Raw genomic sequence first — 52,403 nt, 5'->3', positions numbered from 1 at the left:
AAAGGAGTCAGATTATACTTTTAAGTGTGCTTTTTATTTTTCATATAGTATAGTTTTTAGGTGAAGAAATGCCTGCATCGGTCAGGATTCCCTGGAGAAGCAGAACCAATAGAATATAAATAGATACAAATGTATGGATATGAGAAGATTTATTACCAGCAATTGGCTCACGTGATGTGGAGGCCAAGCAGTCCCACAATACGCCCTCCACAAGCTGGGGATTTCTGGATAGAAACTCATGAGCGCCAAACTCTGAATTTCCCTCCTTTTCTCACAACAGTCATGGTTTTGCCTCAACCAGTCCTTGCATGAAAGAAACTGGGGTAGGAGGTTTAAAACAGATCTATTATATCTCTTAAGTACTACGAAAAAATTAGTAATGCCACTCCTGGTTATTTTTTCGGCCGAATTCGGTTGCTCTCCTTTTGAGTCTCCCTCAAAGCATCCCTACCAACATCGCAGGCCGGCCACCCCTCAGGGTCACGGCCTTCCTTGTGCTCTCTCTGGACTGGGGCTGCACCGCCGTCTGTGTGCCAGGCGGGGGCAGGGCCAGGGACCAGGCCCCTCTCCTCCCTGTCCACTTCCTGCCGCTGCCTCAGGTGGTTGCAGTCTTCCTACCTTAGGCTTGTTGCTCATGTTCTTTTCCCTTTGTCTCCCCGCCATTTCCTGCCCCTTGTGCAGAGAAGTGTGACCCTGGACAGACTTCAGGCTGAAGCACTAGGAAGACACTTCGTGGTCTGTAATTACCTACTTAGCTCTTTTGACTTATCTGTATAACTTTGATAATGTTGCTGGGCAAAAGTCAAATCTCATGTAGAGTTTTGACTTAAAATAATAACTAAGTTAATAGGCCTAATTTAGGAAAGCAGCTCGATTTCCTAGGTGCTCTCTAATTATGTTTTTAAATTTACTGTCAACCCAACTACAACCATAAATTGAAGTGTCGTTGTGAGAGGGCACATTCCTGATCAAACCAACCACAAGTTCAAGTCATCCAGTCAAGCCATAACATACTCTTTTTAGTTTTTATAGTCATGGGAAGCAATAAATGACAAGGGCTAGCGTGCAATAAAGCTGTTATCACACTGTGAGAAAAGTCCCATATATTAGTAGTTACAATGCAACTACACCCACCTAATAAATTCAGATGCCTTTTGTAGGTTAGAATATTTTCCCTCCTCAGCTGGCTGGTGTGGCTCCGCTGGTCCAGCATCATCCTGCAAAGTGAAAGGTCACCAGTTTCACTACTGGTCAGGCCACATGCCTGGCTCTCAGGCCAGTCCCCAGTCAGGACACATGCAAGAGGCAACTGATCGATGTTCCTCTCCCTCTCTTCGTCCCTCCCTGTCCCTCTAAGAATAAATAAATAAAATATTTAAAAAATATTTTCCTGTCACAAATGAAGTACCAAGAGATGTTTATCTCCAAAGATTTGTCACAGTTGGTTTCTACCATCCTTGCATGAATCACACTGGTTCATCTGTTACAACTTAGAAGGTTCTGGCCAGTGGTCAACATAAATGGAAGTGATAAATGTTCAGGTGGCTCATGTGAGAGCCCATGTAGACTCATTTCTGGAATAATGAGGAAGATTTACGCTGGTAAGGCAGTGGTGCATGTGGGAATTTCAGTAGTGGTGGAGTTGAGACATGGGCGAATTGGAATGAGAGGTTAGACCCACCTATGGAGCTAAGAGAAGGAACATACAGAACCCCTGAACCAAGGTCATAGCTGAACAGGGGGAACTTGAGTCAGTGAAGGTTTCAAGTGACTACTAGTTTTGATGCCCCAGGTTTGTCCAGTGGAGGGCTTTCCACACTGGGCAGCTTCTGCCGTGAAGTCAATAATAACTCTCTCTTCCTTATGGGACTCTTATAAGCCCGCGAGGTAACAGGTAACAAAAAGAGCTTACAGAAACCTTGGTGAAGTACTAAACAGCAAGAAAAAAATTTTTATGTTTTTTAAAAAGATAATTCCTACTGTTGCTCTGTTGAGGTGTCATATAATTGAGGAAAACTCATGTTAGCAGTGGAACTAAAAATAAGAACCTAACAATCAGTTGCCCCTGGGTTGTGCTTCTCTGTACCCAGTGCCTCCCACCTTCAGTTTCACCACCAACACAGAGAAAACGGGTGCAAATGCCGGTCATCTCAGGAGCGAGAGTGGCCCCGGAAACGGAGAAGAGGCACCAGCAAAGGATACCCCATTAGGGTGGGTTTCATTTTTCCTTAGTGGGCCCTTTGCATAGGTTCAGGACTGCACCTGGGATGGAAGAAGCTCAGTACATTTCCCTCTTATGGTAACTAGGCAACCGCACCACATATTTTACAAATTATGTTTTATTTGGATGAAACTGCATTTTGGAATTAATCATGAGAAAAATCTTGGAAAAGTTACAGAAAGTAAATCTAGTTTCTTGCTTGTCGTTATGAAGCATGGTGTTTACTTTGTAAGAATTTGATAAGGTTTGATGTGGAGGGTGTCTTCAGATGATGCCCAAGAGGGTAGTGGATAGAGTCCAGAGTAACTTCCTTGCTTTTTCCCACCTCCACACACAGAAAAGATGACATTCTCAGAGCTTTCCCACCAGGAAAGGATGTAAGGAAGTGAGGATCCTGTTACCAAATGAAAAGAGCCTTGAATTTATTTTCAAAGGTGAAAAGCTGAAAAACTTTGATGCTGTAATCGTTGTTAATGCCTAATCTCTGTGACACTCCTCAAAATAGATGGTAACACACCAGGTAGGCTAATAATATAGTCTGAGACTCTCTTGTCTAGAAACCTTTCAAGGGCTCAAAATCCAGCGGGGGCCCCTCTTCCCACTCCACAGCTCCAAGGGTGCTGTAGAACTATTCCACTCCAAACAGGATTTCTGAATAAAATGCAATATTTTTCTTTCTGAAAAAAAAAAATATCTAGGAGCTGAAACCAGAAAATGGACCTCAAAAGCAGAGCAATACATGTACGAGATGATGTCAAAGCCGCCCTGGGACACAACACCTGAGGTAGGTCCGAATGACCATGGCTGGCATTTAATGCCATACAAGGATGAAGACCGTGACTGACGGCTCACACCAGTGAAGCAGCTGGAACCAAGACCTGTGCCGAGAACAGAATCCTGGAAATGCTGTCCCCTTTGTAACAAGAGCATCAGACAGACTACATCCATGGCCTAAGGAAGTCTGTGCCTTGGACACTTTGCATGAGAAGTAATTTCCTTTGAGAAATTAAAGCCTCATAAGGGTGGGGGGTGGGAAACCCATGCAAAGGTGTAAGATCTGTATTCGTACTGTCCATGTGGGATGAGAATGCCAAGCCCAGATATTAATATAAAAATGGATCGTGAATGGGATAGAATTCCTGAGAGCGTCTTCAATAAATGGTGCTGGGAACATTGAAAAGCCACATGTGAAAGAATGGAAGTAGATCACAGGCTGTCCATAAGTGCAAAAATTAATTCAAAATGGATCAGCAACCTAGATATAAGATCTGATACAATAAATTACATAGAAGAAAACATAGGTACTAAATTTATGAATCTTTGTCATAGAGAACATTCTATGAATATGACCCCAAAGGTAGGGTAAGTAAAGGCAAAAATGAATGAGACTATATTGAACTAAAAAGCTTCTGCACAACAACAGAAAAAAAAAGAACAATAAAAAAGGCAAACAAATGGGAGATAATAGTTGCAAACAATAGGTCCGACAAAGGATTAATATGCTAAATATATAAAGAGCTCGTACAACTCAACACCAAACAAACAATACAATTGAAAAATGAGCAGAGCATCCCAAGAAGACATATGAGTGGCCAACAGATATATGAAAAGATGCTTAACTTCACTAGTTATTAGGGAAATGCAAATCAAAACTACAGTGAGATACCATCTCACATCTGTTAGAATGGCCATTATCAACAAGGCAGGTAATGAGTGTTGGTGGGATTGTGGAGAAAAAGGAACCCTCATTCACTTCTGGTGGGAAGGCAGACTCATACAGCCACTATGGAAAATAGTATGGCAGTTCCTCAAAAATAATAGAGTTACTGTATGACCCAGCAATTGATGCGGGCACTGGCCAGCAGTGTCTGCAGCACTGGATGTGAGGAGACAAATTCACATGGACCACGGAAGTCCTGTGGAGGAGAAGGGATGGCATGGCTACTCTCTCAAGAGGAGAGTGCCCCGACCCCTTGCCTCAACAGGCTTTTATTGGCTTTTTGTTGGCTTTCTAACAGCACACATTGAAGAAGGTTTTCATTCATTATGCTTAGGTTTGCTTTAGGTAATTATTTTTTTACGGATAGCAGTGGAAAGGATGTTACTGATTACTTTCTATAGATTAACAAGGAAAAAAAAATTGCAAATGTAAGGGACCGATAAGAGTCATTGGTCTGGTTACACTTCAATGCTTGGGAGAATCAGCACAGACTTCAGGAAGTTACTTTAAAGATATGCAGTAAGGATTTGCTATCTCAACTCAGGGTGAGGTAGTTTTAGCAAGAGCACATCACAAAGCAGCCTATATACAGTTCAGGCCTGATCTCCCACAAGAGAACCATCCATGGGCTTGGCACCCTGCGTGGCACCACACACCTGTGGGTTTTCCCACGGGGCCAGGTTACATTTGCCATCCCACGCGTGCAGGTTCCTTATAAGCAATCCCTCTTCTGGTTATCTACCTGAACAAGTTGAAAACACTTATTTGCAAAAATACGCATATCTCTGCCCCTATGTTCATTGCAGTGTTATTCACAGTGACCAAGACATGGACACGACCAAAGTACCCTTTGATAGGGAATTGGATAAAGAAGATGTGGTACATATATATACAGTGGAATACCACTCAGCCATAAGAGAAGATGAAATATTGTCATTTGTGACAGCATGGATGGACTTCGAGAGTATTACGCTGAGCTAAGTAAGTCAGTCACAAAAGGCGGAGGTCCATATGATTGCACTCATATGTTGTGGTTACCAGAAAGAAGGGCGGTGGGCAGGTAGTAAAGGGTCAGGGGGCTATATATGTGCTGACAGAAGATGATTCGACTTCGGGTGGTGGGTGCACAATGCAGTATACAGACATGTATCATAGAAATGTGAACTTGAAACCTATGTGAGCTCATTAACCAATGTCCAGTAAATGTAATAAAAAATAAAAATAAAAGTTACCATGTTAAAATCTGGGAATAAGGTAAAAGGGTTGTAGATAAATCTTGGGGGAGGGATCAAAGAACAGTCGATTCCTGATATCAGACTCTCAGCTGCAGTACTTGGCTCTGACACAGAGTTCTGAGCACGGCGCCCTGCGTGGGTACGTGCATTTGCACACTCAGCTTCCTGGGGGACGATGTCGGAGCAGCCCTGGTTGAGGACTCATGCACTGTAAGTCAATCTGTGTTATAGATACATAAATAACAACAGACTGAGATGACCTCAGAAAGAAGAGATGACAATAGTTGATTGTAGAAAGGGGCTCCATTTCTGAAGAAACAAAGAAAAGTGACAATTGTGTACACAGTTCAAGAAAATAAAACACCTTTTTACAGGGGAAATATCTTTGGCACCAGGCTGGGCTGGCTCTATTGCCAAATTCTGTCAAAAGCTGAGGCTATGAATGCATGTCAAAAAATGATGTAAAGAAATAGGAATTGAGGGCATGTAAATATCTAATCATGATGCTGTGTGCCTGAAGCTAATTGTAATATTGTAAGTCAACTATAATTGTAAAATAAATAAGAATACCCACAAGGAAAAAAAAAGAACATAGAAATTACTGTAATTTAGTACTTAAATAATGTTCTTTAAACAATGTCCAGTGGTGAGAAAGAGGAAACTCAAAATGAATAACAGGAAAACAACAAGCTGATTTTTCACTTTGCAAGAATAGTTTCTCTCATGTTTCCACTGCAGGCCTGTGGCTTGAGCCTTTTAAAACCACTGACCTAATCAGAGGACTCAAAAATGTAAGAAATGGCTGGGATCGGGACCCATGAGGATATAAAAAGTCAAGCTCACCACAAGACTGATGGATGCCTTCTAGGCTGACTTCTCAAGATGGCAGCTTCTTCACTCCATTTCAGGGGCCAGCACCCTGGAAGGCCCAGGGAGACGAATAGGGAGTGTGCCATGGCATTCTTAACTCCTCTGTGTCTTATGTGTTTATGGGATGTTTCTCCTATTTCAGAACCTGATTGATTGGGCTCTCACAGTGCGTATCCTCTTTCCTTGGAGTCTCCATGCACCTTCGGAACCCATAGCTGCTTGTCCTGTGCAATGAAATGAAAGCATGTGAGGTTGGGAGGCAGGTGAGACCAGGTCTTAGGTCCTGAGCAAGTGGCCTGGGCCCTGCTTCCCTCATCTGAAAAATGGGAAAACAATGAGCTCCTCAAGGAGGGATCATTAACACATGAAGATCACTTCACACAGTGCCTGACACACAAAAATTGAGTGGCTTCCTAGGAAGAGACTAAGCTTGGAGCCAGACGGCCAGAGGTTGAGTGTTGGCTGCATCACAGTGACGTGGCCATGGGCAGTTCACGGCAGATTTCCTCCATGGTTTGCCATTTGAATGAGGTGAAGATATATTTGTTTCCTCCATAGCGACTTGAGTCAGTGCCCTGGTATTCAGCTAACTTGAACTCCAGCGTTTTGAAACAGTGTCTGTTGACAGAAATATATTTGGCATCTCACCGGGGAATTTAAAACTGCATACAGGCAGTGCCATGATCCCTCCAACTCAAGATGACAGTGTTATTACAGAGAACGAGCGTTGTTGAAAAGTTTTATGCTGTCACTGCTGTACTGCACGCAGGGTCGCGTCAGTGCCTGGTTAGCGATGGCAGTTGCAAAGGTGAAACTGTAGTCATGCAAACAGGTGAAATCAGTTCCCTTTCTCCCTTCCCCCAAGAGGTGTATCCGATTCCTCCTGGTTCTGGGAGATGTGGATTCACGCGAGATTTTCTTTTGGTCTCACCCAGATATTTCCAGTGTAGAAAATTCCCTAATGCTGAAATTAAACTCAAAATGCAAGAATTCAGAAACAGATGAGCCTGGGAAGAAGCTTTGTGGCTGTTGGTCTTCTACAACAACACTTAGTTTTCTGAGTACAGGAGTAACGTGAGGAGGCCCCAGTGCTGCAATGACCGGACTTTGTCACCTCACTCGGTTTCAGGTTTTCAGAGGGCCTCGCAGAGGTCAAGAGAAGCACAGGCCGTGTCTATAATAAACCAAACTGAACCCCAAAGAAGGAAAGATAAAAGAAAGAAATTCCAAGATGGGGTTACAAAATTTGTGGTATTTAAAATGAAGTTTTTATGAGTTTGAGTCAAATCGACGACCTGTGTGAGATCCCAAATGCTCCTCTGTGGTGCACTTTAAATGTCAGTATCTAGTCAGTAAACAGTTCAGCCCACACGTGCACACACACATTCAGTGTGATGGAGTTACATCATTCTCAAGATGATTAAAGGAGTCATTGGGATATTCACTAAAAACATTGGTCTGTAGTTCATGACAGAGATGATCCAGTAGTTGAGATAGTGAGTTAAGCTGGGCGGTGATTCCGTCTTTCTTCACACTTGACAGCACTTTGCTGTAACTGTAGGTGTAATATGGTGGCATTGAGGCCTTTTGTGGCAGAGAGGACCCAGGCTAGTGGCCCGTGTGTTGCTCCCCTTCTGACCATGCCCTGTGTATTTGCACTAGGGAGTATCCAGTCTGTAGAAGTACCACTGCCTGGCTTCATGTCAACGCTCCTCTGTGGTCCAGTGAGAGTCTGTGCAGAACTGGCACACTCACTTATGGCATTCACCTTTTGTTTGTTTTTTACAAGTTTTATGGGTCTGTTCTTTAAGAAAGAGAACCTGTTCAATCTCTTGTTTTCAATGAATAATAAAATGCAGACTAGAGAAGAATGACAAGTAAATGTTAATAGAGTCAGTAGGCCTTGGGTAGGGAGCTGTGGGGAACATGGAAAGACTAAATGGAAGGCAAAAATAAGTACATGCACTCTTTTTTATGGATTGTGCTATTACAGTTGTCCCAATTTTTCCCCCTGTGCCCTCTTCCACCCAACACTCCCCACTCCTTCCCGTGATCCCCCATCCTTTGTTCATGTCCATGGGTCATGCATGTAAGTTCTTTGGCAACTCCATTTCTTGTACTTGCTCTTAACATCCCCCTGTCTATTCTGCAACTACCAATTTGTACTTTTTAATTCCTTCACCTTTCTCCCCATTTCCCCAGACCTCCCTCCTCATTGGCCACTGTACCAATGTCCTCTATATCTGTCATTCTGTTTCTGTCATGCTTGTTTGATTAGTTAGGTTCAGTTGATAGTTATGTATTTATTGCCATTTTAATATTCATAGTTTTGATCTTTTTCTTACATAAGTTTATTTAAGGGACTTAAATAATAATGGTTTATTATAATGGTTTGGTGATGATGAACTCCTTTAGCTTTGCCTTGTCTGGGAAGCACTTTATCTGCCCTTCCATTCTAACTGATAGCTTTGCTGGATAGAGTGATCTATGTTGTAGGACTTTGCTTTTCATGACTTTGAATATTTCTTGCCAGTCCCTTCTAGCCCGCATAGTTTCTTTTGAGAAATCAGCTAAGACTTTTATGGGAACTCCTTTGTAGGTAATATCTGTTTTTCTTTTGCTGTCTTTTAAGATTCTCTCCTTATCTTTGGCATTTTAATTATGATGTTTCTTTGTGTGGTCCTTTTTGGATCCAACTTGTTTGGGTTTCTCTGTGCTTTCTAGACTTCTATGTCTATTTCTTTCACTGAGTTAGGGAAGTTTTCTTTTATTGTTTTTTCAAATAAATTGCCAATTTCTTGCTCTTTTTCTCTTCTCCCTCTGGCACCCTTATTATGCAAATGTTGGAATGCTTGAGGCTCCTTATACCATCTTTAATTTTTTGGATTCATTTTTCTTCTTGTTGTACTGAGTGGATATCTTTTTCTTCCTTATGTTCCAAGTCATTGATTTGATTTTCAGCTTCATCCACTGTGCTGTTGATTTCCTGTAAATTGTTCTTTATTTCAATTAGTGTCTCCTTCCTTTCTGATTGGATCATTTCCGTGCTGTTGAAGAACTCACTGAGTTCCTTGATCATCCTTAAAACCAGTCTTTTGAACTCTGCATCTGCTGGATTGCTTATCTCTATTTTGTTTAAGACTTTTTCTGGGGTTTTGTTCTATTCTTTTATTTGGGCTATAGTACTTTGTCCCTTTATTTTGGCAGCCTCCCTGTGTTTGTTTCTATGTATTAGGCAGAGCTGCTTTGATTCCATGTCTTTGTAGTGTTGCCTAATGTAGTAGGTGTCCTGTAGGGTCTAGTGGCACAGCCTCCACTATCCCCTAAGCTGGGTACTTGAGGTGCACCTTCCATGTAGACTGAATACTCCCTCCTCTTGTAGTTGAATCTTGATTGCTGTCAGCAGGTCAATGGGAGGAATTTGCCCGGGCCAGACAGCCGGTAGGATGGGCTGTGACCCCTGGCCAGCAACCACCTCCGTCGGAGGCTTGCGGAGGTGATTGGGCGGTACTCCGGTGTGTTCTGTGATTGTCTGCTGGGTGCACAGGCTGTGGGGTTTCCCAGGTGGTGCAGGCCAGAGTCAGCCACCACCTGTGTTCTGTCTGGGGCCCTGCGGCATAAGCTATAAAGAGATCTGCAGATGGCTGCTGCTAGTGCCAGGCCTGGGGTCACTCGGTGAGAGGTACAGGGACTGGGCTCAGCTATTGTTTGTCGAGTGGATTTAGGAAGGTCTGAAGCCTGTGCCTAACCCAGCCATTCAGATGGAAAAGCCACTGTTACCAGCTTGGGTGGGTCCCTAAGTTGAATGGGTGGAGCTTTAGATAATCAGGGCAGGGCTAACCTTTTGTGTCTCGATGATGGAAACTCAAGTGTGGTAATGCTGTACCGTGGCTGTGTGGGCAGAGAGCTCAGAAAAAGAATAATGGCCACACTCTCTGCAGTGTGGTCAGGGAGGAAAATGTCCCCTAGCTCTTGCCCTGATGCCAGAAACTTCAGTTCTTCTCTATACGCCACTGGTGCCCTTCAAGGTTGCCCTGGTGCTGGAGCTCAGATGGAGTGACTCTGAGTAAGTCTGTGTGTGGGCCCCTCCAACAGGTGATGCCTGAGAATCCCGCAGTCTCTCCCGCTGACCCAACCCTCACTGGTTTTCACAGAAGTTACGGGAACCTTATCTTCCTGGCCCTGGAACCCCGGGCTGGGGGTTAGGGTCCATCACTCCTGAGATGTCCCTCCACTTTCCATCCGCCACAGGTGGGTTTGGGACCAGCCCATTCTGCGTCTGCCTCTCCACCCCTCCTACCCATCTCCCATCCGGATGAATGTGGTTACTTTAATCCCTTAGTTGGATCTTCATACAGCTCAAGTTTCTGGTGGTTTTGTAGTAATTTTGCTGTGGTTGTGTGAGGAGGTGAGCCAAGTTTACCTCCACCTCCGTCTTGACCAGAAATCAGTACGTACATTCTTAAAGAAAGGTCCTGATGGGGGCCCTTTCCACAGAGAAGACGCCTCCGTGACATAACAGGGTCTGACAACTAAGAAAAGCCTCCTGAGAGAAGCATGCTGGTCAGAGTTTGGTCCGGCACTGGGCTGTGTTATTGCTTATGCGGCATTATCTCCGACTTGATAGGAAGTCATATTGGTGGGGTAGCCATTAACTTTGTCTCCATATTTGACTAATGGAGATCGTCTGCTTCCCTGAAATTTTATTCGCAGATATCAGAGGAGGCTTTCACTTTTCCATCCTCAGGGAAATTCAGGAATGAGGAAATGAGAGAGGGGTAGAGGGAGAAAGAGAGAGGGAAGGGAAAGGGAGGGGAGAGGAGGCAGGAGGGGCGGGAAGGGGAGGAAGAGGAGGGGAGAGAAGAGGGGAGGTGGGAGGGAAGAGAGGGCAAAGAGCTAGAAAGGCGAGCAAGGCGGCACCTTGGCAGTGGGAGCCAGTGAGTCAGGAAGGCTTGAGTTGGGGTGGAGGGAGCCTGATTGGGACTTGGGTCTGAGACATGTAGGGAGAGGGAACAGACAAAGGGAGGGGAAGAGGTAGCAACCAGCGGGCCTTAAAATGGGGGCAGAGAGGTCCTGCTGGATGACCCTGTGGGGAAGGATTCAGTGGAAAAGTCTGAGGCTTGTTGAAAATGACAGTTTGTCAGTTTGTCCGATTGGGCAGTAGGATGGCCCAGTGGCACGGCAGGGGAACCAAGAGGGCTTAGGACTTGGGCCCAGTGTCCCCGATGCCTCTCCCCCTGCTTCTCACTCCAAACTTTTAAGAGTTAATTAAATTATTAACACTGCTTTAAATTATTTGCACTGCTAAATAACTTAGTTGACCAATAACAGGGTTACAAATATTTTGATACATCTAGTCTAGGCTTCACACAGCACACAAGGACCCCTGTTACAATCTCAGGCTTGATGGTTCTCCAGTGGTTTCCTATTTCCCCCAGCATATAATCGAGTCCTTTCTAAGGCCTGCAGGGTGCTTTTAGGACCCAGTGTTACCCTGCTTCCTCTTCTGACTTCTTCTCTTCCCATTCTTTCCTCAGACATGCTTCCAGAAATCTGGGTCTTTACTTTTCTCTGTTGTAAAGAACCGTTTCACAGCCCTGGCACTGGCTGTTCTTCAGATACTGCAGGGCTTGCACTCTCTCACTTTGTTCGGTCTCTTTCTCTGCCCCTGTATTAGTGTGTAGGGCCACTATGCAAGATACCTCAGACTGGATGGCTTAAACAACAGAAACTGATTTTCTTACAGTTCTGGAAGCTGGAAATCCAAGATTAAGGTGCCAACAGGGTCAATTGCTCCTGAGGGCCATGAGGGAAGGATCAGTTCCTGGTCGAGAGCTCTCCTTGGCTTATAGGTGGTTGTCTTATCCCTGTGTCTTCCCTCTATGTGTCCAGGTCTAAACTTCCCCCAGTCAAAAGGACACCAGCAATAATGGATTGGGGATCACCCTAGTCATCTCATTTTAGCTCATTACTGCTGTAAACTCCCTACGTCCAAATATAGTCATGTTTCGAGATACTGGTGGTTTGGACTTCAGCATATGAATTTGGAAGGTCGGGGGGGGGGGGGGGGTGGCTCACTTCAGCCCGGAACAGCCTTTTATCAGATTCCCTGATGCATTCAAAATAGGGTCCCTATTAATTGACACACATTTATTCGTTTATCTTTGAAGGCCTCCCTTTATTTAAATGTCAATTCCAGAGGGTCTGGAGAATACAGGTCCTCAATAAATATTCATGAACAAATGAATACATATTATGAAGCCATTACAAATTACTCTGCAAAAAAGCAATGACAGAGAAAGATGGTCAAGGTATATTGTTTTAAAAAAGGCATAGTTTACAAACTGCGTGTGTAGCATAACTCATTTTGAAATCAGATACATATAATTTATCTTTCTTAAAAGCTTGAAGAGAGATGCAACAACCTGGCAACAATGGCCCTGCGGGTGAGATTTTGACTCTTTGGATATCTATGCATCGTGTGTATTTTCTAATTTCTCTTCAGTGAATACATGTTACTTCCATAAGAGGAAAAAGACAACACAACATATTAAAAATGATTAGAAGATATTTTGTGATAACGTTTAGTTAGCTGTGAAATGAGAAAAATACACAATTTGTCTTTTTCGGTGGAAAACACAGCAATTTCTCACAGCCCAGTGGCTGAGAGTACAACCTATGGAACCTACCCAGGCTGGATTCAAGTTCTCGATTGCCGCTTCCTAGATTTTTCATCCTGGATGTGGGCGCCGCGTACTGAGTCTCAATTTCTCATACGCAGACTAGGGTGATAATGGTGCAAGACTTGAGACGGTCTGTCACCTCTGGAGCAGACGATACTTTATTCGTTTGATCTCAATGCCTTGGACGTTTCAGGACGTGAAGAGTGAACGACCGGCCCAAAGATGTGGCTCTCCCTTTATTTCTTTTAAAGGGCAAGAACAGTTATGAAGGACACATGGACAATAACGGGGGCGGGGTGGAAACGGGAGAGAGGTGCGGAGGGCTGGGCTGGGGGGAAAAGGCATAAAACTGTGCTTGAACAGCCAGTCAAAAAATTAAATAAATGTAAAAAATTAAAAAAAAATACAGGACAAGACAAGCACTATCCAAACACTGCCCACGGTGCCCTGGGCACGAGGCCTGGGTGGGGGGAGGTCAGTGAGGCGGACTTGCCAAGGGAGCCAAATTTAGGGGAGCACCCAGAAACTCAGTAATCAATGTCAATACTATTTTAATGGGATATTTTTTAAAATAAAAGTTATATAAAAATTTATGATGAACAAAATATCAACCACTTTAGTAAAGACAGGCTAAGTATTACTGATTTTTCCTGTGCCCCAGGCTCCATTACGGCTCTGCAGGGCACCGGATCCAGCCCACAGCCCGAAGGTAGGAAACTTTCCATCATTCAAGTCATTATTCATTACTACTTAATAAGAATTAATTATCCCAATTATCCTGAGCCTCAGAACTGGCATGGCTCACCCTGTGACTGCTTGGCCTTCAGTCAGGCCCTGGAAGGATGTCAGGAGGGCATGTGTATTTTTCTGACCCTGCTTCCTCCGGCTCCTCTGTAGGCACACCTAATCACAGCTGCTACCTATCACAGCCTTCTTACGTCATGGAGGACTCTGAGGAGCAAGTTTTTTCCTATTCTTTTATAGAAACATGAAATGCTAGCAAAGCGTGATTTCTACCCCAGAGAGCGCTGAGCAGACTTTGCAGGTGTTACAGACTACTCCATTGGTACTTCTGGGGAAGGGCACACTGCCTTTGGCATCCCTTGCTTCAAAAACAGGCATTAGTGAACAGCATGTTCATTCCATCTTCGTCCCAGAAGAAGGGAAAATCCTTCTGTGATGAGATCAGCTGGGTTTTATGTGGAGTGTTTCCTTCAGTGCCTTTCATATTATTACATCATGGGATTTTTGTGGGAATTAGTTTATGCATGTAAAGAACTTCACAGGGCATTCATATGGAAATTGCTAGTCAAAAGCAGCAAAGACAACATTTAAAGCATGAATTTTCATGCAGTGGTTTTATTTTTACATGGGACAACTCTCATGCTGATACCATAGATTCCAAGTTGCTCTATTAATAAAGTAATCACTAGGAAAATGTAATGTCCTTAGTATGTTTTAGAAAATTTTTGCTCTTAGTTTGATGGAATGTAGATGTTATTTTCAAACATATAAGTTGAAACATCATGAAATAAACTTAACCTATGGCAAATTTGGTTCAGAGAGCACTTGCAGAAATCTGTGTTCTTTCTAGCTCTTAAAAAACTCAAGAGACCAAAGGGGAAAGGGGGTAATTCGGATGGGTAGCGTATACGACTTAGATTTGGTTACAGTAAGTTTAGCATAATCCGTTGTAAGGTGACATTCTGGATGAACTTTATAACAGTGAAGAAACTAGCTCAGAGAGTTTTTTCTTTAATTGAAGGAGTGTTGCTCACCGCATTTTTCCTTTTTTAGATTCACGTGTTTACCAGAGAAATGAAACACACTTAGATTATATATCTGTGTTCAGTAAGCAATCTGACTCCTCTGAGACCACCAGGCTGTGAGGGAAGTCCAGCCAGTCTCACATGTTCCAGCCTTCGCAGGCCAGGCACCTGACATGCGAGTAAAGGAGCCATCATGGGCTTGGGAGACATGACGTGGAGAATAAGTTTCAGGAGAACAGGCAACTTGCATATCTTGGTCAGAGCAACATCCCCAGCACCTTAAAATTCTGTGGTATGTGGTAAGGGCCCAGGGATTGAATGGATATTGAATGAATAAACTGAATGAATAATGAGTTTACTGCAGACCATGTAAACACTGATCATAAAGTTCTCCCAGGGGATATTCAACCATCAGTAGGTAAATGCAAATTATTAGTTTTTATCACAAAGTAAAACTCTTGCTTAATTCAAATCACGTTACTCCTATTAGTTTGCCTTTGTTCCCCTAGACTTGCCACTGTTACAGTAGGAGAGGGTTTTTTCTTACTGGTCTCCAATGTTCTCTTCAAATAAAATATTTTCAAAACTATTTTCCTAATAATTCTTCCCAGGTTTTTTTTTTTTTTTTTTTTTGCTTAGCGAGTTTAAAATTCTTTAATCTTCAGTGTTGTATATATCTATTTGTGTGTGTTTCTGTTGTTAAATGCAGGCACTTAATCTAAGGCATTGTCTCAAGTCTATAAGAATCACCCAAAATACATTCCTAAGAGTTCAGACAATATTTATTATTATTATTATTATTATTATTATTATTATTGAATGTAGTCAGTAGGTCCTAAGGATTTAACTAGACTCTTTACTGTAACTGAACTTCATCTAATCTTTTTCCATTGTACATTCTACAGTGGTTTTCCACATTTCAGTATATCGCCTATTCTTATCATCAGTTCTTATTTCTTTTAAACTATTAAATTAAATATTAACCTCCCTGCTTCCCTCATTTTTTTTAATTTATTGATTTATTTTTTATTTGGAACATCTATCGTTTGCCTCTCACATGCCCCTAATTGGGGACCTGACCCGCAACCCAGGCATGTGCTCTGACTGGGAATGGAACTGGAGACCTTTTGGTTTGCAGGTGGTTGCCCAATCCACTGAGACACATGAGCTGGAGCATGCTTCCCTCATTTTTAAGGTGACCTTTCCCTCCTGCCATCTTTTAAGTGAAGGAGAACACTCGCTCTGGTCCTTTTTTTTTTTGGGGGGGGTGCACCTTGTGTGCTTAAAGGGTTTGTAAGTGTCACACTTTTTGCAATTACATGTCACTTTTAAAATTTTATTCTTCAATTAGTTTACATTCAGTATAATTTTGTATAAGCTTCAGGTATACTGCCTAGCATGAGCTCAAACAACTGAACTCTCTAAGCCTTTGTTTTCTCTTCCGCCTGAGCACACTGAGGGCAGGAGTGTTTTTCACATACAGTGCCTGGCACCCCAGAGAGACTTAGTGTTGGATGAAAGGGAAATAATAAAATACACATCATAAAAGTGCTTTTCCTTTTAAAAAAATCCTGATACAATATCACTTCCTTCCACATTTTAGTTCTACCTTTCTTTTTTAAATTTATTTATTTTTTAAGGAGAGGAGAAGGGAGGAAGGGAGAGCCCACAACCCAGGCATGTGCCCTGACCAGGAATCAAACCAGTGACCCTGGCTCACAGGCCAGTCCTGAATCCACTGAGCCCACCAGCCAGGGTTTACTTCTACCTTTATTTTCTGGTAATCACACTATGGTGCCTTGGGGGATACACTCTATCCTGGCCTTGCCCCTGAACAACTATGTGACCTTGGGGGCCTTGCTTTACTCCTATGTCTCAATTTCTTGTCTAAAATGAGGATTGTTTTGGATGGTGAAATGAATAACTCTCTTGGAATTGGGTTAGGCTCCTAGTGTTTGCCAAATGTTAACATCCTCATCATCTTTATCAAACAGGATTGTGGTACTCCCCTTTGAGGTTCTGAATTTTTTGTGAGATCATGCTCTAAGTATTGTTGGCAAAAACAAACAAAATCAGGAAACTCCTGCCGTGGAAGGGAGAAATAGGCGAGGAAAGTGAATTCGTGACTCCGTGCGTTTCTGAGCTGGGAAGGATTGGTTGGGTCCGAATGGCAGAAGAGGAAGTGGAAGGGTAACGTGTCCTGGAGTCTCATTCAAGACACACTGCATAGCTGTTTCCAGAGTTGGACCACGACCCTAGGGATTGCTATAACAAGTTGCAGGAGAGGACTAACACTTTTAGAAGGCAGAGAGGAGCATTTTGTTACAAAAACGGTCAACAAATTAGGGTGTAACTAAGTTCACCCCCTGAGTAAATACATCAAATTAGCTGTCAGAGCCGGTGAAACCGAATAGGTAACCAATTGGCTTAGCCTTGTTTACCAACAGGGCCTTTCTACGGAGCCCACTGACAGAGGGCTTCTTATTAATAAAGGTCCCGGGCGCTTCCCTCGGACCGGAAAGCTCCGGGAAGCACGCGGACGCCGCTATGAATGGAAACCGGAGTCTGCGGCTCAGGGCGTTGTGGGGCGGAGCCGCCGAGGGGCGGGGGACGGGGCGGGGCATTGTGATCACATCCCTTCCCTGTGAGGCTGACCGCGTGGAGCGAGCTCTGGGCCTGATTGGTTGCTCCTAACCAGGTGACCTGAGCACTCGTTCCGGTTGGCTGCTGGCATACAGGACAACGGCTTTCAGTTAAGAGGCGGTTGCGAGAGGAGGTGGGGCTTCGGCTGCGCTCTCTTCCCGCAGTGGTTGTAGCTTTCAGCGCTAGTCTGGTCCCCACCCCTTTTAAATAAGTCGGGCTGGGCGCAGCCCTCGCAGACTGGGCAACTCGAGGGAGGCGGTAGCAGTGCTACGGCAAGGGGTGCGGCCGGGCCCGGAGCCCTGCCCGGGGCCCGGCAGCCCTGCGGGCGTGCGAACAGCGGCGGAGGCCAAGCCTGTTTGTGCGGCGCAGCCCCGGGGGCTGCTCGTGCCGGCCGCGCCATTGTTGGGGGAGGGGGCATTACCCAGCGCAGCGGAGTCGGAGGTGGGGGCAGGAGTCCGGGGTGAGCAAACGCAGCGACATAGGCGAAGAGTGTAGGCACCTCATGGGGAACACGCTGACCTGTTGCGTGAAGCCCAGTGCCAGCCCCAAGCTGAGCCGGCGCTCGGAGCCGGCAGAGCCGGACTACGAGTCTGAGATCTATGAGGCGGCGGCTGGGGACGCGGTGGCGGTAGCACCTTCGCCCGCTGCCGTGGACCCCGCAGAGTTGGATTTTGGAACCGGCGAGGGCCACCACCTGCAGCACATAAGTGACCGGGAGATGCCGGACGGTAAGGAGGCGGCAGCAGGCGGGAGATCTTGGGAATACCTCTGGCCTCCGCCATCCCCTGGGTCCCCCGGGAGAGAGCCACCGCCTCGGGCTCCTTCCTGCCCGGAGCTGGCCTTCCCGGGGCTGGGCACCGGGGAGGAAGGCTGGTTCTGCCGAGCGTCCCCACCCCTTATTCTTTCCTCATCCCGTCCGGCCAGTTTCTTTCCCTCTTCACTACCAAACGCTCAGTTCTTTCCCCTATCCCCATTTCTCAACCCAGGCTGAGACCCTGCGCCCTACCTGTTTCAGCCTCTATTTAGCGTCTTATGGGACGTTATAAAGACTTTTGGTATATTGTGTCATTGAGAACTTTAATACCCCAGCCTTGGAGTATTCATCGACCTCCTTATCTTGAATTATCCAGATGGTGCCTGAAGGAGTCAGGTAAGGGCCTGTGATACCCTTGCCTCCCACCCATTCAGGTAGTTGCTACTGGGGGTAACTCAGACGCAAACATTTTAGAATTTGTTATTTGAGTTCAAAATAGAGACTGGCATATAAGAGTCTACATGGTGTTTTTAAGTAGGTAGTTTTCAGTTGGATAGAAGCTGCTTTATTCCTTCCTACTATAATTTGAACAAGAAGGAAAGAAAATGTGGGAAAGAGAACTTAAAATAGCTGAACGACGTGAAAGGTTACTGCCAGCGCTGTGGAGTATAGGTCCTGCCCCGCCCCCCGCAAAGGAGAATTCACAGAGTTCTGATTACTTTAAAATTCCCGCTTGGACACAAGTATGTCTTGTCTTGCTTCAGTATCCTAACAGACTTTGACTTTGCCTGTTCCAAAGGAGAGGTGGGGTGGTTCATGGGACTTGGTCAAAAGTTTCAAAAGAGAACACGGACATAAACTTAGACTTTAATTTGTAATATAAAGGTTTGGGATCAAGATATCAGATCCTGCACAAGAATGTTTGTCTCCACGGCTCCCTCTGCTTCCTCTCCCCTCCTGCCCTTAGAATCCTGTTCAGCTTTAAGAATGTTGAGTGCAAGTTCTGAAGACCAAAAGGCTGGGACGGGGGTGGGGCGGGGGAGGGGGGAGGGGCCGTGATGGGCGGGATTGGGGAGGAAGGGTAGAAGAGATGAAATGTTTGATTTAAAATAATTCTGGGTAGCAACTTGGCCAATGAAGACTGTTCTCTGAGTAGAAAATGTTTCATAAAGATGTTATAGGCCCATTGGCCCATTCGTTTCATTAAAATGCCAGACATTTTTTCACCAAGAAAATAGTAGTTCTTGTTCTATTTAAACTTCCATTGAGCTCTTAATTTCTTTAAAAGTTAAAATAATTAAGCCTGTGGATTCACCCAGATGGTGGACATGACTTTTTAACTGCAAAGTGCTTCCTTTTCAGAATATTCTAATATCGTGAACCAAAGGAATAAATTAGGTGAATTAGTTGTACCATTAAACACAAAGCAAGTAAATACTTGTGAAAACTTCTGCTCTGCTTAGTGCTATATGGTCAACCTCCGAGTGATTTTACAAACCAGTTAGTTGGTGGGTCCTGGTGGATGAGAGACCAAAATAGGTCCTTTATATTTTCTTTTAAGATTTACAGCACATTTCCAGGTATATCTCAATTGGCCCTTGTAACTACACAAAGGTCCATGTACATTCTCCCTATATTGCCAATGAAGAAACAGTGACTTAGATCGCCAAAATGACTGTGACACAGCTGTTGAACAGAACAGACTGCCGTGGAGGTGATAGGTGTTCCAAATCGAGTTCTCGTGGTGCTTATACTCTTCAGCATGCAGTTCGTATTTTATAATTTCTCCATAAAGTGAGCCTCTTACTCCAGTGTTGATGATTTCCATTCAAAAAGAAGCAGCACTTACCTCTCCATCCTGTATTCTAAATTCCTTATGAAGAATAAGAAAGTAGAGGTCATGATATAGCATGAATCTACCTCGTAAACGAGTTGAAATATTTTAAAGCATTTATTCTGATGACTTCAAAGTGAAGCCAAGAATGCCCCGGACAGAGGGACTTTCAGAGAAGCTGGTGAGAGGGCAGGTAAGGTACTGAGGATAAGCATAGGACTGTGATGCGGAGTGTTAAATCAGAAGACCTGGCAGAAAGTGTGTGTGTGAGCAAAGAATTTACCTTTTTATGTTTAACATGATAGTTAAAATTCCATTTCAAGGAACTTTTTAATTTTGGGGGGATTCAATAAAGTGATACAAGAAACTCAGTTTCAATATTTGCTGTAAGTTTCCATAGAAACAGGTCAGAAGCCCAAATATAAAGTACCCCATGGAAAGTTTGCTTTCATTGTCTTTATTTCAGTCAATTTTTATATCAGTTTCCCGAGAAACTAAGAAATACCCACTTAGATGTAAAACATTCTGGCCTTTCTACAATGGAGAATTGAATTATTTGGATACTTACACAAAATTATAAATGAATGATGCTCTGAAACAGAAGAATATGATTTTTTCAAGTCATTTCAAAGATATTCCTAAGAACCTAGTATGGATTTCAGGTAGACTTAAATTTTTTCTACTACCTTGCCTTTATGTAGCAGTATATCTAATAAAACCAATGGTAGTATCAGTAACAAAAAAAAGACACTAAGGTTCTGTTATCCAATTTTATTATTACTCATCAACTTTTCATACAGCCTTTTACGTTCTTACCTTATGAGCTTTGCTAATGTGTTGGCTAACGGTGCCCTCTCCAGTGGCCCCTTCCTCCCCCTTCCCCATGATAAGTGAATGGAGAAGGAATTGGCAATATTAGGTGGAGAAGCCTCTGAGCAACAGACCTTTCCTCTTTCCAGTAGCTATTTTAATCCCTCCTTTCTTCTGTTGTTTTTTTTTTTTGGGGGGGGGGTGGGTACGGTAGTGACAGTATAAATAAGCATTTGAAGTCATTCACTTACACTCAGAATATCCAGAACTCTTATTAATATTTTGGTGTTGATTTTTCCTGAACCTTCTTTATGCATATAAACATAGTATTTTGTTATTCTACAAAGATGGTCACTCTTCATGTGCTGCTTTGTAACTTTTTGTTATAAAGAGAAGTAGCGACATGAAACTCCTGGAACTATGCTTGTCAGCTAGAGAACTTTCCAGGATGTATTTTCATGCAACTGCCAGGGCTTTACTACACACCTTTTAATAACTGTCCAGCATATCATCAGATGGTTGGAGCATGATTCATTCACCCACCCTGTATGATTGGTCACCTTTTAAAAGTGAAACTACACAATCCCATTATAATGCTTTATCCTGGGGTCATAGATAAAACTGGATGCATTATACCTCCTTGTAGAATTCAGATGGTATACTTTCTTATAACTTAATTAGGATGTCATTTTGTAGTTAAGGTATTTTAACATTAAATGTTCTTAATCCCAAATTAAAGTCACCATTCGTTTCTCACTGGATTCTTAGGTGTTCGTAGTTCTTGTGTCTTTAGTTCTGATAACTACTGTGCTAAGATCTGAAAGTAATGCTGATCTTAGATGATAAAAGAAAAGATAGCATTAGATGAAACCTTAGAAGGTATAGAACAATTGGGAGAAACTTAACTGGCTTTGGTGCACTGAAATTGTTAGATGTCTGTCGGTCACCATTACAAATGCTGGACAAACTGACGTACAAGACAAAGCCTCTGCCCTAATTCGGGGCAGTTAGGGCAGAGGAGCCTTAGGGGAGACAACCCAAGAACAAGAAAGTCTGAATGGTGTGAGACAGCTGCTCTTCTTAAGTGACTGCCATTGAGAGGGAGCCATGTGAGGATGTGGGAGTGGAGACTTCCTTGCAGAGTTCTTCAGATGGGAGCGTGCTGAGCGCAGGCAAAGGACAGAAGGGCATGGGGACGGCTTCAGCAGTGGGAAAGGGGTGCCAGGAGGAACGTGGTGGATGAAGACCTTGTATGCCTAGTGCACCTTGAAAAAAATATGAATTTTAATGTAGTTGTAATGGGAAGCCCCTGGAGGATTATATGCAGGGAAATGATGTCAATTTTAGAAAAGGAGGGCGGGGCAGAGAAAGGAAGAGCTACTGTGTGATAATAGGGTGGAAGCAGGGAGACCAGGTAAGAGCCAACAGTGGCTTGAACAACAACAACGAAAAACATGAAGGGCCTAAGTAGGCTGACCTAAAGAAATGAAGTGAATCTAACAGTAGTAACAAAGATATGAATGGACACGTCACAGAAAAAGAATTGCAAATTACATTTTACAATGTAATTCACACACAAGAAATGCAAGTAAAACTATACCTAGTTTCTGTCCTATTGAAAGAATATCCATAAACTTGGCACTGCGTTCTTTGATAAGGCTGTGAAAAGACAGTTACCTTCACACATTGCTGACGGACTTGCAGAATGGTTCGACTGCAAGAAGGGAACGTGGGCATAATCTCACAACAATGCAGATGCATAAGTCAAAGTCCTACTTTGAGGAATTTATCCTGAAGACATGTTCCACCAGTATGAAACCACATAGTCGCAGAGTTTTTGTTGCATTATTTTCAAAAGAAAAATATTGGGGAAAACCCATGTCCAGTCAAGGTCTGGTGTAATAAAATAAACTAGTATGTCCACCCAGTAGAGAACTAGGGAGCTATAAAAAAGAATAAGATCTCTTTTTACTGCTCTGTGGTAATTTCTAGGTTAAGTTACATGGGAAATGGAAGGAGAAGACATATAGTAACTATATGACAGAAGCAGGGAAAATATGTGTTTGCTTATTTAAAAAAAAACCACTGGGAGAGATTGTTGCTAATTGTGTGACTGTTATTCCTCCCCTTTAGTGGGTAGCCAGAGCACATACTTACTTAAGATAATGTTTGGGTGTGGGCGACACGGGAACCTGCCTTACACTTTCCAGTTCGATGCTAAACGCTCATTTTGCCTTCGAGTTAATTCGTGAAGACTTTGTTTTGTCGTTTACTGTGCTCTATATATATGTTATATAGATTGCTGTTGCATTTCATTCGATTCTAACAACATGTTGGGGTAGGTGGTATAGGCAGTATATGTGTTTTACATGTGAGAAGACAGGCTGTCAGTGGTATAAATTGGAGTTACCCAGGGTTTGGAAAATGCGGCTGATAGAGCGGGAATGTGAATTCCAGGAACCTGATACACGGGGATTGAATTTGTAGAATGACACATCATGTGAGCATGTCAGTAACAACACTACTTTTTTTCTCACCCCCCCTTTTTTAGTGTATTAAAGGAGTTTAAGCTTCAGGGTTAAAACAGTAACATTGCATTATTCAAAATGAAATTGAGGTAAATTGCAACTCAAAAATGTTCTTAAAATCTGAGACACTAAGCAAAGTACTTTTTAGAAATGCATAAAGAAAGGTGTGCTTCTTTCTATGAAGTGTCACATAGTAGTCACAGTCACTAAAACACGGATTGATGACTAAAACAAGGCAAGACTGAGAACCAAGGTCGAGGCAGCCGCAGAGGTAGTTTGGAGGCCAGAGTTAGATTGTCAGAGGCCAGGAAAACAGAAGCAAGGCTCAAGGAGCAGTAGACTGTGGGACTGAGGGTGTGCAATGTGCCCTCTGGGGACGCAGGCCAGGCCGGCTCAAGGTCGACGGGTGGAGCTACCTGACTGCGGTGAAAAGTGGACTCAGAGATAAAATCATCAGTGTACAGTTAGACCCTAAACTTTGTGTTAGGGCACATGAAACTAATTCAATATATAATAAATGCAGTGTATTGTGTAGGGATGATAGAGCAGTTCAGAAAATGAGGGAGCCTTAAGTATAAAAGGAGCCCAGTAGTTGGCCCACAAACTGCTGACATTTCTATTTAGTTGGAATATACCAGTGTCTTTCTGCAATATTCTGCTTCCAAATCTTGGCTATTGTAAGTAATGCTGCAGTGAACATAGGGGTGCATGTATTCTTTTGCATTAGTGTTTTGGGTTCCTTGAGATATATTCCTAGAATCGAGACCACTGGGTCTTAAGTTTCATTTTTAATTTTCTGAGGAACATCCACACTGTTTTCATAGCGGCTGCACCCGTCTGCGTTCCCACCAACAGTGCATGAGGGTTCCCCCTTCTCCACGTTCTCACCGGCACTCGTTTGTTTATTGATGAGAGCCTTTCTGACAGGTGTGAAGTTATATGGAGACTTTAAACAAAACATTATTTTGGCTCTTACAAATTTCTGTTTATGATATTTGCTAAGGGATGAGCAAATGGCTTTTACCTGTTCCCACCTGTAGTGTGATCGTCAATACTGTTGATTAACTAGGTCTAGGTTTCTTTTAGTTGCAAGGTAAAGAAAATCTATCTTGAAATAGCGTAACTTTTTTTTAGAAAAGTGTTGACTTGTAAAACCAGAGTTCACAAAATAAAAATCGGGGTACTCCTTGATCCAGAAATGAAATGATCTTCTTGGAACTTGTCTCAGTTCTGTACTCCTGTTGATCTCTCCTGAAAAGGTCCCAGGTGGCTGTGATTGATTGGCCAGCCCTGGGGCATGCGCCCACCCCAGAACCCTAGGTGTAGGGTAGGGTGGTTCCCACTTTTTCCCTTGTCACTTGGGCTGTTTTTGCTCTTTTGTATTTAGATCCATAGCAGTACATTTTGGTTTGGGGTGTGCACACACTTGTGTGCTTGTGTGTGTGCTTGTGTGTGTGTTCAAGCCTGCTGCTTCTCTGATTCCGGTACTTCTGGTACTTCTGGTAATATGGCTACTTCTGTAAACATTTTTGCTTATTTTTTAAGTTCAAATGCAGAATATTTGCTTTATTATTGGTAGGAAGTAGTCTTGAACCCTTTCAGAAGCCTAGGGTTAGAGGCAGCTGGGAAAATCTCTGTCACTTTGTGCACAGAGTGCAACTGAATTGATTTATTTTTCCAAATAGCTAATAGTGTCTCATTTTTAAATATGTGGAAAAACCTTTAGTCATTTTTATGGACCTTTTATATAAAAATATTGAATAGAATAGTTGCTCCAAAAGCAGTTTAATAAACTTGAAATTCAGTGAAGGAATTTCTTTAGAAAATACAGCAGTTAGTTGAGCTATATAAATTTCTAGTGCTGGCCGTGCCATTAAAGTGCATGATTCGGATTCCCGTTAAACCAGGAAGTCCCCAATTATGTTTTTGCAAGATTCTAACTGTATATGTGGAGGGGAAAAAGGACTCTAGGTAGATACCTTTTTGAAATCTGAGTTAGACATTACTCATCAGTAGACTGATTAGTTTTTAACACAGTCATGTGCATTTTGATTCTCTAAGAACCAGTGACATAGTGTATTTAGATTTCATCACCAAATGCCCTTTTAAAAAGTAGAACGGTTAATATGTGGTGTGGGAAATATTATCTTAACCATTCCTCTATTAGGATATTGGTCCACTTTTTTTACAAGATTGGTTAAGTGGTTTGAGATAGACAGTACTGAGGCATATCATAGGGTTCTTTTGTTTGTTTGTTTGTTTGTTTGTTTGTTTGTTTGTTTGTTTGTTTTGAAGACAACTTTATTATTTGTATGGTGGCAAACTTTGTTTTCAAATACCTGTTTTGTATTCTTGCTGAAATAGTTTATCCCACCTTAGTGCAAGGTGGACTGCAGGCAGACCTACTTTTACGCAGGTGTAGCAAAAATATTTTTCAAGTAGCCCTATGATCATCTCCAGAAAGTATTCTTATTGAAGCCTCAAAATAATCATGTGGCATAGAAGGAAGAAGTGAGACTAGCTTTGGAAATTGGGGGCAAAAGTTAAAAATTATTTCTATGAAAGACTTAAAGATCACTATCATTAATGTTCCTATAGACTAGGACATTGAGCTTTTATGCTATCCTGTGAAATCTGCCTCAGTGAGTAGCCCCCAAGTAAACCACAGCTAACTACGTGAGTTCATCTGTTGAACAGAGTTAGAGTTAGCCTAAAGGTCTAAAGACTATTTGCCAAAACCAACCCACTTGGTTTTGGCATATTTAATACATCAGTTGGTATCTGACAGTAATACTGGCTACTGCATAACTTGCGTCTTGAGACTGTTGCTGGGATGTGCTAGTAAATCAGCAGAAAGGAGGGTGACTGTGTAGTTTTAACTGATAAATAGAAGTGGGAAAACACATATATAATTCACCTAAAAGTTGACTAGATTATTTAGGTGCAAGTTAAAAAAAGAAGTCTAAGACATAGCCTGCTTTTATTCCATGTATACAGAGAGATTCTACAGTTTTGCATTTTTCCAGTAGAATTTTTATATTGTTGCCTTTACCAAAATTGGCTTGGTATCATTGCTTAAAACTCTTCCCAATACTGTTAAAATTTATTAAAATTGATGTGTGTGTAGCTGTTTTAAAAATCTTACGTTTTTTCTACTCAACTAAGTTATTACATACCCTCTTTCTCTTCTTATCCAGAGTTAGCTGTGGAATCAAACCCTTCTGACCATCCGAGGGCGAGCACAATTTTCCTGAACAAATCTCAAACGGATGGTAAGACAGTATTTTATTTCCTCTGAGAAGATTTAAAACCATTTTGTTTCCTATATTATAGGAAGTATTTAGAAGAACTCATACATTGGTTTAAATGTTTCACTTTTTCGTGCATCTACTTGTTTAATTTTAGTGTGTGATGACAGGTACACTTGCCTTTAGTTGTCACTGTGTCGGTGAGAACAGGTAGACTGTGTGTTCACACACGTCGCACCTCCTTACCGTACCGTCAGTCGGCCACGTGATTTAGGTGTGCTCTCTTTCTCCAAACTGTGTCCTTTCCCCTCGCTCCCAAGAGCACACGTTTTAAGGATGAATGATAGGATTTAGTCACAGTTAGGATTTCATTTGAACAAATAAAAAAAATCAGTTTATATATGATGGTTGAATTTATGATTTTGGCCCCATTTAACATAGCGCTCAACCAAATGATTCTGTCTCACATCCAGATTTGTACTCAGAACTTTCAAACTATTCAAAACTTTCTCACTCCGATGTGATGCTCTTCACACCGGAGTGAACACGTCCCCAGTAGAGTTTCCCAGAAGGTTAGCCTCAGCATGTGTCCTGTTGGCCTCAGGGTAGGAGTCAGAACTGCAAGATTTTAACACTTCTGCTTGCTTAGTTATTTTCGTTAGTTATGTTGAATCTAGTTTACTTGCTTAAAAAGCCACACATGATCAAGTTTTTCAGTTGATTATGGCAGCAGAACCACAAGAAGTGAGGATGCCATAATGTTTGAAGTGGTGCAGCACAATAAAAAATGGGGCTTCTCATCTGCCTTTTCACAGTGTGTGTATTTTGCCTGTCTTGAGCTGTCCATTTTTGGTTAGAATCGCTCTGCTTCTCAGTTTTCCCCAGAGCCATGGGCTGCTCACATGCAGAGAGAGTGGAGACAGAGCAGGGGAAACTTGCCCGTGCCCCTCTGTCTGGTCCTAAGGCACACGCGCCTCTGATCCTGTCCTCCGTGGAGGAGGCGGTGTGGGAAACAGGGCCAAGGCCTCCTCACAGTTTTTATTCTTCTTCCCGCCTTCGTGAGGGCGAGTCGATTTTTGTGTGTTGTAGAGATGTTCAGTTAGGTTAGGACATTCATTTTACAATTAAATAGGTTACTTTCCAAATGAATGAAGACCCATTTATTTCTTCAGCAAGGTGTTTTCATTGATTACTAATAAGTAGTTCAGGATATTTCCAGGGGTGGTGGTGCGTGGAGGGGTTAGTGCCCGGCCAGAAACTGGCTCTGAGAGCTGTCAGCTCTCAGATCCCCGTGATTCAAGGAAGGTGGGTATAAATGCAGAATGAGAAATGAGCACTGGGTACTCAGGATGCAACAGGTACAGTGTGTTGGCTCAGGTTCTCACCTGGCCTCATTCCTTTGCCCTTATCTTCTGTACCTGGAGAGTTTCATTTGTACCTGATACAGAGTATCTGTTAGGTCAAAAGTAGAACTGTGTGTTTAGCTCTGCTTGATGGGACTAATCTTGCCAGGTGATTTAAATTATAAATTTTGTTGGAACTTATTTTTAAAATGGAATGGAATTTTGTCTCATTTTGTATGTTGGTAATCTGTCAGATAATCAGCAACTTTTATTTTTCTATGGCATTTGTATCAGAATTGATGAGTTAATTTTTTTTATTCTCAGTGCGAGAAAAGAGGAAGAACAACTATGTAAACCATGTAAGTAAACAGTTGAAAAGTTAAGTAAGAAATTAATAGTTTGAATTAAAAGTTGTCTGCCATGATTCCTGAAAAATATAACGGGCTCAGTACTGTTAGCATAGACATCTTTTTGTAGATTTTCTGAATCTCCTTTGTTTTTCTAATTGTCAGACAAACTCATGAATTCAGGAAAGTCTTTGGCTTAGTAATGCTTTTTGTTAAAGGGTTCTGATATTTAAGTTAAGTAACATGATTGTGGTGTAAAGATCTGCCTCAATTTTAAAACCTTACTATTTTCTTAAAAATAACAGAAGTGTAGTGGCTAAGTTAATTTTCAGCACTATTTATTGACTTCCTGTCATAGCAGGTGAAAGTTTAGCTTTCTTATTCTGTCGTGTGGTCTTATTTCCCTCCCGCTGCTCTCTCAACACATGACACAGTTTTCAGAAAATCAGAGTCACTGTTTACACTGTTATGACCATGCAAATATTTTTCACTGCCAAGCCATTGAGTTCTCTGGCTGTGCTGTTTCTTTGTGCAACCCTCATTCTTTTTCTCAAATGTAACTGAAATCTGAGCACTTCTACACTTTTCCAGGATAATACAGTCCCCCTCTTGCCATGATCTCACATAGCCAAGTGCAATAAGCAGCCTGGTCTTCCTGATTTAAAATAATAATAATAATAATTTGTACCTATCAATCTAGTAATTTGACAGTAGAAAGATGATTACCAAATACTATATTTATACCACAGTAACTTAGTAATTCTTCATTTCTGTGTATGTGCAGTTAATTCCCTGGTTATATTCTTTTGCCTGTTTCCTAACAGCTATTTTCCCCCAAATGTTGTAACATTTGTCACATGCCTATCAAAAATATTTTCTGTCTACTAAACACATTTGTTCCATTTTTTCTTGGAAACAACCTTGCTCAGTTTTTTCTCGTCCTACTCTAGTGTGTAGACTGGTTTTCCCGGGGCCTGCTCTGTGCCTGTCTTCCTGGCGTATTCCCTCTCTGAAGTCATCTAGGAGCTCACGTAACTGCTTTCTCGCGTTGGATCCCCTGTGTTCTAGATTCTGCTTCCCCGTCTTGTTATACTCCCTTGTTTTACTGGAGCGCGTTTCCCCAGGAAAGGGTTCCTGTGTGGAAGTTTTTAGAGACCTAGCCTCGGAAGTGCCTCCTGTTTGATAAAGTGTAGAATTCTCAGATGAAACGAATTTTTACAGTTCAGAAGACATTTTTACTGTTTTCTCATTTACAACATTGCTCTTAAATCTGTTGACATTGTGTGATACATCGTACGTTACCAATTTTAGTCATTCTTCCCCATCCCTTCCTCTCTGGAAGCCTCTCTTTTAGTACCTTCTCTATCCCTGGGATTCTGAAATTCATGGTATGGTTTGGTCTGTACCTTCTTACTTTTTGCGGCCATTAAGTCTGTGGATCTTCTGTCATTTCGGTGAATTTTTAAAAAATACTTTCTCTATTCCTTTTTTCTAGTATTTGTATTACTCAGAATACTGGAACTAGTATTTTTTCACCATTTGCTAATGTTTTTGCCTCTTCCATTTCATCTAAAAGGAAATCTGTATTTCTTAAGAGATTTGCTTGAGTTTGTGTTCCAGTCTTCCTATTGAATTCTTTGTTTTGTCTATCTTGTTTTTAATTTTTGTCTATCTTGTTTTTAATTTGTAGCGTTCTTTTTTATTCTGCTATTCCTTTAAAATAGCATTCAGTTTTTTCACCAATGCACATTATTGCCTTTTTTGAGGTTAAGGATTATTTTTTTAAAGTTCCCATGTGCTCCTCCTGAATTTTATCACTCCCATTAATTTCCTCCTTCCCATTTTAATCTCTTTTACTTGTTGGCTTTCCTCAGATGTGTGATGCTCCCTGGCTCTATCTTAAGATCTGATTGGACGCACCAGGAATGAGCAGGACTTGTGTTAACTGATAGGCCTCATTGGAGGATTTGGGGGTCAAGCCTCTGAATGCTGAACCTGCCTTTGATTCTGTTGGATAACTGGCTTTCCTGTTCTTGTCCCAGCCACGCCTGTAGGCTCCAAGTTTGTGCTTCCTCTGTTCTGCTGTGTCACCTGCCAGTTCTTTATCTAGTCTTCAGCTTTCAGACATTAAAAATTACCTGCTGTTTGTCCTATATTGTGTCTCACCTTTTCTTCTTTTTGCCTTTAATTCTAATAAGGTATCTCTGAAAGAAAAGGGAGAAGAAAATGGATTTGTAGTCAGTCCCACCATGTTTCATTTAAATTTAGAACCTGTATTTAAAGTGGAAATCTAAGTTTAAAGTTTTAACTCAATGTAATTAATGCCATTAATTCAGAGAATATTTTTGGCTATACCTATAATTAGCACAGTACACTTTTCTGCCAGAGCCTTAATTAAGAATTCTATTCAAACTGCTCATCCTGCCGTATTTGTCCCATTAATGTGCAACATAGGTGCATTGGTTTTCATTAATGCATAAAGTGTTAGAAAATTTTAGGTTAATTAAGTCATTAATTCTCAATATTCAAAACTTGTGGAAAAGTAGAGAGATAAAAAGTAAACTTCAGCTTTTTTAATGGGTTAAAATGAGGCAGTAGGCACCATGTGTGGGGGCAGAATTTCAACAGGTACTTGACCTTTGATAGGAGTAAGGTTTGGGTTGTGACTTGTTAGACTTTTAGGTATGATTATTGTTCTGGTCTTGAACCTTAAGTCTGCTAGGCAACTCCTTCCCTTGTGAAGATTGGAAAAGTCCATCTAGTATGTCATTAGTGCTGAATGAATGGAGATAAAGTATGATTCTTTGTCCCTGTGAATTCTGTGACCAACTTTAATAATACCTAAGAACACTAAGTGTCAATAGTATTTTGGTGGTTTAATTTTTTTGTATTTGTGTTTCACATCTTTATGTTTTCCAGTGTAGCCAGCAATAGTAAGTAAGACATTCACCATAAGGAACTTTTGTCTTCAATTTTCAAGCAAGGCAAGGGGTAATTAACCTGATGGTGGCCAATATATATCTGGGCTTTGCAGAAGCTTAATTCTGCCTCTAGTGATTACCAGATACTCGAACTGAGAATTTGACCAGTAGGGAGTAGGCCTGGACTGCTGAGGAAGTTTTCAGTGTTTCTGATTTACTAAATGAGCCCCCATTGGGTTGTAAGTCCATGTCTCATTACACATTCAAAAAGTTTTAGCACTAATATTCAAAGATAAACCAATATATACTTAAAATAGAAAAAAATTAGGTAGAGGATAATGGGAGCAGATATCACCCAAAGCTTTATCAACTGTATTTTAGTGTATTTTTCCCTATTCTTTATACTCCCCCAATATATAGGTTTTTGATCATAATTGACTTTATTATGGTATATTATATACCATATTACACCTTAATAGTAGTGATCTTACAATATAATCTTCCATTTGAGTGAATTTTCATTTTTTATGCCTTATGTTGTTGTTGAGTTTTTTGTTTTTTCATTTTGAGATCCAAAAAATAAATTACATGTTAACTCCATAGCTTAAGGAACATAAGAGAGTCTTAGCTATAGCTAAAACATTTCTTACTTAAAGGACAACTTTCCCCCAAATTGTGGTACTTTTTAAGAATACGCTGTCTGGAACTTTTCGTTTGTAAGGAATAAATACCTTTGCAGTAAAACACCTGAAACAGGTGAAATGGTGTTTTGTAGATATTTCTCAATACTGTTTACTGGCAGTTTTTAAAATGCTCTGTATTTTAAGATGCATCCACTAGATTTTCTTTCTGCCTCATTTTTTGTATGATTGTGGGGATACTAATGGGAAAGTATGACAGTGTGAAGACAATTATTTTACGTTAATATGAGAAAGGAAGGAAGGAAGGAAGGAAGGAAGGAAGGAAGGAAGGAAGGAAGGAAGGAAGGAAGGCAGGCTCATCTGAATTCGTTTTGAAAAGTACAACAAAACCAAGCATATTAAAATTTTTGTACTCTCTAATATTAAAAATGCTGCTGTTACTTTCAACTACTTACAGTGACTGGGATTAGGCATTGGCCTTACTTTAAGGAAGAAAATTGACCTAACAGGCTAGGCTATTTCAGTATTTGATTATTGTTTTATTGTTGGGCTTTTTACAAATCAGTGGATACTTCTAAAGTGTTTTAAAGATAGTTTATTTTTTAGAGGGTCTCAAAAAGTTCATTGTCACCTCTCCACTGCAGATATACATTCTAATTAGTATCTGTAGTAAGATTTACCTTCCAGTTGTAGTTAATTTTAAATAATTTGTCAACCACTAGGTGCACTCCTAATTTGTCCCAGATTCTGTGCTCAGCAGCTGGATGGAGGTAGGGAAAAAGTCCTCCTTTCCCTAGAGAAGCTCTAGGTTTTTTGATTTTTTTTCATCCTCATCTGAGGATGTGTTTATTGATTTTGAGAGAGTGGAAGCAGAAGAGGGGAGGGGGAGAAACAGAGAGAGGAAGGAAGCAAGCAAGCAAAGGTGGGAGGGAGGGAGACAGGTAAGTAGATAGATACATCGATGTGAGAACCATCCATTGGTTGCCTCCAATGTGCTCTGACCAGGAATCAAACCCACAGTCTTTTGGTGTATGGGACAATACTCCAACCAACTGAACCACCCAGCCAGGCCAAGAAACTTACTTTTTTATGAGGGGGGCTTCCCCCGTAAGCAATTGATGCCATGTAATAAGTGGTAACCTAGATGCCTGAGTATACACAAAGAGGGACGTTTTGTAGTGTGGTTACTGGCAGAGGCACCCTGGAGGTGGATGAGGAGTGGGGTGGGAGGTAAGTTTGTTGGGACAGGAGGAAGAAAAGGCACTGTCGGCCCAGGAGCAGCATGAGTGAGGCAGGGATGTGGTAAGTGTCAAATAACTTAAGAGAATTGAGTTAATGACATTTAGAAGTGAATGGACACTATCCTTTGAGGTTCTCACTTGAGTAATGTAATGAAAGTCTTACTTAAACATGCAATGAGAATTAAATTCTCAAAGTTGTTTTATTTGTTTTCTTTGGATGTGAGAGAATCTTAAAACAATACTCTTTTATCCTCCAGATAAGGAGCCTGAGACCCAGAGAGACCCTGACTCCCTAGCTTGGTGTAGCAAATGGGCAGCGTTGGTGCACACTCACCTTTGACTGACGTGTGCTTTGTCACACTGTCTCCTGAACTAATAATTAGTATCGGCTTTCATTTACTGCGATAAAATGTTCTTGCTTCAATATTCTGTAGGGTGTTATGTTTTGTTGTAGTAAATGAATAGTAGAAATAGAAAATTTTAGCTGCTTTTCATTGCTTGAGACAAAATCACTGAAATCTTACTCTAAACATTTTACAGCATTATAAAGGGAATGTCTAAGTATCTGCCAGGTTATAGGTACTATGTCAAGGGAAGAATTTTATAATCCATTCCTCCAATCTCGTCTGTGGAAGTTATGAGTCTCCACCTAATGGTTATCCCATAGAGCTGCACGTGATATCACACTCAGGCAGTTCATGAAGTATAAGAAAAATCTTAATGCTTAATTGTTTGACATTTTAACCAAGGAAAAAGCACACTTTTACAGGTTTAACTTACTGTGACATTTTCTTCTATTTCCCTTCCCCTTTAGGTATCTCCAGGGCACCTTACTAAAAAATATAGCTCATGCTCAACAATATTTCTAGATGACAGCACAGTCAGCCAGCCTAATCTTAGAACCACAATACAATGGTGAGTACAACTAGGTTGCCAAGGGCTGAGTGACAGACCCCTTATGCTGAAGGCATCCTAGCCATATATAATTTCAGTCATTTGATTGTCCTTTTCAGTGATCAGGTTAAGAAAGCAATGCCAATTACATGTTGTTTTCAAGAACCTAAATAACGATTTCTATTTTTTGGTAGAGTTTTTGATTTCTATTTTAATATTAGAGTGGATGGAAGAGGGGAAAGCCAGTTAGCAAATAAGAAATCCCAGAAAAAGTACTTCTCTTTATTTGATGCATTTCTGTTGGTAAGATATTGTTGAATAATAATAAAAAGGAGAGGTGCTTTCTATTGGATGTTTTTAGAAAAAAAGTATTTATGAGATAAAGGCCTAAAACAATGTATATGTACTATTTTGGAAGCTACTCTTGGAAGAAGCAGCAGCTTGTCCCCTACTGCCACCAGAATGTATGTGCCTTTACATTTGATTAGATTTTGTCAGGTTGTTTCCATCATACATTTTTCCCCACACTATTTCTGTGTAAAAATTCACTTCTTCCTATCACCCAAAGAGGGAGAAAATACATCAAACCAGTCTTAAGGAATAACTTTTTAAACTAATTTCTATGTGGATATAATTTGTTGAACTATTTTCATAGATATATGAAATTTAATTTTACATGTGTATAAATATATAAATATCCAAAAATACTATCTAAATCCATATATAAGAAAATCACAGCAGAAAAAAATGAGAAAGATGAAGTTTTGGAATTACAGCCATGGTCAATTTTATTCTTAAGCAGACACGAACAGTGTGTTATGATGATGGAAACTCGTCATTAATTTCTGGAAGCACCACCTAGTCCACAATTGGAGATGCACTTTAAAAATACCCTAATATGAACTTTTCAAGCATACTTAAAAGAGAAAAAAACAGAACAGGATATAGAGATTTCATGCTCCCACTGGGGTTGTCCAAGGAACATTATCAGTGTCTCTTTCGAATATGTGTGGTAATTTTCCAGAACACAATTTGGGAGATGCTGTCTGAAAATATTAATAGCCTCATCCTTGATTTTATTTTTCAGTCTTAAAAACACTATAAGCTTATAAACTTAATTTTGTTCTAATATACCAGATTTTTTTGCTAATTAAAGTATCAGTAACTTTTATTTCAATTAAAAATAGCATGTTCACAATCATAATCATGTGTCTTTCTTCTCTTATGACAATAGTTAAGATCAAATTGTGTTTCAGCAAAAACTGAGCCTTGTCTCTTTCTAAAGTTCCAAGCTGTGAAAAAATCACTGAGCATTTTTATTCAGCCAAGACATTAAATCTATGAGTAAAAAAACCCACTCGACTTTGGCTACATTCTGTAGCTTTTTTTGAATTCAAAAGATTCTGATGTTACAGTGTATAATTCAAAAGTAGTTTTAAAGATTAACCTTTCTCAGACAAGTAAGTTTCATGCTTATTTCTCCAAATTAGTCTAATTCTTGGAAGTTTGGTTTTAATTTGTTCTCATTAAGTTTTGAAGATGGTCATTCAGTACATTAACTGTTGGTGAAATAAAAGCTTACTGAGAAAATTAATAGAGCTAATTGGCTTTTAGGGATGATTTTGAAAAATGTTGATAATGGGGCAGTAGTACATTGTTTTCAGTGGGGTGGGTGAGCCTTATTAGAATCACTTACGCAACTCTTTTCAAGATCTTCCCAGTGCCATTTAAATCAGAACATCTAGAGGGAGAAGCCAGGCAGTTTTTAAGGCTCCTGGCGATTCCAGTGTACAGCTAAGCTTGGGAACCACTGTCTGATCAGAGCGTAGGAGAAAGAACTGCCGCTTACTACGGGTGGGACCTTGAGCAAGTCCATTTGAAGCCCTGGTTCCCTTATCTGTAAAATGGGTTGTTGAATTAAACCTTATCGAAGGTTCAGTGGTCATTTTCATCCTTGAGGTTTTATGCTTTGAAGTCTGTGATTTGAAAATCAATTTGAAGATGAAACTATTTGAAGCACTATAGAAGTATCCATCTTTGATGCTAACAATGGTATAAGCCTTTTTACAAGTGCTAATATTCTAGGGGCTTAGTTATAAAATTCAGATTTGCCTTTCCTCAACTATTTGGAGCTTCATTTTAGACACTGGGGCAAAAGGAGAAGAATATGTACAATTTAACCAAGAGAACCCGTTTGTTGCCTAATGCACAACAACTTTGAGTAACTTAGGAATATAGTATTTTTCATGGTTTCTGAGGACTTAACATATCTGCTCATTAATATTTCACTTAGACTAATTTTGAAGTAATTTATTACATATTACACTATTATGCTACATCGTTAGCACTGCTTATTTCAGGATAGCTAGACCCGTTGATTTTGTGGGTTCTTATTGCTTTTAAATTTTCTGATAATTGTGTAGAAGTGATTTTAAATGATTTTATTTGGTATAGAGCACTTTCTTTACCTTTAGGAAAATGACAGGAAATGGGTGGGTAGGTGGATACTGAAATAGATCAACTGAAATAGATCAACCCTCACAACTTAAAAAAAAAAGCATAAAAACTATTCTATGGCTTAAATTTAAGCATGTGTACAAATAAAGATAACTTGTACAGGATAAAAGTTCTGTGAGTGGAAGGGTGAATGACAGAGGAAATATGTGATAACATATGTTATAATAATCAAGCAAACATGGCTTCTAACAGCATGTTGCTTAGCATTTTGGTTCCCCTATTTTTGCTAAAAGCCAAAGAACTAAGACAGGGGTGCAAGTATCCATATAATGCTGTTCTGAAAGAGGATGTCAAGGCCACTGGGCAGCTGGGAAGGTCTTCCCCCACTGTAAACCACTTTTAAAATATGTTTTCAGACATAACATATTAAAATCAATGTTACAATTTTTCTTTCCTCCACAGTGTGACCTTAGCGATATATTACCACATAAAGAACAGGTGAGTTTTAAAACCTGCCTTATTATTCTAGCTATTAAATTTATAAGATATGACGTTTAGTGTTAGGTAGTAACTGTAGACATTGAAGTAAGCCGTAGAGTGCTTTTATTACATTATTGAAGCCAGTCATTTGTTTCTGCCTTAGGACTCTTGTTACAGTGGATCCCAGTGAGTATTTGTTTGTATTAGAAATTAAAATTGAGAATTTAAAAAATAAGTCCCTTGTATGTTAAAACAGTTTTTATAGCACTCTTACAGTTTTGAATTAGATAATTCTCTGTGGCGGTGGATTGTGTTGTGCATCATAAGATATTTAGCAGCATCCCTGGCCTCTGCCCTGTGTTCACAAGGGCTGAGAGCACCCTCTCCTCACTGCATGTTGTGACGACAAACTTCTCTCCAGCCGTGGCGAGATGTCCCCTGGGGGACAAAAATCACCCATGACTGAGAACCATAGTATTAACATAATTTTTTATGAAAAATATTATTTTTCACAATAAAAAATTTGAGTGGAAAGTGTGTTTATTTACTTTTTTGCAAATCTCTGTAATATCATCCCTAATAGAAGACAGCTGATTCATTTCAGTCATTTGTTTTGAAGAAACAATATGAAATCCCAGTCTCCTGTAGCTATATATGACTGGAAAAAAGGTGTTTTCTAAAGCCTTTAGATAATTGTGGATATTCTTTGATACTATACCAAAAAGTGCACAACCGCTGGCTTCTTAAATGAGTTACAGTGGAATTTAAAATCATATCCATGAACTTACAGTAGGTACTCTGTTAAATTAATACCCATTGATCTATCTTGTATGCTTAATAGATCTTGTACATAATTTTGCAGGGATATTATACATCGGTCATTTGGGAAGTATTGGTTTACATTTCTTTATGAAGTGTTGGAAACTTGTTAGGATCACCACCAGTCTTATCAAAAAAGTGTTTTAAGTATTGAAAAGCTGTCAAGTTCACAAAAAGAAGTACAAGTTTTCCCAGATACCGATGTTTAGCTTGATAGCTTGAATTGTGTCATGGCAACAAATATACAAGTTTTTTTTAAAGTGACAGGCTTGCTTTTTGTTTTTGAGAGCATGACGTTATACTATCAGATAAAGATGTTATTCTATGGAAAAAAGTGCCTTCTTCAGCTCACAGTTAAGTCGAAGTGCTTTTCTGTAACACGGCTGCATCTCAGTGTGCAACAGCAATCTGCGTGCTTCCCACTTATTCTGAGTGTGAAAGGCAGGGGCAAGGTTTAACGACACTCAATTTTTACTGCTTTATCAAGGCTGTTATTAAGTAAACCAGACTTTTTTTTCAACTGCAAGAGGCCACGAAGAAGAGAATGACTCCTACAACAGTGTGGTACCACAGCCGTGATTCATGCTCAGAATTTACTCTTGCTTTTACACAGCCGTCATTGCTGTGTCAGTATAAAAGCAGGCGATGCTTTAAGATTCCTGTAAAAGCAGTTTGGCCTCATGGGCCTCCTGAAAAGGGTCTAGGCCCATAGTGATGTCCAACCTTTTGGCGTCTCTGAGCCACACTGGAAGAAGAAGAGTTGTCTTGGGCCATGCATTAAATACACAAACACTAACAAAAACTGATGAGCAGAAAAAAGGTTTTAAGTAAATTTACGATTTTGTGTTGGGCCACATTCATAGCTGTCCTGGGCTGCGGGTTGGACACCCCTGGGGAACCAGGAGGCCGCCAGAACATACTTGGAGAACTGTTTAAATGAGCAGAGTGTATTAGGTGGTGAACTTTTAAACCAAAAGGCTGGTCACTTGTAAAATAAAAAGGCAAGTTTTGAACTCAAACTATTTGAAAGACACGAAGAGATATGTAATAGGAATATATCGTAGGAAACTAAATTAAGGGAAAAAAACAAAGAAAAACACGAATCTCATATTCCACATGAATTAAAATTCTGAAGACATTCTTGCCTCCTACTAATGCTTTATAAAACATTCTGGTGTGTTCCAATGTGAGGTTAGAACAGTTCCTCAGCATTAAGAATTAAAAGAGTAGTGGTTCAAATGCAGTGGTTAGAGAAGTGGAGATATACTTTGTTAGGGAGAGTCAATGCTTATAAAGGCACCTCTGGCTGGTCTTTGGAGAAAAGATTTCGCAGAATTTGATGTGCTGAGTAAAGAGCCTAGGAAGCTGTCTTACGGACGCAAGAGCAGAACTTGTAAAATGCTTTGTTGAAGGTTAAGCTTCTCCCGCCACCTCATCTCTACTCTCAGCAGATGTGTTCCTAAGGTGTTAACAATTTTCTGAATTAGTCTTTTTTAAAAACACGTTTTTATTTTTTAGAGATGCAAATAGATCCTTGGATATTTTTGATGAGAGATCACATCCACTCACAGTAAGTGTCAGTTTTATTGAGGTTATATTTTTTCTCTCATACAGCTGTGTTTATTTCATGCTGATTTGTTTGAAATCAATTACTACAAGAAAATTACTTCCTCTAAATTGGAGTCCAAATCATCTTTCTTTAACTATCCTTCCCCACCCCTTGTTGTATCTAATTATTTTACAAAAGGAATGTTGTAAAAGGGCTATGTCAGTACTGAGTTGCAGCTTGTATAATTAGTAAGCTAAGCTAAATAAACATACCCCCAAAACAGAAAATGTACCTTTGTAAGATGGTTTTCAGGAGCATCAAATGATATAAATACTTGTAAAGAAAGTCGATAGATACATTACCATCTCTATGAAGAAAATTAATATGACGCAAACTTGCGAATTCACTTCGGATACTGTGTAGCAATATGTGGCTGGGGGCGCCTGTGTAACACAGCACCACCTTGGAGTCTTAAACAGTTACAGGGAACTGAACATGGATTTCAGAATTGGTTGCAGAGAAGTGTGTCATGGAGATCAAGACTTCGGAGCCTAACAATAGCTTATGCGTAGATAGAATTCTATAGCGGGAAGGTAGAAAGGAACACGCGTAAATTTTTTGAGGCTATGCCTCTATTTGCCATAATGAATGGTGGTGAGTATTGAACCACTATTGTTTTTGAAGATCCCATTGTTTATAAATTTCAAAGACTGGTAGACATGACACCCAGTAAAGCCTGTTTTAAGGGGCATGTGAGCACAACTAGGAGACTGCTATCACAATAATCCTTTACTTTTCTTCAGTGGATACTTACAGTGCATTTTTTCTCCTTTCAGCGAGAAACAATTCCAGAGGAATACTTTAAGCATGACCCGGAGCACAAGTTTATTTACAGATTTGTTCGTACGCTTTTCAGTGCCGCCCAGCTGACAGCTGAGTGTGCCATAGTAACTTTGGTAAGGTCGCTCTTCCTTCACAAAGCATTTCCCTCTGCCTTGTACACAGGGTGTGGTCCTGTTGTTCACGTCAAAGAACTTTATTAAGAGAAACCTATCAAAGGAAGTAAAATACACACATCTGAGCTTAAGAATTGTTGTGATTTGAAACGTTGCCATCGCTGTTCTCATCACAAATGGTTGCTTTTAAAGGCAGCAGGTGTGCTGGTCGGGTAGGGTGGGGGCAGTAGCCGAGCCATCTGGGCCATAGGCTGAGTGTAGTTCTGAGTCCCAGGCTGAATTCCTCAGGCAGTTCTAATGTGTGTCTTGAGTGAAAACCATAGCTTAAATTTTCTGTTCCTCGGATGATGGGTGGTAATCCAAGCCGTCTGTTTTCTTGTGCCGGTGAGGTTGCCCAGGATTATAGCCAGTAGTACCCAAAAGACTTTGCTAGTCGCCTGCTGAGCTATAGCTGGGTCAGGACTTTTGTGTCACCCATACAGATTTCCTATGGTAAGATCTCATCATTTAGAATAATAAGTCCTATTCTAGTGAGAATTGGTTAAAATTGTATTACTCCTCCCTGCAGCAAATCTAAAGGGAAGAGTCGATGGCATGGTCTGGAGGAAAAGAATACTTAGGTCAGTGCCTCCTCCTTTAGCATCCAGCTAACATTTTGGAGAGGAAGCTCATGCCCCTGCAGTGGGCACTGGATCAGACACAGGCTTTTTCATGGAGCTGACCAGCTGTTCGGAGTGCTCAGCGCTTGCTGGAGAAAGGCAGGAGTGCCACTTCCAGACGGAGCACTGGCTAGTACAGGAGGGCGAGCAAGCATCTGGGTGGGAAGAGGGGGAGTTCTTTGTAGACACGTTAAGCTTGGTGCACCTGCAGCAGCAGTGTGGCAGTGTCCGGTAATCACTGCAGTGGGTGGAATTAGAGCATTAAGAATTAAAAGAGTAGTGGTTCAAATGCAGAGAAAACACATGATTCAAAAGTGGACAGAAGATAGAACCGTGACAAAGAGTAGGTATTCAGTGGATATTTATGGAATGAGTAACTTCTTGGCAGCATTTAGCATTTTGACCACTCTCTCTTGAAGCTCACTTACCTTGGCTTTTCTTTGCTCATCCTCTCCTGGTTTTCCCACCATTCTAGCCACTCCTGGGGACTTGTCTCCTAATTGCTGGTAGTGCTTACAGATTTAAGTGCTGAGGGGGGAGGAGAGAACAGGTTCAACAAAGTTCTTGCTTGATGGAGTTTATATTCTATGAGGAAGACCTGTGTTTTCCAGTTAGTGTTTTTTACAAGAAGATAAAGCAGGGTGGAGTGGTAAAGTGATTACAGGGGCTTACTGCTTTACATAGAGTGATCAGGAACAGCCTCTTTAAAGAGGTAGCATTTGAACCATGTCCTGACTACACTGAGGAAGACAGGGAGCTCTGGTGTTACAGGCAGAGGGGACAAGTGCAGGATTCTGAGATGAGTGCACAATGTGCCTTGTGTTTTCAAGCAACAGTGAGGGTGGCCAGTGTAGTCAGAGTAGTGGGAAATGAAGAGAGGGGTGTGGGACGTGGTGGCACAGAAGGGTAGTGTCCTGTCTTACAGGGCCCTGTAGCTTGCAGGCCGTGGGAATAAGTTAAATTTTTGTGTGATGGGGAACCTTTGGTGGACATCAAGCAGGGCAGTGAAGTGCTCCTATTAAAGAGGCTATCCTGGCTGCTTTGGGGGAATGGACTGGAGTTGGGAGGCTGGGCAGTCAGGAGGCCATAACAGTGATGCAGGTGAGAAGGGACAGATAGAATAGAAAGTGTGGTCAGGTTACCAGTGACAGGTAGAAATAAGAACTGCTAGCAGATTCCAGCAGGCTAACTCAAATGGGGGGTTTTGCCCCAGCAACTCAGTAAGTGGCAGTGCCCTTTATGTTTGTCAGGAAAGCCTGAGTAGTAGAGAGTTGGGATGAAGAGCTCTGGTATGAACGATGAAGGCACCTTAGCATAGTAGTAGTTTCAGTACAGTGGCAGGGGGCAGGCCAAAGTGGGTTATGGGGAGAATGGGAGATGAGAGGAAGCATCTGGGCATTTCCTGTGAGAAAAACCAGAGGAAGCATCCCAGGGGCACGGAGGGTGCGGTGGGAGCAGCATTGGCACGTCACGTTGGGGAGACTCTCTGGCAGAGGATTCTTCAAAGGGGTAATCTGGGAAGTTCTGCAGAAGTGGATGGAATTGACTTCATGATTAGCCTCAGTGGGAAGAGAAATCACAACCCCACTGACACAAGAGGGCAAGGGCAATGAATGAATGAGGAGTGTCACGTACCAAGTTTGCCAGTGAAGATGACAGGAAGTGGAGAAAATGCTGGTGTTGTGTAAGTGCCTCTGATTTCTAGGAAGTAGAGAGTAGGAGACTTGAGAGCATTGAGTTTTGGGTAATGGGCATAAAGTTTCACTAAGAACACATAATATTTAATAATCATTTGTTCTTGAAAACACAGTTGAGTTTGGAGAACCTTGGCAAATCTCAGTTGTCAATCTGATAACCTTCAGACAGTAAACATACTCTTTAAAATTGGACTTTCTTCTCTGTCAAATGGCATATATACTCTTCTACAAAGCACCTGTTGAGGTACCAACAAATCACAGCTTATCTCTATAATCTTTACTCAGCTGTTAACTTCGCCCAGTTCTTTGTAGAATAGACGATTTAATACATGTAAAAGAAATCGTGAAATCCCACAAGCTAACCTGGCAGGTTTAGAGAACCAGGGAGTTCTGTTACTACCAGAGTTGACCCAGAGCTTCAGATTCTGTGAGACAGAACTAGATTTCATAAAGTGATAATGGAGCAGCGAACATCAGGGGTTATGAGAGGGACTGCCCTTTGTACGCATGCGTGTTCTCATGGAGGCACTAAGACGGGAATACTCCACAGCTGTACGGCCCAGCCTCTTCGTACACCTGTTTGTGCTGCCTGCCCTGCTGCGCACGCAGCAGCCACTGGGAGGCTCCATTGACCACCAGTTTTTATCTTCAGTGCCTGCCAGACAAGGACCTAGTTACTGTGAAAGGGTTATAAATGTGCTTGGTATTACCAGAGATTTACGTACTCAAGTATTATGAAAATCCTCGATTAACTACCATCCAGGTAGGAGACATTGCGTGTGGTAGGCACTCAGGTATTGAACTAGTTGAATTTGCACTGGGCCTGTATGTGCTGTTTTTTATAAGTGGAGAGGTAATAACACAGTGTGTTTCTTCTGGATGACCTTTGCTAAGATGCATGTTCTTTCCCGTGACCAAAAACTGGGCTGGAAATTCACATGGGCAAAGTAGACAACTGAGGTATCTGATCTGCATCTGTGACTTGGCCTCTGGCTTTGTCTGGCCAACCCATCTCTGCAGAACCTAAAAATAAGAGGCATGTAAATAAACAGATGAAATCTGTCATTGCTAACAGTTCTTATCACAGCACTTAAACTGAACTAAATTCAAAGACCAGTGCTCTACTTTTGCAGGTTTACTTAGAAAGGCTTTTAACTTATGCTGAGATCGACATTTGTCCCACTAACTGGAAAAGAATTGTTCTGGGAGCCGTTCTTCTTGCCTCCAAGGTCTGGGACGATCAGGCCGTGTGGAATGTGGACTACTGCCAGATTCTCAAGGACATTACAGTTGAGGACATGTGAGTTCGAAAGGTTTTGGTGAACTTTCTAACCATGTTCCAGTGCCCTCATTTGCCCCCATAAAGCTTATATGTTAAGAAATATTTGTAAAGCTTACTTTGTGCAGAGAACTGAAATAGGCATAAAATTACATACTTCTTTCTATCCATCTTCAGTGTACCAATTCATATTCCTCATCATTAAGTAGGTCTGGATGTGGTGGTTTTTGGCAAACATTTTACAAGTTCACTATCAGAACAACAGTACAGTACGTATCTTAATGGCTTTCCTTAAAGCATCTACTAGTTTCAGTCCATTTGTAAGGGGCATACATCTGGCTCTTGAAATAAATGTTTGGCTACTGTTAAGATCTTAGAAGTGCTAGGTTATTGAGGATTTGTAGCTTAAATCTGAGTCACATATGGTATATTTACTTTCACCGTTTTGTTTTTTTTTATATGAAGTTCTGTTGTTAAAGAAAGTATGAACAGCCTTGGCCAGGTAGCTTAGTTGGTTGTAGCAGCATTCTGATAAGCCAAGGTTGCAAGATTGATTCCTGGTCAGGGCACATATAAGAATCAACTAAATGAATGCATAAATAAGTGAAATGGAAAAAAAAATAAGAAGCCATGATAGAAAATTAGCCATTGTCCTGACCAGTGTGGGTCAGTTGGTTGGGCATCATCCCTCAAAGCAAAAGGTCGCTGGTTCAATGCCCAGTCAGGGCATGTGCCTGGGTTGTGGGTTTGGTCCCTGGGCAGGGCACATGCAAGAGACAACCGATTGATGTCTGTCTCCCTCTCTTCCTCCTCCCTCTCTCAAAATGAATTTTAAAAAATTTTTAATAAGAACAGAATTAGCCACATACAAAGGTTTCAACCCTGTGTTCTCTCCTGCCCATTTAAGAGAATTGCACATGTTTCAAAATAAGTGTTGAGTTAGGAAGCGCCTACCTCTCAGGCAGTTGGAGAAGCATCATTGGGCATCAGCCAGTGCCCATCCCACTCCAGTTTCCTGGGTCACTCAGCAACCACAGCAGTGCATTGTAGGGCGCAGCAGGTTAACCACAAGGGCGCTCCTCATAGGTGGCTCGCCAACGTGCGAGTGAAACTCTAACAAGGGCACTCCATCTGGTCATGCTAACTCTGTGGGGGGCCTTACGGGTGGTAGTTGGGATGAGCCAAAGAGGTATTTACCCGAAGACTCTCAAGCTGCCCGCTCGACGGCGGAAATGTCTTGGCGGGTGGCATTTAAGAAACGGGAAAGAGCACCTCTTGGTGATGAGCAGTATGGGAAGAGCAAGATCGTGGGAGGTAGTGGCTAGAGTTTGTTTGTTTCCTTTGCTCGTTATTCTAGATGAGACTTACTCAGAATTACCAAGTGCATATTTACAACTGAAGTGAGGATACTGTGACCAAGAGAAGGGACTAGTGATTGTCAGTAGCTGTCAAAGTGGCTTTTGGTGCAAATGTCTGCGTTGACAGTAGTGTACACTGAGAGTAATGGGGATGTTGCTGGTAGCCATCTTAGCAAACTGTGACAGCAAATGATGAATTCGAAACAAATGGAAGTACTTTTGGAAGCTGCAGAACCTAAAGTGACTTTGATAACCACTGTCGTGAGTCTTCAAACTGGTCCCTAGAGGGGAAGAAGGTTTGTAATCGTGAACACCAGCCCTGCCATGATGGCAGCTGAAATATTCTCAAAACTGCAACCGAGCTGGCTGGGGCTCTCGTTTTCGTTGTAACCTCAGAGAGCTACAGGAAGCCTAGTTGTAAACATGCTTTTTGCGTAGGAACAGAGAAACACCAGGAGCTTTTGTTGATGCTCTTTGGAAACTGGAAGGCGTTACAACAGTGTTTAGTATCTATTGGTTTCATCCCCCTGCTGTTGACTATTTGTAATGTTCTCATTTTGAGGCTCAATTGAAAAATTAGTGTCTATCAGCTTTTTCTTAAAACTTTCCAACATCTATGTATCTTTTTAGAATATATTTCCCTTCAAAAGAATAGGTTAAACTGAGCAGCTGCTATTCAGAAAATTTGCTGTGCCTGTAGATTGTATGCTATTCAGCCATCTAGCCATTGAAAAACCAACAAAAACCCCCAGAAAAATGCATATTCTGTAGGCATACTGCTTTTCTTCTGTGATTAAATCTCTATTAATAGACATGTTAATCCTATGAAGTACTGTATTTCCACACAATTAAAATGTATTAGTTGAGAAAATATAAAAGGGGTAGTGAAGTGCATTTATTCCTGTAGTAAATTAAGTCCTGATTAGCTGGTTATCACAACATTATCTGATTTACATTTCTATAGACTTATGGCCATATGAATAGGAAATGAATTTTGGAGGTCATTTTGGAAGTCAGTTCAGTTGGGTTTAAAGTTCAACAAATGAGAACATCTCATCTCTGCTCATGTTCTGACTGCTTTCCATACAGGAGAACAGCCTTTGTTGACCTAATTCATGGGCAAAATATTAAAACTTTAAAACTAAAAAAACAAATATGTTAGAAAATAAGCCTCTCATGTTTGTTCAGCTATTATCATTTTTACATTAATTAACTCTTTCAAAGGATTCCAGTGAAAGTAGCATAATTTACTCTAATTTTATATTTAAACACTTGGCAGGTGACGGCACTGTGATCACATAGCAAAGGACAGCTCCCAACTTGCTGTTCCCACTGTGTGTACTGAGCTCACCCCTGTGGCTGTCCCCCTTCTCTGTAGCAAGGGATGGTGGATGCTGAGCATCTCTGGGTTGCATTTCCAACCCGGGAGGAACACTGTTGGAGTTTGAGTCCAGAGCTCTATCAAAGGTCATATCATAGAGTGGGTTCAGTCCGGACAGGATATCTGTCTTTAATCTTTCTGCCTTCCAGTTTAAAAAGCGCATCTTGTCCTGTCATAGTGATAGTTTCTCACCCCAGGGAGATTAAGGTGAACAGAAACTTGTGTTACCCCCTCTGACTTTAGCCCCGTGTACTGGGGCACAGGGAAGGGTTCCCTTTTCCATCAAATGTGGCTTATTTATTTATTTATTTGAGATGAATCCTTGCTGCCTCAAGAGTTTTCCCCCTCGGGGATAATAGCGGTGGCTCTCGATGCATCCATTTGTTGCCGTGGTGATGTGCCCACTCCTTTTGTTGGTGCGTCTCTACTTCAATAAGCCCCTTCCTGTTATCGGTCTGGTGAAAATGTCCGCAAGTTCTTCAGAGCTAATAAACAGCACACATCCCTCCTTTCATCTGATCACTATAGTGGGGCCTCGCGAGTGCGCGAGGGGCATGAATCGAACAGCTGCACTAATGGAACTCTGGAGAGTGAGCGCGAGTCGGCAGCGCCGGTGCCCCGCGGGCTGTAACCTCCTCGCCTTGTCCCGAACTCAGAGTGCTGGGATGCAGAAAGGACCGCAAGGAGCCGTGCCTGGTTTCGGATATTAGTGTATAATGTAGCTCAGTAGCCTTTATTTGTTTCAGAACAAAATTTCGAGCCATCTTCATAGTTCAGAATGACACTTTTGAAGGTAAACCAGTTGACTAAAATTGTCCTGTGTTGGTTTTGTCTCCTCCTCTCCCCTCAGGAATGAGATGGAAAGGCATTTTCTGGAGCTCCTTCAGTTTAATATTAATGTTCCTGCCAGTGTTTATGCCAAATACTACTTTGACCTTCGCTCCTTAGCAGACGACAACAACCTGCCTTTTTGTTTTGCACCTCTTAGCAAAGAAAGAGCACAGAACCTAGAGGTAAAGCTGTGGGACCCTGAACAGGGTTCCGTCAGTCACCAAAGCCCACACCTGTGGGTAAATTTTACTAAGTGCTTACAGTGTAGAAAGCTTTTTTAAATGAACAGATTGAAGGAGAGCTTGTTAACCTGTTCACATCGTGTGTCCAGTGTCTTTCGTGGTTTCCACAAGGGCCCCATGTTGTCAGCAACAACAAGAAAAACTGCAGGTCTCTTCTGGGACCATAATTCAGAACATTCTAAATCAGACTTAGTCTGCTAATGGTTTTCCTTTCCACCCTTCCTTAGAACCATACATGAATTTCTTGCAACTGTATCACTAATCATATCTACATACATAATCTACTTTCCGTTCTTAATTCACTTTGCAAAGTCATGTCTTTTCTGGGTGTATTTTGGTTCAGTCCCATGAGTTTATCAGACAAAGCACTACTGGCTAACCTTGAGAAACATATAGTATCCCTAGACTATATACTGTGTGTTTCAAGTACTAGGGGTAGGAAGTACATGGGTTTTTCATGGAAATGGTAAAGTACACGAGACAAAGTAATTTATGGCTTATGATTTCTGATGAGTATACACAATTGTTCACAACTGAAATGGACACTTTGTGTGGTACCTTGGCGGTACTTTAGAATAAGATGTTTTCAACCATAATTAATGTGCAAGTAAAATAGTTCCTCGGCATGCTTCAGTCAGTAGACTTTTCCTACCATTCCTACCATCCAATAAACTACAGCACATGCCTGCCTCACTAAAATTTGTTTAAAAGTAGCCCTGGCTGCTGTGGCTCAGCGGACTGAGTGCCAGCCTGTGAACCAAAGAGTCATGGGTTCAATTCCCAGTCGGGGCACACACCTGGGTTGCAGGCCAGCTCCCCAGTAGGGGACATGTGAGAGGCAACCACACATTGATGTTTCCCTCCCTTTCTTTCTCCTTCCCTTCCCCTCTCTCTGAAAATAAATAAAAATCTTTAAAAATTAAAACAAATTTGCCCAAAGTATATAATAGCTAATGAAGATTGGATGGAATTTGAATAGCTGAATAAACACCAGTTTTGCCCGAGTCTGTGTTCATTATGTTTAAGGAATGGAGGCAATGGGTAATACTGCTGTTAGGATTTTATTAACACCCTTGATCTTTGGGAACCCATTTTTAGATAAGTCTAAGTTCCCCTCTGCCCTAGCAATCCAATTGTAGCCCCTAAAGGACTTACCTCAGTGAATTAGCAGGATGGCAGCCCCCAAACCTGGCAGTGTAGACCTCAGCTACCCAAAGCAGCAGAAACTGTGAACTACATAGAAAAGAGAGAATGTATGGCTTAAAGGTGACGCTTTTTTTAAAAGATTGGAACCTCCGTTTTCTTTAATTGTACCCGTGTTCTGTTTGATTTCCTTTTCTAGGCCATTTCCAGATTGTGTGAAGACAAAGACCTGTGCAGAGCTGCCATGAGAAGGTCTCTCAGTGCTGATAATTTTATTGGTATTCAGCGTTCTAAAGCCATCCTGTCTTAAGGGAGAAGTGAGGGGTTGTAACATCATGAGCCCCTGATCTACGAGGACTGGGACAGTACCACCTCACCTGCTCAGACACCAGCGGAGTTAGTCCCTCACCTGGGAGGACTCGAGAAATACCATCTCTCCTGCCCAAGAACCAGCAGAGCCAGTAAGACAGACATCAGACTGAAGAGCCTCGTGGACAGCAAGTACTATGCTTGTGGGAAAGAATGGGACCTTGTCAGTGCAACACACTGTTTGTCCTTTACTAAATGAGTTACAAAAGCCACTCCAAGCAATAGCTCCCAACCCACACACAGATATTTGCTTACAATGTAGGCTGATAACTGTGAACTATGTGAGGGTTTTTTATTGAAGTTTAAATTTTGAGACTTGAAAGACACTAACCATATATAACTTTTATGTCTTTCCTGTTTTTCTGAACTGCCCCCTCCAAGAAAGAAAGCAGAACCCCCTCCCCCATTGTTGCTGCACATTCCCTCAGTCAGTGCAGTATTACTGTTAAAATGCGGGGGGGGGGGGCTCCTCACAACCCGTAAAGCCACTGAGCGACAGACTGTGCAGCACTGTTAGGCATTGAAGGGTTCTTCCTACTACACCCTAGAAGCTGCTAGCTTATTATTGGCCATCAGTTTAAACCAAAAAGCTGCTGAATAACACTTGCCATTCAAATTCTTTGCAAGCACTACTTATGAGCATATTGGCATGTTTGGGATAAGAGAAAATTTCAGTCATTGATTATCTACTTTCAGTGGGTCCATGCTACATATCTTAAGAACTATATTGGGATTTAAAAAATAACCTATAAGGATGCTTCTCATTTTCTGTTGTATTTCTTTGTTAAATAAATGTATCAATAGATATTTCCATAATTCCAACCAATGTGCTGGTCCAGTGATAACAAGCAGGTGACAAAATAGGTGTTCCCCGAGTGCGGCGTCACGTGCCTGCGCCCCCCCAGGTGCTGCTGGGGAAGGAGCAGCCACCCACTCACAAAGGAACATCACGTGGAAGCTTACATTTCTATTTCTTGTGAACTTAGTTTTGTAAATTGTTAAAATGACAGTTTCAGCCAGTCTTTGCCATCTTCAAGAGGGAGCTGAAACAAGAAATTAAAAGATTAAATGTTTAAGAGACATTTAAATTTTCAGATGTTAAAGTCTGTAGCATTTATACTACAAGTGCCAAAACTTAAAATCGCACTGGGACTTTAGGAGACACCTTGTGTCTCCACAGAAATGCCTTCCTCTTTTAAAATAAATCTTTGCAAGTCATCATATAGGTTATTTTATTGCTTTTTATTTATTTTTCTTCTTTTCTCTTTTTTGCTCAGCCCCTCCCCTCCCAGTCCTTCGGCGCTGCCCCTGCCCCCACAGCTGTCCGCCTGCTGTCGCCAAGCTTATTAGTGCATTTTGTTCATTAGATTCCACATATGGTGTGAGATCATACGGTATTTGTCTTTTTCTGACTGGCTTATTTCACTTAGCATAATGCTCTCGAGATCCATCCATGCTGTCACAAAGGGTAAATTTCCCTTTTTTACTGCCAAGTAGTATTCCATTGTGTAAATGTACCACAGCTTCTTTACCCACGCATCTGTTGATGGGCAGTTGGGCTGCTTCCAAATCTTGGCTACTGTGAATAACTCTGCACTGAACACGGATGGTAACATTTGTTTTCTCCCAAGGTTAAAACATGATAGGTCTATTTTGATATAAGGTTCTTAATGGTTTAAGTTCTAATCTTTTAGGACACATAATTTTGGACCTGCAAGAATAACATTACAAGGAAACTTCAGTATAATAAATTAGAAAAAATTTCACAGAAGAAATAGAAATGTAAATCCAAATAACATAAACAATTCGCCAAAAATAAATAATTAAAAATAGTTATTTGCAAGCTATGCTGTATACCTGCTTTGATCATCAAAGTGTTTTTCTGGATTTGGGAAAGGAAGATTATGAGGAGCAGTGTTAATTGACATGTAATACATTTAAAGGAAGTGGACCCAACAAATAGTGTTTTGAAAGCAGGTGATAGGAAATAATAGCTCTTCTACCCTACACGTTGACTCGGCTGTAGGGGTCCCAATTCAGTCTTGCTATTTACGAGGAAACACAAATTTAGGACCCCTTACCCCAGGCTTTGGGCAGGGAGTTGAGTAATCAGTCTTTTCGAAGATTGGTAAAATGTCACCTAAACTTGAAATATTTTTAAAAATATTCTCAACTATGTGAAATCTTTCTTTTACCTACCTTCTCAAATGTGTTCCTAGGAATTTTGCTTATAAACAAAGCATTTCTGGGCCAAGGAATACTTTTTCTCAATATACAGTGCTTCGTATTATATCGAGTACTATGGGTTCCGTCACTTTTAAAAGGCAAACAAAAAATAATGGTATATAAAATACTACAATCTACCACCTCAAATAAAAAACATTGTTTATGAAGTTCACAGCTTGGAGATTTAAGTATTGATTGCAGTTTTATTTTGAAAAGAATGCTACAACTTATGTGGTTTTTCTTCCTGATGTTTATATTAAAAGAAAAGCTAATAAACCCTATTTTAAGTAAAACATGGCGAGTGTGTTTGTAACTCTTCTCTCTGTTCACATAGCATTATGTCTCTGCTTTACTCACATGTATCCAATCAGCTCTGATAGTGAGGTCTTAAAGCATTTCCGTAGTTGGTTTGACCCTTGCCTCTAAGATGTAATAATTTGTCTTACACTCTTTTCAACCTAAAGGTCACTAATTACACTTAGAATCATTGGCTGCAGTACTAACTCAGTGGCATGGTACATTAGATGGCACGTTTGAATAGTTTATCATTGTGCCAAGAGGGAAAAGCACATTGGAAGATAAAATTAGGTAAAACATACGAGAGAGAAAGGAATTACAGTAAAATATAGATCAGAATGTGAGTTATTTGAGGATTTCAAGCAATTAAACAGGTCAGAATATGGAAGAACAGGAACTAGAATTGTCTTTTAAGGAGGGGGACTTGAAACAAGCCACATAATTTGACTTTAAAATGCTACTTTCAGACTTACATTTCATGAGAAATATACAAAATTCTCTAAAGATCTCTTTACAGCTAACATCCTAGCCACTCAGCTTGAGCAATACTCAGTAAATCCTGATAGTTTCGCCGTATTGTCCTGCACCTTACTTCAGTACCTAAGGTCGGATCTTACCCCTTGCTGATAAATTACTGATCAGTGATCTGGTTTAGTTTAGAAGGACGAAACGTGTGCGTGTGTGTCAATCACATCACGGGTCGCTGTGCGATAGTTTGCACCCCACGGTAATACACTGGCTGCTAAGAAACGCTGACAAGTGTGAGTGGCCAAAGGGTAAAAGTGTGGAGAAGGCACATTGGACACAGCTGTTTCAGGAACAAGTTGGTGGAATAACTAGAATCACTAAAAATTGGTCTTTCCCTTTTGGCTTTAATTCTAGAAGGCGATGTGGCCATTTTGATAAATGGGCAATTTAGTCAACTTGGGTTAACATAAACATCACCGTGAGTGAATGG

General features: G+C 41.2%; 1 protein-coding gene across 3 annotated transcripts; it reads left to right on the top strand.

Moving 5' to 3' along the window:
* Nucleotides 1-17,353: 17,353 nt before the first annotated feature.
* CCNYL1 (cyclin Y like 1) lies at nucleotides 17,354-51,441 on the top strand. Of its 3 annotated transcripts, none has more exons than XM_037166008.2 (10): nucleotides 17,354-17,869; nucleotides 26,265-26,339; nucleotides 27,983-28,017; nucleotides 33,623-33,723; nucleotides 36,622-36,657; nucleotides 38,977-39,028; nucleotides 39,844-39,963; nucleotides 43,453-43,619; nucleotides 47,188-47,350; nucleotides 48,753-51,441. In XM_037166008.2, the coding sequence occupies exons 1-10, from the start codon at nucleotides 17,644-17,646 to the stop codon at nucleotides 48,861-48,863; spliced, it is 1,086 nt and encodes a 361-aa protein (XP_037021903.1). In that variant the 5' UTR covers nucleotides 17,354-17,643; the 3' UTR covers nucleotides 48,864-51,441. The 3 variants fall into 3 exon arrangements, with proteins under 3 accessions (XP_037021903.1, XP_037021904.1, XP_037021905.1); XM_037166009.2 differs by lacking the exon at nucleotides 17,354-17,869 and adding an exon at nucleotides 18,119-18,291; XM_037166010.2 differs by lacking the exons at nucleotides 17,354-17,869; nucleotides 27,983-28,017.
* Nucleotides 51,442-52,403: the final 962 nt, after the last annotated feature.

This window comes from Artibeus jamaicensis, unplaced genomic scaffold, assembly GCF_021234435.1.
Source record: "Artibeus jamaicensis isolate MK-2021 breed Jamaican fruit bat unplaced genomic scaffold, CSHL_Jam_final contig_1015, whole genome shotgun sequence".
NCBI lineage: Eukaryota > Metazoa > Chordata > Mammalia > Chiroptera > Phyllostomidae > Artibeus > Artibeus jamaicensis.
This window is presented reverse-complemented; position numbering and strand designations above follow the sequence as displayed.

Coding starts and splice junctions, on each gene's coding strand:
- CCNYL1 (XM_037166008.2), top strand. CDS start 17,644: ATGGGGAACACGCTGACCTGTTGCGTGAAGCCCAGTGCCAGCCCCAAG. Junction 39,964..43,452: donor AGTGTGCCATAGTAACTTTG/GTAAGGTCGCTC, acceptor CTACTTTTGCAG/GTTTACTTAGAAAGGCTTTT. Junction 47,351..48,752: donor AAAGAGCACAGAACCTAGAG/GTAAAGCTGTGG, acceptor TTCCTTTTCTAG/GCCATTTCCAGATTGTGTGA.